The sequence below is a fragment of the Onychostruthus taczanowskii genome, unplaced genomic scaffold (genome assembly GCF_017590055.1).
Source record: "Onychostruthus taczanowskii isolate IOZ18803 unplaced genomic scaffold, ASM1759005v1 scaffold21, whole genome shotgun sequence".
Taxonomy (NCBI): Eukaryota; Metazoa; Chordata; class Aves; order Passeriformes; family Passeridae; genus Onychostruthus; species Onychostruthus taczanowskii.
This window is the reverse complement of record NW_024499351.1, coordinates 3279167-3338987: the sequence shown is the minus strand read 5'-3', so window position 1 is coordinate 3338987 and position 59821 is coordinate 3279167. Positions and strand designations below refer to the sequence as shown.

The 59821-nt window shown below is 38.2% G+C and overlaps 1 protein-coding gene and 2 long non-coding RNA genes across 4 annotated transcripts; all 3 read left to right on the top strand.

Moving 5' to 3' along the window:
- The first annotated feature begins 20245 nt into the window (after positions 1–20245).
- Positions 20246–59127, top strand: PPP3R1 (protein phosphatase 3 regulatory subunit B, alpha). 2 transcript variants are annotated; one of them, XM_041404137.1, is made up of 6 exons: positions 20246–20497; positions 43857–43896; positions 53038–53214; positions 54621–54680; positions 55392–55576; positions 56966–59127. In XM_041404137.1, the coding sequence occupies exons 1-6, from the start codon at positions 20495–20497 to the stop codon at positions 57011–57013; spliced, it is 513 nt and encodes a 170-aa protein (XP_041260071.1). In that variant the 5' UTR covers positions 20246–20494; the 3' UTR covers positions 57014–59127. The 2 variants fall into 2 exon arrangements, with proteins under 2 accessions (XP_041260071.1, XP_041260073.1); XM_041404139.1 differs by lacking the exon at positions 20246–20497 and adding an exon at positions 20514–21190.
- LOC121335738 lies at positions 33822–40998 on the top strand. The gene is made up of 2 exons (XR_005952631.1): positions 33822–38878; positions 39859–40998. It is a non-coding gene; the product is annotated as an uncharacterized LOC121335738 (long non-coding RNA).
- LOC121335737 lies at positions 41029–43806 on the top strand. The gene is made up of 3 exons (XR_005952630.1): positions 41029–41568; positions 41671–41695; positions 42118–43806. It is a non-coding gene; the product is annotated as an uncharacterized LOC121335737 (long non-coding RNA).
- Positions 59128–59821: the final 694 nt, after the last annotated feature.

The window sequence follows — 59821 nt, the reverse complement described above, 5'->3', positions numbered from 1 at the left end:
ACATTTTACCAAAGACCACCAATCACAGCAAGATTCAAAATAATTTTAATACAGATCTTCTAGATATACAGATTATCAAACTTTTTTTTAAAAAAAAAAAGGGAAAAGAAAACTAATTTTTTTAAAAATAAGCTCTACAAATTCAAATTGATAGAAATGTCCAAAATACTGTGGTTTTTCAGCAAAGAGCTACAGAAAGCAAAATTTGAAAATATATCAGCTGCTTTAGATCCCTTTAACACTACAGAGTCCACTGTGGCCACATTATAGTATTTAAATGATGCAGTTTTACTTACAGCAAACAGTTATTTCTAAAATTGTATCTCAGTTATAAATCATACAAAACATGAAAAATTTACATTGAGAAAAACAATAACAGGGAGCAAGGCTTTGCATTCCAGTATTTGCAAAGTCCCACAGTGCTTGTAACCCTTTTTCCTGCTAATTTAAAATCACGGTGTGAAGCCCTTATGGTTGCTCCGTGTCACAGCAGAGGTTCATGTCTTCCACAGGAGGGAGCTTTTCTCTTGCTAAGATGCCTCTCTGTCGCAGTTCTCAATTTGGAAATGTGTAGGAGCTCTAAACATGCTGGAGTGCCCCACGCCTGACAGCTTCCACACAGGATTACCAAAGAAGATTCAAAAGCTGAAAAAAAAAAGAGAGAGAGAGAAAAAGGCCCATAAAATGAAAGATCAAGAATTTACAAGCTAAACCCTTCTTGCACCCTTGTTTATGTCACACTACTACTATCCCCTAATGCAATTACTTACATAGTGGAAAAACCGGAGCACATCAAGACATCAAGTCCAACACCATTTATGTCCAGATGTGTCTGATGTATATAAATGTCTCTCGTGGCTAAAGGTATCAGCTATCCAGACAGCAGTATAAGAGGAACAATAAATCACAATAATATGGAGAACTTAACATCTGGGCTAATGACTGAAAATAATATTTGAATACTAGAAAATATATCTCATACAACACAAAAAGAAGGAATCCTCTCTTTGGTCAACTATTTATGAAGCCTGTAAGTGACAGTCAGTTTTTACCAGGGTCAACCTCAATGGCTACTTTTTCCAGAAAAACAGCTCTGAGCTGCAATTTCCATCAAGGTAACACTGTGCTATCATCATGTTTCCCAGCTGCTACTTCCACAACAGTTTCCTTAGGGGGAAAAAAAAAAAATCACAAAATGCAGAGGTAAAAGTGATGCTTAAACTGTCCAGTTTTAGAGAAGAGAGAATTTCATATTCTCTGCTGTCTAAGTTTAGTCCAATGGGTAAATCCTACCCCTGATGTGTACAGCTAACTCCTATCACTGGCATTGGGAATAACACACATACACAAAGGGGACAAGGAGTCCTTGAGGCCTGTCAAACTGCAAAATATCAGGGGAAATACATGTGATAGGTAATAAGCCTTGGCATCATTTTCTGTGTTAGTGTATTATGGATTTCCACACTCAGAGAACTAGAGACACCATACCTACCCTGTTTCCAGGTTTGCAGGAACTTCCAGAAACCATTATGTCCTGAATAAGCAATTGCTGTATATATACAGATGTATACACACAGATCTAATCCCAGATTGAAGCCCTGTGGAGCAAAATGAGGTAGAAAAGATAAGACAAAATACAACTTCTGCTCCAAAGGTCTTCCATGCTGCTCAGAACCCCTTCCTCCTATTAAAGAAATGAGTGAAAAACAATATTACAAATCTTCCTTGTCTTCAAATGCTTGCTACTATTTCAAAGCCAACTATGATATAATCATGCAGGCTATGTTTTGGCTCACACATAATCAACACCTAGTAAAAACAGATTCAGCTGCAAGCAGTGGTCAGCTCCACAGAAGGCTAAAGGTCAAGTCAGAAAAGCCAGTTCTGACTGATGACTTTGTAATGTTAAATTTTCATTAATCAAACCCTTATCTAAAATATCTGCAATATGCAGACCACATCAGATCACACTTTTGAGGAAATTCTTCAGAACAAATCTGTTCCTATTCACCAGTAATTAACCCTGCAAAATTATCACACTATATGGTAAATGCAAATCTAAAAAAAAAAAAAAAATAATGAAACAAAACAGGCCAGATAGCATAGTTTGAAAAGAGTCTGCAAGGCAACCAGAATCTTGTTTGTTTAACATTAATAAGTCCCAAAGGGAAAAGGGACAGCTGTGTAAAGCCACCTTAGCTGTCCCTTCTTTTGTCATCGTAATTACATCTGTTGCTGATGTTTCATACAATGAAATGTCTGAAGAGTCTTTTCGAAGTTCAGGGTGAATATAGATAGAGTTGGACATAGAAAGCAGATTAAAAATCATCCTCAGTGATACATTTTGAAAGGTAGCCAAGACCATCCTGGAAAATCCCCTTAGATCCAGTAAAAATCTTTACTGAGGGACACTGTGTATCAGCACTCACTTGACTTACTGCAACTGCAAGGACTTAAAGTGAACTTGACATCAAGTTTCCCAGTAGGACTTGCAGTCACTTAATGGCAATAATTACATTCATTCTATGACTTCTGTTCTATTTCTTTAAGTAGGGGTTTTGATTGTTTGGGGTGGGGGTTTTTTGTGGTTTTTTTTCCCCCCTGCATTTGAAAAGAAATTATGGAGTTTGTAAAGATTCTGAAAACAGTCATTGTCTTACAACTTGAAACTGCAACTGAGAAACACAAAATGCTGAAGTCTGCTCTGAGATAAAAAGGCCAAGGACAGAGCATAACGTAGCTAATTAGAACTTGCCTGGGAAACAAGAATTACTTGGTTTCATTTAAGTTCCAATATTATAAACTGATCCACAATGTTTTAACCAAAACTAGATACATAGATATGAAGTTTGAATTTCAGAGTTGCTAAGCATCTACCTGCTTTACTTGACTTGAAAGAAAAAAGAACATTAGAAGCTGTAAGAAACAGAAAAAATTTGGAGCATTCTGAAAAAGGAAAATTGTCTCTTGCTATTTAAAGCATTACCTGATACTAAAGATTCTTCAAAAATTACTTTTCAAATAATGACTGGAAAAACACATGCCAACTAAAACCTTAACCAAAAAACGTTTTCATTTTCAAGCAGATTTAATGAAAATGAAATATATATACACACAAAGAGTCAACTGGACTTTTGGGATGTTTAATTTGCTTGATCTAGAAGGCGGAAATTTTGTGACAAAATTTTTTTCTGCAAAAACCTTTTTTGATTTAAAGAGCTCTGTAAGTAGTATTTCATAACTAAGACTGTATATAACTAAATGATATAAACTACTTACCTCTATCATACCTGTAAAGTTACTATGGCTCATAGACATAAGTGATCTACATCAAGTGTGATTTTTTTTTTCATTCAAAGTATTACTTTCTAACAAGATGAAGAGTTAAAATAATAATTTGGCTCTCTAAGATTTTATTTGCCCCAACCCTTTCTTATTCCAAATTAGTGAAAATAAACTGCAGGGTCCAATCCTTCCTAAACTACGTATCTACTTAAACCTGAACATTAATGGGTCCCAGATCTTTTATCCCAGTATGGTTCCTTTTTGTGCTACTCTTGCATAGGAGACATACCAGGATTTTGACTGGAGAGTTGAACCACAGTCTACAGAGAACATGAGTGCCTGGCAAAACAAATACAAGAAGCAAGCACAGAGAAACAGAATGGTTTTAAGGCTCTTCTGCTTCAGTTAGATTTCTGTTTGAAGGTGAAACCTGAGCTTGGGCAACTACAGTGCCTCCAACTCAGAAGCAAAACAAACACATTGTTTTGGAAGCTCACTTCTGTGGAAAATGAAATACTCATGATCCCTGGATATTATTGCAACATACATTCAGCTTTACCAAATTAATGAAATAATTTTAAAAGTTTTACAATCCAAAATGGCTTTCCTTAAGGTATTTGGCCTGTCTGGTAAAAGAGGCTTTTAACAGTCTATGTGATGCACTGCCATTTCTGAGTAATTTGTATCTGTGAAATAGCAATGGACACAAAAGTGTTCATACTTTCAATACTTTGACTACAGCAAATAAGAGCAGGAGGCTGCACAATTGCCTGCATATTGGGAGTTTGTGAGAAAAGTTAAGCCTGGAAAAAGGGAGTGTGTGTGGGAAGGTGTTTTAAGATTTTTTATTTCTCATCATCCTACTCTGATTCAATTGCTAATAAATTAAATTGGTTTCCCCAGGCTGAATTTTTTCCCTGTGGCAGTAACTGGTGAGTGATGTCTTTCTGCCCTTATTGCAACCCATGAGCCTTTGGTTATATTTTTCTCTCCTCTGTCCAAATGAGGAGGGCTGTAAATAGCCTTTTAGTGGGCACCTGGTGTTCAGCCAGAGTAAAGCCATTACAATCAGAATAAGAATTATTTCAAATTAGTTTTCATCATGTCTATAAAGAGAAATAATACTAAAACAAAAATAGATCAGCACAAATTGACAATAGAAAAAAGAACTGACTCCTGGTATGAGAAAAAGGTTTCAGACCCCACCCAGATTCACTGAGATTTGAGAGCACACAACCCATACTGAGTCAGGCCAAAACTCAATTACATTTCCAATTCTAATAGTGTTCTGTGAACTTTTGCATATGTATTTGCAATACCTCACAAAGCTAGTATGATCATATCCCCAAATACCAGCTTTAAAATCAACTTTTCAGAAAAAGAAAAAAAAATGTTTATAGTAACAGAAATAAATAAATTTGGTTTTCTGCACACTACTATTCTGTATTTGTTTGACTAGTCTTTAAAAAGTTGAGAATTCCAGCTGAAGCTTTCATAAAAGTGGGACAATAAGGTGATGGTCCTCTAAGGATTTTTTGGTGTTTAACAAAAGATATAAACCTATCTCTTTCCTCATGTAAAGACATTACAAAACTCCTTCTCCTCTGCTCTGTGGTCTGTTTTTACACAGAAAACATAGTATTTTGGAGAATTTTGCTTGTCAAATGCAGCTGATCATCACTGCATATACCTCATTACTTAAAGCTACCTAAAAAAGGTTTGTCAAAATGTCAGTGGTAGCAATAGCCCTTACCCACCCATGGTTTTTGGGTTTTTTAAAGCTCAAAGAGTTACTGGCATTCACACTAGCAAAAATGCATCTATCTACACAAATTTAAAACAAAAAATAAGGGGGCTATAGGTGTGGGTGTCTTATCCTGAACAGCTAAGTCATAATGAAAGCTCCATTGCAGCTCATTTGTAGTATGCTTTAACCCTCATCTGGGAGGACCACATTCAGCCTTTAGCCAGGTCCTCAAGAGTTCCAGCAGCATTCTTTTCATGAGCAGTGCCAGAAATTTAATGTGCATGGGGTTTTTAGGAGGCTCCTCACTCTGGCTGATAGATGAAAACCTTGCACCATTCCAACACCACATATGGAGAGCAGCAGACTCCAGTTTTCTTACATCTATGTCCTTTTTAAACAGTACTCAGGACATGCACAAGTTGTTTTTATTAGAGCTGCAGTCAAGAACACATCAGCTATAATGAAACAGTAAAATTTAAATGCTGCCAAAAATATTTGGCTTTGGTCTCCAGTCAATTTGAGCTTTTGCCCAACATCCACTTGCTCTCTAGTCCCATAAAGAGCTGCTCCTCAAATAGTCCTAAGTTTATTTTGTTTTTACTGCAACTCTTCACTATGCAGCTGCGCAGTAGTAAACATGCCATCAACATTGAGTGGAAGTTTGGCAACAACTTGATTGCAAATGTAATCTACAACAGCCATGGAAGTTAGCCAAGCCAAAAGCAGAGTTACAGCTCTTAAAAACTCAGGCTATAAATGGCTATACAATATCACACTTCACACTGCTGTTTGTAAGTGTGCTTAACTGCTGTGCTGTGCTACACCTGCAAATCATTTCTCTGTTTGCAAATACTGCAGAATTAATGCTGATGCCCCAGGATCTGATTGTCTCCAAATCAGGTAACAGTTAATTAAGAGTAATAAATCAGCAGTATTGTTTGAAACACGCATTGTTAAACAAGTGTGCAAGTCTCCATGGGATCAGGACCTTGGATGGTGAAGTGATGATCTAAAGTGCACTGGAAAAATACAATGGCAGTGTAATTTTTAAGGCTCAAAATGATGTCCTGGTTAATGTAACAGATAAAAATTAAAAGGCTTCATCAAGTTTTTAGGATAAATGTTTTAAAGTCTTTCTGAGTTTTAAAGTCTGAGTTTCTAAAGCTTTGTATAAAGCTTTTTTTTGTTTCTAAAGCTTTTGTTATAAAACACATTGCCATATTTTATAAGATGGAGGGAGCATCAGAAGCATGAATACATTTGAGATTTACTTACAAACAGGCCACAGAAATAGCTAGTACTACCCTTGCTGCTTTTAAAACAAAAGCTGAAGTAAAAAGATGAAGTTTCTCTGACAGCAATTGTCTAGGTACATATAAAAAGATGAAAATAAAGAGAAGCAATTAAGTTAATTGCAACAGAATCTCTGAAGTGAACATTCTGATGAAATTCTCTGGCCAGATGTCAGAGGTCAGCATATGGAAGAGACATCAAAAGTCAATCCTGACAGCATCTTCTATTCACAAAACAGCACCAAGTAGATACTTGGCTCAGGGATATACTTCCAAAGTCGCAAAAAGCACTTCAAGTTAATATCGGTTAGACAATTTCCTCACTTAAACTGGCTTAACTCCCAACCCAACAATTTTTCAACAATTTCAGCTACAGCATAGTCAGGCCCTAAACAAGTGGCTTCCAGACCAGCTTTGTAATCAGCTTAATTTGTAGCTGTCTCTCCTTACTTATCACAATCACATGTTCCTGACTCTCCCCAGTGCCTCACTAGTGGCCATACAATCACATGCTTGAGCAGATCAGAAGGACGATGTGGTGCACACTAATTTCCAGGGAAGTTAATTTTCAGACACATTAACTCCCAGGTTTCTGCCATGCTTGCAGCCCTGGGAATACAAATAATGGCACAAGGTCAAAAAGGTGTAGCAGGGATTAGCTGTGCCTCAATGAAATGTGAAACTGTATTTTCATACAGAAGTTCAGGCCCTGGCTCACTACAGCATTTGCAACCCTGCTCAGCAAAGCACACTGACTTGAGGCCTCAGTTACTATGGTGATAAGCATGGAATAAATGTTTATACATAACTAGTTAAATTATCTCTTCAAAAAAGCAGTCGTCCTTCTCACAGGCAGCTACTCATATTTTTTAAATTAAATAGATGCAAAACCAAAATTTTAAAGCTTAAGAATCACTACTATACATCCACAAGTTAATGAAAATTTAAATCTATAGCAAGAATAAAAAAAAAAAAAAGAAAAATTAGTCTATGAGAAACCCATCTCCTCTGAAAAGTACACTGCAAATACGCTACAAAATAAGCTACTGCTTGGTTTTAAACATTTTAGGGTTTTGCTTAAGAAAAACAGCAATGAATAATAAAACTATCTTCTTGTTTAACGAAACCTAAAAAATACTTACTGAATGAAAAACTAACGTATGAGTCCTTTTCATCTGTGCAATCACTAAATTAAGTCAATCCTACTTGTAAAATATAAGCAGCACTTTCTAACTCTAAGCTTACTGCAAAAGCCATATGCTGATATAAACAATTTAGTCAAAATGCTTAGTCCATAAACTCATGAGTAGCTTACTTCCTTTTTCAAAAGACTATGAATCAGCAATTACTGTAGAACCATCTGCCACAAAGATGAATATTCTGCTCACGGTTTTGGAGAACCCTTTGCCAAAATATTTACATGTAACTTAAGGGGTTTTTTTGATTAAGAAAATACAGTTCTAAAATGCGAGCATCTAATCATATTATTTAGGATATTAAATGGCCTTAAATTAAAGGAATACTAAATTCAGAGTAGACAAGATGATTTCTTAGGATCAATGACTATAAAAATAACAACAAAACTTAACCAAACACTGAATTCTTCCCTGAAGAAAAACAAATAATTGACAAAACGCAGTAGAAACATTGCCAGCTGGTGAGCTGTCTCTTTCTTCCCACTATGATACCATCTGTAGCCAGCTCTTGCCTATCCACATGCACTACACTCCTCTCAGCCTGACCCTGATCCAGCCCTGGTCTCAAGTGTGATAATGAAATCAAGTTTTATCCACCCAACGGGCATCAATAACTGACTGGTGATTAGAGATGGGGTTTTGGTGACAGTGGGCAACTAAAGTCTAGTCCCAGTCACCTAATACAGTGCTTTTCTTTTACAGAATTTTTTATTTATTTTCCAGTCTGCCAACATAACTGCATATGTACTCTCTCCCGAGCCCAACTACTTGATAAATTAACTTTAGAAAAACTTCAGCTACCTGAAGTGTTTAAGCTAAGAGGTATAATATTTTAAGAACTGGGTTAGATAGCAGACATGTGCAGATTCATACAAGCAGATCATATGTGGGAAACTCCCAGTAAGGAGGGCAAAACCAATGGTATATTCCCCTTTCCTGCAGCATGGCAGGAGCCAATGCACACACCTGCTATCTACCCACACACTACAACCCACTGGTAAGGAATAGTGAGTTCCTAACCCTAACAAACTCACAGAATAACACTTAGTTATCCTTTACATGTAGGCTGTAAGCTCCTCCAAGGCAAAGAGCTTCTTCAGTGCCCTGCACTTGTTGACACACAAGATATAAAGGGAAGATGTACAGCTGATCATGAAGAAGCAGAACATAATTTTGACTTGCTCTAAGAATAGGCCAAATGCCTTCCTCCAGTTTGCATGCAAATGTATTACTGAAGACAATGCAGGTATTTGAGGGAAGAAACTCAGCTTAGAATCTGATTATCTCTTCAGAAACCACCCAAATTTTAAAATACCTTCTCAAACACCAAGGTTTACTGCTTTAGCATCAAGAGAGTTTTAAGTGATAAACAGTTACATATTTGTATAAGCTATCTTTGTTTCAATTGAGTGTTTAGCTGCAGGAAGCTGTGTGTTATTGCAAAGGGCAGTAACTAGACAATTAGGTCAAACTAAAAGTCCTTTTATCATTAAAAAGATGTGTTACTATTAATTCACAAAATATTCATTTACAATATAATCCATAGCAAGGAACCAAACATCTCCAAACACAGACACTAGAGCTGTTGGTTGTGCTGAGAGCCAGATAAATTGACTATTATGCAGCAAAGCAATTTCAAAGTGGGGGTATAATATATATAAAGGTATCTTTATGATATATATAAAGGTATCTTTTATTGATACCTTTAATATTTTGAGTCATTTCCAACTTCTATGGCACATGTTTTCATTTAAACATGAAACAGTAAAGACAGTAAGGAGTTTAGTTTAATACCTTTACTGGAACCACTGTCAATTTAGGTTGTAGCACAAAAAAAAAAAAAAAAAAAAAAAAAAAAAGGCAAAGAAGGAGCAGCTTTTAAGATTTGCCTTGCTTTTAATACCCGAAATTTCATTAGTGAGTTGGTATCTTCTATGCAGATACAGAAGTTTAGCTAACACCGATGACATTGCATTTTGAAACTTTTAGAAGTTATTAAGAATCCTTTTCTTCTTTCCATTTTTCCTCTACAAAAAAAGTATTTAGGCTGGACATATCAAGCAAGGTTGAATTTACCATATTTTAGTATCATGTACTTTTCAGTAAGTTAAATATGGATTATATTATGTAAATAAAAATGCATTTATAAATACACTACACATTCATATGAGAATTTCTGTATCCTCCACCTACTGCATTTCAAAAAGGACATTTCAAAAGAGGGCCTAAAGTCTACACATCCACCTGAGATACCTACTGTGTAAGGTCACATAGAAAATGAATGACAAATTTGTTGTTAAAAATCCTGTATTTCAGCTCACTGGTATAAACTGAGTATTAGTAGAGGTATTCCCAAAATGACATCCAGAAGAGCATGTGCACTAGAAAACTTGTCTTAGACATCAGATTGCTATTTACCAACCTCACTGATGCTTAACTAATGGATTTGTTCATACTTGTAGCAAAAAAATCACTGTGGTCATGACCAAGATTTGGCATCCCAAGCTCCACAAGAAACTTAATAATCAAGTGCTTAGTGATCCCATAAACCAGAACAGAAATAACAGGGTGGAAGTTAAACCTTGTGCAGATAATAAAGTCTGGACGTGTTCTCTGGTCTTTATCAGAACAGCAGCAGGCAAGGGCACTTTACTACAGTTGAGGACAGATTTGATCAAGGTGTGATTCATGATTCACACACCACCTGGGGACAACTAAGGATGCTGCTGAGCCTACACATTAGCTCTAAGGGACTGGGCGAGAGGGGCTGCCCACAGCAACAGCTTTTCACTGGTCTCCTCAGGGATGCAGCATGCTTTCAGCTCAGCCTCACTGCTCAGTGAAACTAGACTCGCTTCCAGTGAAATTCCTGGGTTTTATATCTTAACTGGAAGTTATCCGCAGAGTCACCCCAACCCAAACTCTCTCAAAATATAAATATCCTAAATCTCTCATGAGATACACAGGAGAAGCCTCAAAAGCTGGCTACTCACGAATGTAGATTTGAGCAAATACTTAAACTGGCTACTACAATACCAAGAACTGAGTACTTTAAGCTTTCATCATATCCTACAGCATACATCTACACATGTATGCAGAATGAACACCCACATGTTCAGAACAAGAGAAACAACCATCATCACTAACAAATTAACCATTTTTGCAGTAAAATGTGTGTTGTCTGTTACTGAAATACCAGTAAACCAAAGGATTTCCACTGCGAGGCTAGTTCTTTGTTAATGATTATGCAAACTAGACACATAATTGAACACTGTAAAAAAAAGATATACTCTTAAAAGGGGAGTCCTGACTGCTTCAGTGATGGGTGGTTTTTATCTTAATACCACAAGCTTTGCTGGCTTTATACATTCACTGCTCTTTTTTAGCACCCTCAGGGACCTTAATCATGTAGCAGCATTTCCTCTTTAACAAGTCCATTTGCAGAGTCACTCAGATTTGCATGAACTGGGAGGCTCTGAGAGCAACACAGCTCATATCTGGGGAAGCTTTTTGTTTTGTTTTTAAAACACTGCTTTCTCCACACAGCTATTTCAAATGCTTTTATCTCCCAGGATTTGCAACAGCTTTAGGGTATACCCAAAGGTTTTTGAGTGTTGAAAACCTGGTTATACTGAAATTTATTTCTCTGTAGAATTAATCTAAAATATGCTCTATTTATTGCGCTCGGAACAGCAGTGCTTAAAGCTAACAGCCCACACAAGAAGGGCTGCAGGTTGTTCAACATTAAATGTAGATCCTCATTTACATGTGTGAGAAAAAGTGGAATCCTTCATACACACCAGAGAAATTCTCTCACCATACCAGATGTGGGCATATCTGGTGTGCTATCCATATAGACTGACCTGGTCAGGAGAGGCAGATTGGGTTTCACCACCAAGAGGATTACAGATTACTCCTTCACCCTAACAGCATCCCTTCTCTCTTCCCTGACCTTAGGCTAAATCCAGTGCTAAATGCTGCTGCATTTGATCAGCAAAAGACTGGGTATGTATTCCCTGGTATTCAGACATTAATTATTCCCTTCCATCCCAGAGTATGATTACAGGATGCAGACACAGAGAATGAAAGCTTCCAGCTGCCTGCTCCTGAGGTCTTGGTTTAACTACTGCTAGAGCTGGAGAGGTCATATCCAGCAGCACAAGAGAGTATTGATAGCCAGTGTTTATTCTTTGCTACAGATGTCAGAATTGGGAAGTAGCATGTTGCCTCACTGTGCCATGATGGTGCTGCTCAGAATGTTTTCTATTTGCAAGAGGGACGTAACATAAACATTTCCCAGACACATCCTACACTTTTAGCTCGGGGAGGTAGCAAAATACTCCTGTGAGCGCAAGTCAGCGAGAAAACTGCAAATTATGTTGACCAAAAAGCCACTACAGTGCTGTTTCTTCTAGTCCAAAATTGGTGTGAGCTATAACAGGAAAGAGACTGACTACAATTTCACTGAGGCTTGTCAGAACGGCAGTAGTGCCTCATCCACAGGCTGTGCTTACCCTGGAACACTGGGTCCCCGGGGTGCAGCAGAACTGGATACACCTCAGTAAATCTTTTTCAGATCTAACCCATGGAGTCATAGCATTAGTAACATGCTTATTACAACAAGCTTTGAACAAGTTTCCATATTTTTTTTAAATACAGAGATTTACATGCAGTACAGAGGTCTCACGGCATTGTGAGGTTCAAATGCATACCTTACTTTCCTGGGCATTAACTCTCCTCTGCAAATTTACCAGCTCTTCCTAAATCTGCAGAAGGAGTCATATGACAACTTCAACTGAATGAGAAAAGACAAACCTGAAGTACTTTAAAAGATAATACAATTTTTTTTTTAGCAGTCTCATCTCATTAGTACTATCTTGATAACTACATCTGCACTATTTATTTTTTCTTACACTGTTCTCTTAAGCCTCTTTTTGGTTATTTATGCATAAACACATGATCCAAGGTCATGGAACATCCAAAATGTTCCACTGCATTCCCTACCAGCTGAAAAGAATCATTACTGGTCTTATTGTTCCTGCCACAGACAAGGCTTATAGAAGTGGGTTTTCTGAAACCAGATTTCATATTGAAGACAGTCTGGAGTATCTCATCTCATACAAAACATGCTGCATAAACTAGGAACAGTACATTTAAGGGTATTATCAACCAGTGAAAAATTGTTTGGGCTTCAGCAAAATTCCAGTGGTGGTACTTTACAGTACAAAATCTGAAATTGTTTTCAGCCTGCAAAACAGGCTGCAAAATAAAATGTACAATTTTCAGCAAGCAGTATTCTTCCCTATTGACAGAGGAAAGAAAAATAGCACTGTATGACTAAGACACCCAAAAATTCATGGTATTTACTTAGGAACCTCACTGTCATTATGCATACATTTTGTCTGCAGGGAGACAGAATCGGGGGGAATTTTGATAGGAAAATAAGAGACAATGTCTTTATTCTGACTTTTGAAATCTCCTCTGGAAACATTGCAGGTCCCTTCAGGAATGGAAAATTTCTATTTTTTTCTTGTGGGAGAGTTCAGAAACAGCAGGATGGATCAGAAGCTGATATTAAATCTACTGAAGTTGTAAATCAATTCCACACCAGAAACTTGATGGTACTTTGCCAAATAAGTAGGAGGCAGAAGCACCATGACTTAACACTGTTCCAGGGTAAAAAGCTGCATACCATCCCTGGCAAGTGCCCCTTTTAATTAGACAGTCTTCTGTGAGATGAAGGCCCAAAGACTTAAATCACTCAGAATCTGCAGATTAACAGCGATTAACAGCAAGTCCCGCCAATTTTTAATTCCTGTAATAGATTCTTTAACTTCAGTGCAAAGCAAGAGCTCCCAGTAGCTTAGTGACACACACACACTTGCAAAAATGTTGCAGTCTATTACCTGCAGTCTATTACTTACCTCTAAGGAGGAAGAGGATGCCAGGGAGCTAAACCTATTTATGATTCCTTGGGTAACTACCATCTCTACCATGTTACAAGCGCAAAGAGCAAACATAAAACCTAGGAAGTGTAAATGCTTGGGATTCAGGACCTGAACCTGCTTTATGTGACCAAAACACAGAATCCCCATCCAGCAGCTTGAGTGCAATTTCACTTTCTACTGAAATTTCCACACACCACCAAAGACCTGAGGGGATTTTCTAGTGCTGCGCTTCAGGTGCAAAATACCTGAATAATACCATTAAAAGAAAAAGGTGGTATCCAATGTTGATCCAAACACTGATAGGCCAGGTGTTTTTCACCTTGAGGAAAGAATATCACCTTATGAATTTCCTGGGAAAGAAAAAAAATCCCATCCTAGGGCAAATATATTTTATTGGCATAGGGGTTTATACTCCCTCAATGACAAATGACACAGTCCTCAACCTGCACTCCTGAGAGTCACTGCAGGGAACAGCAGCCCTGAGCAGAGAATTCCACACACAGGTGACTCTTTTAGTGTGGTCCCATTGCCTCAGCTAAAGGGCTCTGAACATTTACATTAATATATGTGATCATGCTGCATCATGTTTTCCTTGACAGCTCTAACATGCTACTTAATTTTTCATACTGCTGACAGCATTGCAAATGAAAACAGATTACATGAGCACAGAGATCATGGCAGTACAAGCTGTAGAATAAATGCACAACTAAGCTAGCTGCAATTTAACATATCACACCACAGACAGCATTTGTTAATGCCATTGTTTTTGTCCTCCATGACAACAAAAAGAGGGTAATAGACACAGCACCTTGCACTAATTAACTCCCTGCAATACATATTGATATGCTAAAATGTACTCCACAGGAAAATATGTATGCTGATTAGTTTTGAAAGGTCAGGTTACTAACATGTGTTCAAAATTTGTCCCCAAGTCAAACTGTTAGAGGATCAGCAACAAAGCAGTTCCCTACTTTTCTCTTTGCTACAAGAAAGTCAATGAACAAATAAAGACCTTTTGGCATAGCTTCAGTTCAGATTGTTGTTTTGCCATTAAATCATTGGTCTAGTTTACTGCCTGAGTCATCACCTTCAGAATTTGCACTGGCCCAAACCTGAATCAGTCAGCCAATACATGACCAGTGATAAAATAGTAATTCAAGAGATTGTTTCTGCAATATTGGAGTTACGTACATTAATAGCTCACTAACAATCTGTGCAGCTCAGTCTCTACAGCCTTAGTCAGTTAGTGCAGGAAGGTAAGAACTTCACAAGTCAGACTGATACACATATATCTCTAGCAGAATTAAGCAAAATAAGTGAGACTTTGCAAAGGTTGTAAACAAGCACATAAGTGAAAAAAAAATAAAACTAAACACTACTCCAGCACTTGCTTCCATTTGCTGCAAGGTCTTTGAGCAGTCAGCCCATAACAACTCCCCAAAGTAAATGTCTTCAGGAAAAAAGCAGCCAATTATACCAACCCCAGCTACAGCTGGATGCCATCAGGAATTCTTAAAAACTGCTAGGCAAACAAGAGCACTGCATGAAAGTATTACACTGCAATTAAACAGCAGAGTCTCTGGAAAAATACAACCTTTTAGTCTCAATCTTTCTTGCAAATTTTTTCCATATTGTTCTGCAGAGAGTTATCTGGTAATGTGATTATTATAGGCACAGAGACAAAGACAAAAAACCAATTTTTATCCCCAGTTCATCCTAGCCAGAACTGGCAGTAAGTTCAGGAAATCAGAAGGCTACTCTTCATAATACAGTAAAGAAAAAAACCAAAAAGTTTATTGTAATGATTTTCAGTTTGTGGCTTCAAGTCCTTGGTAAACAAGCACATAAGTGAAGAGCTGTTAATGACAAACAAGAGCTGAAAACAAATAATCCTACTATCACGTCATTTAATTCACAGCACCTTGGGCAGCAAGATACACAGATCAGAAGCATTAACAAGCACTGTTTCAGTAAATGCACATATGCAAGAGACAACCATACATCTGCACCCCTTCTAGCAATTTGAAATCCAGCATCCCACAGTGACACACAATAAACCAATGCGTAACTAAAACTCACCCTATGACCTACAGCTTCATAAGGCTTCTGTGCCCCACAGCATTTTTCTGGTCTTTCATTAGATAAGTTTTTTCAGCCGTGCCTTACTGGAACTGAAAAGTATCATCTCTCTTTCCTCCCAAGCCTTGGCACTTCATACATGCTCTCACAAATATGCCAGAAAATAAGGACAGGTTCCCTTTGATTTCTTTCACCTGAAAAGACAGATGTAGGACTACGAGAGATGCGATGAGAGGCACATTATCCTTCCAACCATTTGTCAGTTCTAGTCAGTTTTGTATCTCTAGATTTGTTTATTACTGGTTTATCACAATTGAAATGATGAATAAATGTGGTGCATTGGTTTTACAGATATTAAGAGTTCAGGACCTGCACCAACAGGGCAATTCAACATGCTGAGAAAGGACAGTTTTCATTTCTATCTGAAAAGGCTTCCTCTTTTGCTGATAAAGTACATCCTCCCTTGCCCACTGTAACTGAAAGCACTTTCTCTCAAAGCCAGTTCATAAGTTGCTTTCCTTTCTTCCTTATACAGACCTACACAAAAATAAGAGTTTATTGATTTTTATAAAACACTACTACATATGAACACACATATGAAAATACTGCATTTCAAGCTTTATTGCACTCAGTCCCAAGAGTTTACCTGCCTTGCTGGGAAAGCTGCTTACAGCCTGTTAAGGGTCAGGACAGAAGATTATTTAATTAGGTGGCAGCCCTAACCCTGGGTTAACAGAGAGGGGAATGCTGACAAATTGCACCCAGCCAGGTTTGTGAGTCAGGAATGTTTACATGAAGAGTAGAGCAAGGCAAGACAAAGAAGGATATGCTCAGGACACCAAAGACACATGCTGTATTAAAAAATATCCTCAAAACCTTGAGATAGTTAGAGCATCACAAATAGCACTTTCAAAGAAACATGCTAGAGCCCAGACACATAAGCAGCAGCAGCACAGAAACTGTTTTCCAGGCATTAGGTCAAGCACTGTGCAAGCCACATCACAATGGTCAACAACATTGAAGATCCCAAACAGATAAAGAGTTTACACATTTACCTATCTGTAGCTTAATCAGTTTCCACCTACATGGAGACAGATATTTTTTACTGTGAGGGTGGTAAAATCCTGGAGTAGGTGGCTCAGAGGGGTGGTGGAAGGCCCATCCCTAGGAATATTCAGTCAAATTGGACCAGACCCTAAACAACCTGGTACAGCTGAAGATGTCCCTGCTTATGGTGGACATAGGTGGCCCCTCGGCTGGACTAAGTGGCCTCTAAAGGTCCCTTCCAATCCAAATGATTCCATGATGTTATGATCCTAGTTTGAATGGTTGCAATTATGCTGCAGCTGAGCTTTACTTCCAGCAAAAAATGATAAAGCAATGTCTGACTCCTACTCTAAAAAAAAAAAAATCACATATCAGTATTTTCAAAAATATTAGTCAGAAATGCAGGCACCATAATGCAAAGCATCAAATGTAAGTCATGGTTTTCTACAGACTCTTACCTACACAGTAACGAACACCACCTTTCATTTTTAACTCCTTTTAAAAGTTAGATATAAAAGAAAAGCAACTTGGACACATTCAAACAAAAGAAGGGAATTAAAAGTGTCTAGTTCTTCTCTGTACTGCATCTAGAGGTTGAAAACTATTAGGAGTGACATAACTGCATCATGAGATTAAAAGTGTATTTTCCTAAGTTCTTGGCTCTGTCTACTTGGAACTCAAAAAGGTAACAAATTAGGTATTATGTTCCTCATTTCTGTTTATTTTAAACTCATTACATTATTCAACAGAAATTCTAGCTTCCCTCAATTTAATTTAGTTAATTTTTTTACTCCAGATTTACATCTGCTAGATACAGCTGCAATGACAGAGATGCAAGGAGCAAGACTGTTTTACATCAGAATTCCTTTTCCTCTTAGAGATCCCAAGTTATTATTTTTTGTCTAGATGCCAGTCAGTTTTAATGCTAGCTTTTAGTGAAATCTAGGAATATTTTATACCTAGACATCCTATTTATTAGGGTTTTTTTCCCCCAAAAGAAGAGACATCCTAACCATCAGTATCTGTTAATAAAAACAGGCAGAAAATTCCTTCCCTGGACCAGACCATTTTCTGATGTACAACCTCCTACTGGGGCCAGGCCCAGGTTCTTACCAGCCTGTTTTGCTGATTTGTTATTAACTCACACCTTACACTTTAGTGCTTGTTTTGTTTTCTTCTGGTGCAAATTACCACCATTCAGTTTCACTCATCACCACCACCTTCACTTAGTTACTTTTGCCAGATTTTCTGTGCCATCTCCCTGACCCACTCTTGGCTCTCCCTGCTGAAGCTTCCCCCTTGCTGCGTATCACTTTGGGAACAGAACATTCGTCAGTCATGAACAGTTTCTAAGAACTGCACATTTATTGTTCTGCTTTGCTTCAGTCTTCTAGAACAGAAGAACTTTTCATCTATTCTTGAACTCCACAGTCACTCTTCATTTATGTAGGTCCCTGAGCAGACTTCCCTATGGGATTCCCATTCCTCTTATAATCTGTGCATTTAATTTCAAGATTCCAGGTTTCTCCTTCTTCTGCACTCTAAAGGTAACCTTTGCTAATCTTAGATCAGCTCAGACTCCCACTAATAGGGCAACAGTAATGAGGCAGTTCCTCTTCCAGAAGGAGCTGAAGGGAGAGGTTATTACCATTTTAGATTAGAAAGCTCATGCTCTCAGCTGTGGTCCTAAAAAATTAACCTGCAACAATCCAATCTTCCCTTCTCCTACGAATTAGCTCACCATTCACCTTGAACTTGACAGAATTAACTTGCATTTCCCTGGCAAAGTGTCTAGCTATTGAGAGCCAAGGAACGAATGCCTGAAAAACATCAACATGGCACTGAGTCTTCTCTTTGGCAGTATCAACACAACTGTACATAATTACTATTTTCTCATCACCACCTCATTTGTTACAGTGTTATGTGCTGTGTCATGGTGCTCCAAAATAAACCCATTTAGCAGAGAAAGGACAGAAAGGCAAAAACACCAAAGGAAATGTGGAACCACACCCTCTTTATTAACTATTTCATTTTACCCTTTACAGAGGTTTTTAAAGGTGTCATCTGGCCTATTTAAAAGTTCACAATATATAGAGATCACTCCCTGAGGGTCAGCCTTACTTATGCAAGCAGTTGCATTGCCCTAAATTTTGCCTCAAAGGGGTTACTGAGATTACATCCTTCATCTGAAATTGCATTCAGCTCCAGTAATTTTACTTTGTAGACTATGCAGGGTGCAAGGCTGGCATGAAACAAATATACATGCATACACTTTTAAGGATTATCTCATCACTGCACAATTCCTTTAGTTTTGTATCATTAACTATTAACAGTACGGAAACACCATAATCTAAAAATCTGTTAAATATGGGAGTTGGACTAGATGATCTCTAGAGGCCCCTTCCAACACTAAATACTCTCTGATTCTTTACCAAGCAGCTTCAAGCCTGGATAGTCTCTTGCAATACAACATTAAAAGCCTGAGGAAAATAACAGCCAGAACATAGGGAGAGCAGACACCTCTCAAAGGCATGCTTTCAAATGCCTCCTTGCCCAGAGCTTCCTCCCTGCATGGATTTTTTTTTCCCCCTTTTGCAGAACACAGAAGAACACAGAAGTCACATGAGGAAGCTCAAGCAGCAAAGCTTATAAAAACACATACACACACACATATATATAATAATTATGCATATAATAATTATATATGTATATATATAGGTTATAGCTGAAAGAGACCAGCCTAAGCCAAGGGTGTTTGGGAGAACAAGGACAACCAGCAGCTCTGGCAGTTTTCCTGAAGGAACCTTTCCCTGGGCAGAGGCCTGAAGGAGCAAAGATAACAACTGTTTAGCACCAGTAGTTGCAGCAGCAATAAACCTTGAGTTTATTAAGGTATTTTTGTGTGTCTGCTGCACAGGTCAGGAAATCTGCATCCTTGGAATCCTTTTGAAGACTTTTCAAGCCAGTCACTGCAGCCTTACAGTCACATTTAGCCAGGCCCAGCACTGAAAATGATCACACATTCATCTGTCAAATCATACAAGGGGGGAAAAAAAAGTGTATGCCATCACCCTGATCAGTCCTGGTTTAGCAGCAAAAAAGAAATGAAACAGTTGTGTTTTGTAGTTAACATTTAACACAAAAGGCCTACTAAAAGGGACCTTCTAGCAGCCCCAAAAATCGCTTTTGCCCCACAGGTTCATGAGGGGCAGCTGAGGGAGCGGGGGCAGTTTAGCCCAGAGGAGGCTCAGGGGAACCTCATCGCTCCCTCCGAGTAACTGGAGAGCAGCCTCTTCTACCCTGAGAAAATGGCCTCAAACTGCGACAGGGGAGATTGGGATTAGACAGTAGGAAAAAGATTTTTTTAACTGGTCTGGTGGCCAGACATTGGAATGCACTGCCGACGAAAGTGGTGGAGTCACCAACCCTGGAGGTGCTTAAGAGGCGCCTGGACTTGGAGCTGGGTGATGTAGTTTAGTGGTTTTGAGGTTAGAGTTACAGAAGCAACGCCGAGCTGACAGCTGCACGTAATGATCTCAAAAATCACTTCCGCCCCTGACAGCCCCGCAGCCACTCCACCGCCATTTCGCGCTCCCACCTCCCCACCCCGCCGATGATGTCACGACCTCGCTCCGCCCCCCGGCGCAGCGGAGTACCCGGATGTGAGAGCCCCGCCTCCTCCGCCCCGCGCCAGCGCCGCTCGCGCCCCCTCCCTCCCTCGCTCGCTCCCTCGGTGCGCGGGTCAGCGGAGCCTTTGCCGCAGTGACGGGAGCGGGACCGGCGGCGGGATCGGCAGCGGACTGGGACTGGCAACGGCGGCGGCGACGCCGGACAACGCACAGCGAGGCCGGGGTCGGCGGATTCATCTGCGGGGGAGACGCCTGACGCCCACCCGCCGCCATGGTGAGGACCCTCCCTCGCTTCCCCTCCCTAGCTCTTCCCCCCTCCCCGCTCCCGCCCCGCTGGAATATTCCAGACCGGGCCGTGTCCCCCACCCCCGCGGCCCCACCACCGCTCCGCCTCGGCGCTGCCCTGCCCCTGACCCGGCTCCTCCCGCCCCCGGGCCGTCCACGTCCTCCCGCGGGCGAGAGCCTCTTTGGGCTTCCTTCCCGGCTGTCCCCGGCGGCGGGCGCATCCCCCGCTCTCCTCCGCCGCCCACGGAACCCCGCTGGCTCTCCGCCTCCTCCCTCCACCGCCTTGGCAGCGCTTGTCGGGCTCGGCCCTTCCCTTCGCCAGCGCTCTCTCACCTCACCCCCACCCGACCCTCCCCGCGGTCCGGGGATTCGCGTCGCCCGTGCTGCGCCTCGTCTGCTCCACGGAGGCACCGTCGGCCCCCGGAGCCTTTTCCAAACGAAACCCCGGCGATTTCGGCGGCGCTGCCGTGCGGGGGTTGTTTCGCAGCTCCGCGGGGTTCTCCCCCCGCCCCCGGTGCAGCAGCAGTAGCGCTGTGCTGTTCGTATGCGGACCGGAAAGCTGTAATGCACGTAGCCCGGTGGACGGGATAATGTGCGCTGTGCCCGGGCTGGGGCGGAAAGCCGACGCTTCACTCGGGATGGGTGCTCGGGGTCTGAGGCTGCGGGAGTGCCATGTGGCCAGGTGTGTGTGTGTGTGCGAGAGTCGCTCTGTTTTTTCAGTCATGACGGGTTTAAATTTCCTTTTTTTTCTGCCGGAAAATTAACCTGGAGATACAGTATGGAGTCCTGTAGTATTTTACGTCGACACTAGGGGTGTCTCCTGCTTTTCACCGCTGCCAAGAAATCAACGCCCTGTTTTTTAATAAACATTTCTTTTAGCCTAAATTATCCAGTGGCCTGGCTGCAGGAAGACTTGGCAATATTTTGGTTTTACCGCTGGAGAAATACAAGTAGTTTAAGTTTTTTTGTTGTTGTTTTTAACCCTTTCAGAGCGAGGCCAGCTGGTTGTCACATTGCACATTAGACCTCACAGGGCCTGGAAGTTAAAAATGGGTTTCCTTTTGTTTTTAAGCAGGCATTGCAGCCTTTCCTTTAAAAAATAAAGTTGTGGCAGAAACTAATGTGCCATGCTCAGACTGGTTTTGTGTGTACACTTTAATAGACGTACATTTGGAGAAGTGCTTTGAAGTGTATAAAGCTTTGGTTTCGGTTGGGAGCACATCAAGACTGGGGTGGGAAAGAAAAGTTCATATTTTGAGAAAAAGGTATTAATGAATTTGAGGCTTAAAGAAATTATTATCACTTATGCCATGGTTGCAGTACTGGTAATTACTTTTAATGTATAGATCATCATGAACAGTGATCATTTTCCACACAACAGTTGTGCTCATCTTGCCAGTAATTGGATCTTCTGTGAAAATTTTGTTCTCAGAGACCTGCCAGATGTAATAGACTTATAATATAATTATATAATAATATAAATAACATATATGTGTATATAACAGAAATATTATTGAACTAAGATGCCCATGTGCATGTCAGTGACCATTAACGAACTTAACTTTCGTGTATTATTACCTTTGATTATTTTTTTATTCATTTTGTTGTAATTAAAGCTTTCCTGTGATCTTTTGATGGTGTAATCATGCTGATCATTACTTCATTGCTTCCTGAATAGTGTTTGTGTATGATGCATTGCAATGTGGAAATGCATATACTGGGGAAAAAAGGTGTTATGGATGTTATCTCTGCCAGTAAAGGTGCTTGTTTTCTCAAGTAAGCACAGCACTACTGTAGCTGTATCACTACACTGGTACCACCTGATCTTAGATGCCTTTCAGGCTGAAAATCAATATAAAACTATACATTAACAACAACAACAACAAAAAAAAACACACCCAGCATTTAATTTAGGTTGCCTTTTTTTTTTTTTTTTGTCATTAATCAGGGGATGTTTTCATTGAAAGAGTTCAGCTTTAATGGAGTACATCTTGGTTCAACCCTTATGATATTAGAGAAATTCCTTTTTCACAGTCTAGAACAAGTTTTTTTTATGTTCTTGCCGAATGAGAGAGCTGACAGTAATGGTGAAAAAAGAGGTGAATGTGTTGTTGTGTTTGTAGTAGATAGTTTAAGATAAAACAAAAACATCTAGTGAGTCAAAGAATGTTCTTCTGGATGTTTAGGTGTAGCCAGTTCTAAAATAATCTGTCAGAGCATATGATGACGGGTCCATTACATAATGCTGGAAGTAATGTTGATAAGCTATTTTTGTCAGAGTTGACTTAGCAAGTTTTTCCTATGAGTAGTGTTTTCTAGGAAAAAGCAAACAGCACAGATAAAGGTATTGAATGATCTTAGTTTTAGATAAATTCTGTTTTCTCGGGATGGTCTGTGTTCTGGTTCATATCCAGTTCTTCATAGATGTAGTACAGAAGCCCCAGAATTCTACAGAAATCACCCAAAACATATTATATCATGCATCCATCTTAACTAGTCTCTTATTCAGTTGTTTTGACTCACTTCACTTGAATACTAGTGCCTCTGGTGCATTTTCTCCAGCTGGAAGTGATCTAACACTGGTTCTAAATTACTGGTAAAGAACCTCTTAAACAGTTCTTCTTTTTTTGCAATAAAACAAAAAAACAACCCCAGAAGACCATCTTAAACAATTCTTTACTATTTAGCAGGGAGATGTTACATGCTTTTGGTTATTAGCTGAACAAAAAGCTAGTTATTCCTAAACAGGAAGATAAGAGCCTGTTGGTGGAGAGGGAAGAAGACTTTTTAAAAAGTAATTATATTTTTTCACTATTCCTGTGGTAGAATTAGAATTCTGTTTTTGTATGGTTTAACTATTAATTTAACAATAGGGAGAATGACAGTTGAGTAGTTGAAGGAAAAATAGTTTGTGGTGGGCATACCTCAGAAGTTTCAGTATATTCATCACCTAAGGTATCTGGCTTAGCAGGTGAAAGGAAAATTTTAAGGGAGTGGATTAATAACACCTACATTGTGGGGTTTGTTCATATCTTAAAGTAGATGGGATTGTCTTCTGTCTGCCAGTGCCAGAAAAAGAGAATTCAGTAATTCTGGTATTTCTGAGGAAACGAGGTGAGGCAGAAGTGCACATTTTTATGCCAAACCATTTCTCTTTTTCTACTTCTACCTCCTCGCAGAATGGGTCAGGTTTGATGGAAGGTGCCACAGTGGGTCACCTGGTTCAGCCTCCCTGCTCAAGCAGGGCATCCTGGAGCGTGTTGCACAGGATTGTGCCCAGATGGTTCTGAAATATCTCCAGGGATGGAGACTCTGGGTAATCTGTTCCAGTGCAGGGTTGCTACACAGTAAAAAATTTTTCCTTGTTTTCGGGTGGAACTTCTGTGCATCAGCTTCTGCCTGTTGCTTGGCACTACCACGCAGAGCCTGGTCATCCTCCTGGAACCCTCCCTTCAGATACTGGTACACATTGATTAGGTCCTGGCTCTCTCAGCCTTTTCTTCTAAAGAGATAGTCCAGCCCCTTAATCTGGGTGCTGAATTGGTGCTTACCTGGCAGTATTACAGAAGAAATAGCTTTTTTTAATTGTAGGTGTGCTTAATAGTGTTCTTCTACTGTAATTCATAAATTAATCTTGCATAAGATTTTTCAACATTGCTATGATTTTTATTTTCTAGTTTGAAGAAATGTTTTGCTTTACCTCCCTCTTTTTGCTGCCTGTATTTAGATGTGTTTCACTACACATCTAAAAATTTGTATCCTCTCAAAACATTTTAAATCTGAGTGGTAGTTGAGCGTAAAGTTCTGTAGGTTGGATTCAGTGATCTCAGAGGTCTTTTCCAACCTAACTGATTCTGTGATTCTAAAGACTTTGGTTTAACTATATGAAATGATTGATGATGAAAAATTTTTATGGAAAAACATTTTTTGTTATGTGAGCTAATATGTGACTTCTTGAAAGCAGTGTGCTCTCGATTTCCTTGCCCCTCCTCTTCCTTGCCACACCTGTTTTCCCTTCTCTGTGTAATTTGTCAAGTTGTAATTGGGAGAAAAATAGTAAAAAATTAGAACAATTCTTTGTTCACTGGCAGCCAATTCATACAGTGGCACATTTTCCAGTTTTCTATCGTTGTGTTCTTCTGGACTGTATGTTTTTCTGACCTTGCTTGTTGCTATGTGTTCCTTACAAAAGGACCATGGGAGTGAAGGGGACTGGCTGTTTCCATACTTTCTACATGTTACTTCTTTGCCCTAATCAGCAGAAACAGAGAAGGTGCTACTGTGTGATGTCCTTGTCATGATCCAAGTCTTCTGCTGCTGGAGGAGTGAGCACTGCGAGGATGGGGGAGTAAAAAATTGAGGTGGTGGGGAAGGAATGATGACAGGAATATGTTGGCATCAAAAGAGGAGTAAAAAGTGCTTGTGCTTAAAGGTTACACAGCTGGAACCTGTGAGCAGGTTGCCATTAGAAAATAAGCATCTTGTTTCACTCGCAGGCCTGTGTTAATTAAAATATAGAAAAGTTGGAACTCCTGAAACAGTTGGAATTTTATTGGCTGATATGATTATATCAATTACTTAAATATGTTCTTTCTGTCCCAAAGACTTGAATTTAAGAATTTAACTTGCTGTGTCCTTGTGAAGCTGGTAAATATTGCCCTTATTCTGCAAATGGAAAAGGTCGAGGTCATGGCAGGGTAATGAACTTATCCTTGGTCCTTGTTATTTTTTAGAAGTTAGCATTAGTATGTGGTACTGGCAGTGTGTGTTTGTAGCTTTGAAAATAAATACGTTTAAATCAAATTAACTGTTATAAATTTAGGCGTCTTGCGGTTTGGAGTTAAAATGCAGCCGCTAGAAAATGTGCTGTGCATTGTCAGTTTGGCTTAGGGCATGTGATGGTGTTCAGTAGTTACTAGTAGGCTGCCTTCTTCCAGCACCTATGTAACAGAATTTTCGCTGCTTAAAGTGACTGCTTTTAGAGATTAGAGCTGGAGACAGGCCTTTAATATCTTGCAAAAGCTACTCTGTTTCTTAGTTGTCAGCGGCCTCAAGTAATCTTGACACCAGCAGTGTCAGAAAGATCAGCTACAGAGATTGCCTTAATGTGCTGAACAAAGTGGGAAAGTCTTGGACATGCACCAGCATCTTTTAATCTGCAATAGATAAATCTTTTGATATACCAGTTCAGGTATTCTGAGAGAGTCCAGGACTAGAAGCAATATATTTTGCTTGGTGTAGAATTTGTTCATACAATTTGTGCATGCAATACAATGATGTAGCTAGATTTTTTTGGTCACTGGATGAAATAATGTATTTAGTAATATTGAGATGATTTTAACAAGGGCTTAGCTTAAATTATGTCTTGTCTTTCTATTCAGGTCTTATATATATAATTTGAGTGGCAGGAGTCTGTGGAGAGTTTGGTTTTTTTTTAAATTTCAGGTGTGTCTAAGAATAAAACCCCCATCTTTCAAGTGAAGTAATTTCTGGAGCATCATTTCTTCTTAATTTTGACATTCTGTGTAGCTTGAAAATTTTAATTTGATAGCTATACTTTATCAGGCTTTTCCCATATAGACAGTGTTTTATATGTTGCTACAAGCACTTTAACTGTTTGGGCAAAACTGTGTTGATGATACAAAACAGGCTGGAGACTATATCTGACTCGCTTGTAACTTGACAGTCATTTGGCCCTGCTGTTGATACTCCGTTCCACAATTAAGGAAGAAATCTAGTAATATAAATAATCCTTAACTGCATTAAAGAAGTCTTGGAAACCAGTTAAATGTGTTGGATTAAAGGCAGCATTTCTTATGAACTGCCAATAAAAATCTTGGCTTTCGAGCTGTAAATAGGTTGTGTCAGTGAATATTTGTGAAGTCTGTGTTGATGAACATTTTTAAGCAAACTTAAGACACAGAACTGAAGCTTGAGTCAGCTTAAAGTTACAATAGCTCCTTACTTAGGTAAGGTAGGAATTTAAGAAATGTAGTGAGACGTTTACGGAAGCAATTCAGTCAGAATTTGGGAGAGGCAGGAGAGTAAGGAATGGGACAACAGATAGGAAGCCCAGAAATGAAGCCCAGGGTTGATATGTTCTGGAAAGAAACCAAGCTACTGGAAAAGTGGATTCAGCTGTGATTCCCACTAGAATACAATCCTAGTATCGTCTTTAAATGCTATGGAACTTTTTCTTCCTCTGATGTATTTGTGACAAATATGGAGATTTTTTACCCCTTATTTTCATCAGCTGGAAACTACCGGACTCTTTTTCTACTCTTCTCTGTTGTTACCCTGTGAGTATCTCCTCTGTGTGCATTTATCAGATGCTTTGGGTTTTTTTTGTAGTAAGTGGTAAAGGACAAAACCAACTGTTGTTTCACTGCTGACTGTGTAGGTTCTGAATAGCATCACTGAAGTTGAAAAGAGTCACTGGAATTTTCTCTGCTGAATGACACTATGGCTAGCAGAGAGGACTTTAAAAGGAGTTGTTTGGTTTGGTTTGTTGTTGGGTCTCTTTTTCAATAAACTCCATGGCTGTGCTTCAGGCCCGAGTTTGTGAAGGAGAACTCATGTACTTTAAAGTAGGCATGATGACTGAACAGTTTTCAGTCTTGTGTATATAAGATGTTCCCTTGGGAAGTTTAATTTAGTATTGAGCCACTGCTGACAGGCTTAGCACTGTGGTACTTGAGCAGTCATGGGTCAGTTTTGTTGATAATGCTGAAGTGAGACTTCACAGATTTTTTTTATTTTTTTTTTTAGATTAAAGCTTGATTGCATGTAGATCTGCTAGCAAGTCTAGAAAAAAATCTGTGATAAATAGAACTTCTATTTAGTTTTATTACTGCTGCTTAGTTCTAATAGAACTAAGCAGCAGTAATAAAAATGTCAGATGAATAAATAGACTTGATTTTTATATTTGACTAAAGTAGACTATCTTGGCACTCTTAGTAACTTTTCTTCTTAGAGGTATCAAGTAAAATACCTGTTTGCCACTTAAGAAATTTTTCCAGTGATTCTTATAAAAGCAGTGTTAGTTTTCCTGAAATATTTTATTCACAACACTGTTTATTTTGTTAATAAGATTAAGGCATTTGCAGTAAGTACCACTGGTGTTAGGGGTTTTTTTTTGTTGTTTGTTTGTTTTCAGACAATGCATTGGAAAATCAGATAAACGTAAGTTGTAAAATATGAGTGGTTAGTAAGTTTGAATCTTGTGTACTCTTGAATGTTATAGTGCAGTTCCAGTGTTGGTGCAGCTGAGTTTTGCTAATGGTCACTTCTGAAAAATTCTCTTTTGAGAGGCCTTGAAAAATGGGATGGTGAGTTAAAAGGTGGCCAGATGCCCTTTTGTGGTGAGAAAACAAGTCATGTGATTAAAGGGCTCTAAAAAAGGAGCAGAATGAGAGCATGGTGGGTTTAGATGTAGGCATTTTTATGTAATGAGGTAGTATTAGTGTCCTGCTCTATAGCAGGGGGGAGAACAACTAAAGATTCCAGAAAAATTGGTTTTAAAGACAGGATGGGTTTTACTAGTAGTTTTATCTACTTTCTCAGAGATAATGTGTAGCATCTGTGCAGTGCTTTAAGTGTTGTGTCAAGTAAAACCTTGTTATCCAGTGTTTAACAAAGAGCTGCTAAAACACTTTGCTTAAAATTAAAGTGTTCTTTGATTTGCAGTTTGTATTACAGACTAGTATGCAAATGTATATGCATTATATACTGCCTTTAATGCTTGCAAACTGCAAATTTTTGAAAGTGTGGCACATAAAGAGATAAGATGGTGAATAGCAGGAAAACGGCGGCCTGTGGTTCAGTGGACAGGTTGTGATTGCACGCACAATTGTGTCAGTCCTTGCATGGCGCCATGGACTGGATTCTTGATTGTGAGCAACTGGTAATTATTACTAGAAGTCCCTGGGGCTCTGCAGGGGTGCATCTACTGGACTTCTTTTGGAACCTGTAGACCCTATAAATACAGTAATTTTTCTAGTGTTGCTTTGTGTGCACTCTTATGCTTGCTTTTACTTACATTTACAACTTCATGTACATTTACCACTTAAGAAAATTTATGGCTCTTCAGGACAGCTGTTTATGGTTGTATTGTCAATTACAGCAATTAATAAGCTTTGAGTTCTGTCAAGATTAAGCAATCTTTAGCAAGTGCTGTGAATCTTTAGTTTGGATATCTTAGAACTATTCTGGTAATGAGATTTTGGATAATTCTCAAACATTTGACACGAATGTTTATAAGCTACTGAAATTGGTTTGGACTTCTAATTTAATCCTTTGAGTACCCTATTACTAGCTTGTGGAAAAGTGATACTCAATATTTGCATACCTGTATGTAAGAAATAAACCAGCTCCTGTCCTGAAGAACTTAACCTAAAATATTCTTCTAAATAGCATTTAAATATTACTTAATATACAAACTCCTGAATGGACATCACCTCAGTGTTAGGATTAAAAATAGTCAGTACTTTCTCTATGACACATGTCATAAAAAGAAAACTTGTTTGAAGGTTTCAAATAATCCATAGTAGGGAAAACCTTAATTGAACACATTTATGTTGTTGGTTTGTTGTGGTTTTTTGTTTGTTTGTTTGGATTTTTCTTTTTTTTTTTTTGTGTTTTATTATGCTTCATTTTGCTTTCATTTTCTTGGGAAATCTGTGATAATTGAAAGACTTTGGAAATTTATAAGGCATCTTCAGAACACCAATTTCTAATTTGTGGAAACTTCTTAAGTGCTGGAAATTAAGTATTCATTTTAGAATGGAAGCTGGTAATGCCAAAAAGACCTGTGTAATGTTTTGTTAATTTCTTTATAATTATAGTGGATTTCATCCCTCTGTTTTGGATCATAGTGTTGGTAGGGCCTGTTTTCAAACCATATTATTCATTTTTATTCTTTGTGAATCCTTGAACAGCATATACTAAACCAGAACTTGTTAAAATGTCTCCTTTTACTAGCTGACAGCTGCAAGTTCTGATAAAGTTATTTTCCTTTAATGAAAAAGCAAAAGACAAAACTAGATTAGTGCTAAGAGGTTGAGAATGCAATCAATCTTTATATTTCAGGTTCTGTTTCTATGCAACAATTCCTCTTCAGCACAACCTGCTTCTTCCTTCGATTTGCATATCTTGCTCAGTTCTGCATCTTTGCCTCCTTGATTGTTTTTTGTTCATGTCCGTTTGTGAAATAAAATCCTGTTTTTGAACTGTCTTTTCTGTTTTGAGGTATGTGTCATTTTCACAATTCTTCACAATGTTCTTCAGCCTCTTTTGTGATGGAGCCTGAATGACATTTGGTCTGCTTTGTGATCTTTCTTTTAATCATCCTGTTTCCTCTTTCTCTCTTTCTTGTTGGGCGGCCATTGGGCAGTAAGACGTTTATCTCCTTTCAAACTTAGATTTCCCTTTCTGATTTCCTAAGTGGTATTGAACTGTTTATAAGTTTCTCACATGGGAAGAAAGGCTGGTGACAGCATCTACTTGTGCAGCCTGTTTCTGTGCAGTGCTGGATGCTGACTTTCCTGACTCTGTTCTAACTAACCCCTTGTGGTAGAGCCTTGTGAATTACTGATGTTTTCTGAATTGGTACTTACACTTCCCTGCTCAAGGGCGTTTGTTAAAACTGGCACTAAACTGTTGTATGCAGTAGAGCTGCAGCATCTTGTTGTTTTGCTTCCGGCCTTTTCAGATTAATTTATAATACCTGTGCAACTGTTCCTAAAGCCTTTCCCTTTGCAGTTAATACATGACTGAATATACTGTTGAAATCTAAAAACTTAGGAAAATCAATTGGTAGAGAAAGATGCGCAGGTCATGTTGTTCTTGACTGTTTCTAACCTCACTGTTCTGTGAATAGGGAATTGTGTTGAACTGCAGTAGAGTCTTTTACATTAAGTAGCATAATACTGTTATATGATGCAGTATAATCTGTTAATGTGTCTTTGCTATTTTCTTTGCCCTTTATAAATACCTCTTGCAGTGAATCTACTGTCTAAACTCTCTTAAAAAAAGAAGGCCACCTAAACTTATTTTCTAACTAATAGTGATCTTCCATACTTTCCTTGCTCAAGTTTGTTAACAGTTTGTGGCAAGGAACCTTTGCTAGCTCCATGAGGAAGAAATACATTAATTGTATGACATTAATGAATATACAACTAGTTACAGTATTATATATTAACAAATACAGTAATTTGTATGTTCATCACTTGATGTCAGAGGGCAACATGTTACATTTCATTTCTAGCTAAATTCTTATTTTTCATATTTGTCTCAGCCTAATCGGGCACAAGGGTCTGTAGCCATTTCTTGCAGAAATTAGGGACGAGATTTTTTTTCTTTGCTTGGGGTTCTGTGACTGCTGTAGCTCCTTTTCTGCTTTTTGGAAAAAACCTTCTGCAAAGAGAAGTGTTCTTGCTCCTTTCTAATGCTCGTTGCATTGCTGAAGTGTAGTAGTACGAAACTGATCTAATGGTTATTGAGTTTTTTCCTGCCTGTAGAGTTCAGGCTTTTGCAGTTAAATGTCTTCTTTGTACAAGCCAATCCAGAGGTTCAGAAACTTCAGAAGACTGAGCCATCCTTTAATTTACTCATTTCTTGTATTTGGAGTATCACAACTCATATTTTTAAGAGGTAACTTCTGATTCTGTAAATATTGATAGCCTTTGGGTTTTTGAAGGTTACTCAAAAAGCAGTTTCAATTTGCAAGCAAGTCCTATACCTTAAGTGACTCTGATTTCCACAATCTACTAGACATGGTTGAAAAACAATGCAGAGAAAAGAAAGCCTGTATTTCACACTCCTCATCATTCCAGCAGCAAGAGTGCTTGACTTGGAAGTATTACACAGTCTATGTCTTTGACTGTTAATTTTGGAGGGATATTGAAATACCAGTTAACTTGGTAGAGTTTTTACAGGGATTAGTCTGTAGAGCTGCTTGCTGAAACACCCTAGTTTGGTTTTTCTCATTTTGTAATTGCTGTAAATGCTGAGAATTAAATTTGCCTAATTAAAAACAGCCGCATGAGAATATAGATAGAAAATTATATTTCAATTATGGCTTTAGGTCAAGTTAATATCTTCTTGTAAAGTAATTGTTCTGTACCTATTTGTACGTAGGTCAGCCAGTGATGAGGTCGTTACTGCTTTGTGTTGAAGTGGAAATTTGGAGCCTTGTCTGTTTTCTGGGGAAAATTTGTTTTATCTTCAAATTGTTGTGGAGCAGGAGAGAAGCTGAAAGAGCTTTAATTACCTACTAAATATTTTACCTTCAAAAAATGAGTGTTTTGATCTTCTGGGTAGATCTGTCTTTTCTTCATTTGAGAGAGTATGATATGCTAAATGACAGCTTGAGTATAACCTTAATTTTTGGTGAAAACTGTGGGACTCTCTAGTTCCTCCAGGTTCTTGGTGATGCTTTCGTGTGTTGGCCTAAGGTTTTGAATGAAGTTATGTTCCTTTGTTCCTCTGTTAGTTTTCCAAATTTGAAGTCGTTCTATCACATGACACAATTTACTCTTTGCAGTTGCTTTGATTTTCTGCGTTCATATTCACCAACAAAGGGGAAAAAAGTCCTTCCTACTAATGAAGCTATTAAATTGGTGATTGTAAGTGTCTGATATCCAGTTTATATCCATCATTGTCCCAAAAAACAAGATCAGTTGTGATATGCTTTGGTTTTTTATTTCTCTTTAATATGTTGTTAAATGTAAGTTAATGTAATTTCTTTGTTAAGATCTTGGCTCTTAACTCTGAAAATCCCAGGACACATCAGTCAGTTGATAAAGTCTTCAGTCCCATTTTATGTTTTCTCCCATACTCTTTAGAGAAGCTTTTGCACTGTATGCTTCCAAAGCTGCCTTCTTTGAAATGCTCTCTGAAGCTCTGCTTTTGTTATGCATAAAGATTTGTGGTTTGTTTCAGGTTGGGGAGGGCGGCTGTTTGTGACTTGTCATTGGTGTGTCTGTTCTTTTGCAGTCGTTTGCATTTTCTACCTTGTTTTGTACTTGGATCACAAACGTTCTGCACGGTGTGGTCTTGGTTTAATTTTTACTAGTGTGGGGTTAGTCCTTGTAACAGCACATGGGGCCATGGGGTGGATTGATTGAGAAACTAACTTTACTGCGAGTGTCTTTAAAGCCCAAAGGGACCAGTTGCCATGGTCTGCTCATTAGCTAAGGGAATTGAATAAACTTCACTTTGTGTTATAACGTAGAAAGAAGTTTTGTAGGTGAAACCAGTATATTAACCTCAGTGGAACCAACAAATTACTATCTTGTAAATTTTTCTCTGAGTCCTTCAGAAGCAGTGGAGGAGCAAACTGTTAATCCCAAAACCTTCCTATTTCCCAGCACTGCGAATTTTTCCTTATATAGTCCTTTTGTTGTATTTTTGTCAAGGTTTAATCAACCTTTTTAAATATTCAGAGTGAGCAGTTGTTTCTCACACCATTGTGAACTCTTAATTGCATCAGAACTTCATTTAGTGGTGGCAGAATTTTATTCTTTCCCTACTAAAGGTTGTGTTCCTTCTGAATCCTTCTGGGAAACTCCTTTCCTTGGCTTTTTGAGAGTTCATTATTCATTTATGCACTTAAAATTGCAAGGTTCTGAGAATTTTTCAGAGTGATGCAAGCTTAAGAAATGTGAGCTTTGAAGCGATTGGATAAGCAGATTGGGTTGTTGCTGCTAAAGAGTAGCAGCTGGGAACTGCCAAAAATGAAATTGTGAAATGTACCTTAGCTCATAAAGGTAACACTTTTGTTCCTGTCACTGTTTTCTCTCAAGTTTTATTTACAGATTGCAATGTTTTTACAGTGAGAGCTCTTACTGTTTTCTCTGGTTTCTCATACATGTGAGGTTTTGCTTTTCTCCTTCAAATAACAAGATTAATTTGTTAGTTTTCCAAATGTGGCACAATCTATTCTCTGCCTTACCTAGTTTTAAAAACTCACTATATTTATTTCTAGCACTTTTTATTATCTATCTGACATACTGCAAGCTCTATTATGGAGATCATAACATGGAACAGAAAATGTGAATGGTCTCACATATTACAGATGGGACAATTGAGTTAAGTTTATAGTAATCTAGTTATCCTTTAGGTTTTTATTATGTCTACATCAGAGTTGGTGAGATGATTTGGGGGAATACATACATACCTAGTAAATTATATTATCAGTCTGTGCTCTGACCTCATGGCTTCTTTTGTCCTCCAAATTCGGGAAAAGGACTTTGCAGTAAAACTGGTTTTATCTTTGGTCATTCTTTCTTATTAAGCAGTTTAGCAAACTGCTCTTTGTTGTTTCTGCTGGGTCTGTATGTCTCATTCTGTCTTGGGTGACTTTTTTTTCTGGGAGACACCGCAGGTGAGTAATTAGTGTTTGCGTCTGCATGTAGAGATCTATGATTAAACCAACTACTTAATCATACCTTCAAGATCATGTAAGTTAGATTTTTGCTGGAAGCTGAGCAAGTGTAATGGAGTTCAGATAGGGAATGCTATGGGATTGATGTATACGAATATATATCATATAATCCCTTCTCTAAGTGTACAGACTTCATAATTGCTTTTCAGTCCTGAACACTTGAAATTCAAAACATGAAAATTTTAAAAAGTGGTTTTATCCTGTTTGAGTAGGTGCACTTTTTATTGTTATGTTTCCCTTTAAAAAAGCCAAATGGTGTATTAAAGGCTGAATCCTCTTATAAATTACACTCTTGATTCCTTTTTCTCTCTGGTAGAGGCTTTGGCAACAGGAGCCATCACTAATGTTGGTTTTGCTTTGTGCTTCATTGGTTTAGGGCTTCCCTGTGAAATCCTAGAATAGTTACTTGACTGTGATGGCCTTAAGCCATTAATATCTCACATTGGAGGAGACCAGTGGACAGTGAAGGATTTAAATAAAGCGTAGCAGAAGTTACTGGCCAACCGCCAGCCAGGGGACAAGTGGCTTCCCTTAAAATGACTGATGAAGCTTGAACAGAGACATGACTGGATTAGGTGGTGACTAAGGAGTAAACTGTGGGCTTTTCCTAAGACTTGGACAGTCTTTCTTGCCTCCTATGTCCAGAAAGGTGATGTGGTAGAACCTGATGTACATGCAAGAGGGGAGAGTCTTCTAAAGAATCACCACTTAAAATAAGTTGGTGGTGTTTTGTTTTTGTTTGGTTTTTTTGTTTGTTTGTTTTTAAAATAAGATTTTCTTTTTTTTTTTATTGTGGCAAAGGGAATTATAACACTCGACATACTTGAAAGAAGCAATGCCAGAATGCTGTAACAGCTTTAACCTGACTTGATCTCTACTGTAATCCCAAATCCACCAATCCCCTTTGCCTTGGTTCATTATCTCTGATGTCTGCAATTTAAATATGTTGAATTAGGTATTAATCTTTTTCTAAGTTCCTTCAGTACTGAAGGTCACAGAGTATTTTATTTAGTGGCAGGATTAAAAGTCTAGGTTGCTTTTTAACACATTTAAAACTTGAAATCTTCTTTCCAAGGTAAGTTAAAAGAAGCTGGTTTTGGTTTTGTGGTATTATGATTTTTTTTTTCCTGACATGCTCTCTTTTCTCTCTATAAAATGCTTACAGCCTTCCTTGATGTTTGCTGTTGATTAGTATTCAGGTGAGGTATTGAGTTAGAATATTAACAAGAGCTGTAAGACGTGTCTTTTGTACTTTTATGGTTTCTCTTAAAGATCATACATAAAAGCTGAGCACTGATAAAAGTTCAGTTGTTTATCAGATTTCTGGTAACCTTTGCAATAAATGTATCTGCATGTATCCACAAAAAGTTACTATAAAATTTCAAGGGATGATGATTTGCAGATGTAGGGGAGAAAGTAGTTTCTGTATCTAAATGAAAGTTTCCAAACTTAAAGGTGGAATGGAGCAATATGTTGACTGGCCTGCTTCACTGGTTTTAAACTGCTGGTTGGAATTTTAACAGAGGTGCTAGGGAGTTGTGGATGTATTATGCTAGATAGTTGTGGTCTCTTTGAAATTGTGCCTGGCAGTGAATGGAAATTGCCTCTACCTATTTAAAGGAAACCTTAAATTGGTTGCACAGCAATGTGTGAACTAAATGTAAGATTTCTTTTTAATCCCAAATGAATAGCAAGGTAAAGTCCCCTCTGAAACTCCTTTATCCTCAGCTAAACATCCCCAGCTGCCTCAGCTGCTTCTCATGGGACCTAGGTTCCAAACCTTCTGTGGACTTGCTCCAGAACCTCAATGTCCTTTTTGAAGTGAGGGACCCAGAACTGGATATAGGTTTTGAGGTGTCACCAGTGCCAAGTACGGGGAAAGAATGAGCTTCCTGGTTCTGCTGGCCACACTATTCCTGATCCAGCCAGCATGTCATTGGCCTTCTTGGCCACCTGGGCACACACTGGCTCATGATCAGCTGCTGTCAGTCAACACCACGATGTCATGTTCCACTGGGACACTTTCCAGCTACTTTTCCCCCAGCCTGTGGTGCTGTCTGGGCTTCTGACCCCAGGGCAGGACCTGGCACTTCACCTTGTTGAACTCGTACCACTGGCCTTGGCCCACTGATCCAGCCTGTCCAGATCCCTCCTGCAGAGCCTTCCTACCCTCCAGCAGAACACAACTCCCATAGTGTCATCTGCAAAATGACTGAGAGTACCCTCGATCCTCTTGTCCAGATCATTGACAAAAGTATTAAATATGACCTGCCCCAAAACTGATCCCCCTGGGGAGCTGACCGGCCTCCAGCTGAATGCAACGCCACTCACCACCGCTCTTGGCTTGGCCATCCAGGAAATTCTTTTACCCAGTGAAATCCTGGCCCACCTGAGCCATGCACAGACAGTTCCTCCAAGAGAATGCTGTGGGACACAAGTGTCAAAGGCTTTCCTAAAGTGTGGTAGATGACATCCACAACCTTGCCTTCATCTGCCCGGTGGGACACGTTGCAATAGAAGGAGATGAGGTTGGTCAAGCAGGGCCTGCCTTGCAAGAACCCCGGCTGACTGGGACTGACAGAGACACTGCTTGCTCTTGTTGTCCTGCATGCGCTGTGTGATTGCACCCGAGATAATCTAAATACCAACATCTAAGGTCAGTTCATAAATTTCACAGCTTGGTTTTGTAGCTATATCTTCAGGAAAAAATAACTCTAATATATTGCTGCAATATGCATCTTGTTGCTGGTTGACTAAAGAATTAAAGAAAAAGTGTTGGATACTCCTCTGTAAGAATACTGTTCATTCTTTTGCATACAGACCATTGAAAGATTGATTTGGTTAAGAAATACCAAAACAGATTTCTTTCATGAGTTGTGCCATTCCGTGAGTTCAATATATGTTGCTGGCTCTAGCTATTAGAGATGTGTTCATAATAGTAGTTACTGATTTTGATGGCAAGTTTTACTCGGAGAAGTGCAACTCCTACATACCAATGGAATGCCTAAGTCCTTTACTGTCAAACTTCTTGTCTGTGCTACTTACCTGTTACCAACATTATTGCTGCTTCTCTGTTTTCCTGTCTTTTCCTTCCTTATTTATTTACTTTACTTTAATCCATGACTTTTCTGTATAACCTGTGAGAATTTGTTGCTCGTTTGTACCCTCTTTAATTCTTTCTGTTGCACATGTGGATGACTGTAGGCACATACCACAGGGTAGCAAGATGCCCACATTTGACAGTCCAGTGCCAGAAAATATGTTGGATTTTTGGATAACCAAGGTAATAGCTATGAAATGTCATGGGCTTTGGTTACAACAATGAATGAAACATAAGAAGAGCTGAGGTGGTGAAAATTGTAGTGTAGTCCTCAATGCTCAATGAATTGTCATTTGAGCTGGATTCAGCTTGGAAGTCTTGGATCTTAAACCACTGTCATAGTGTCCTAGCTTCAGGATAACTGGACTTGTTGGTGGCCTGAAAACAAAATGCAAGATTGGCAACTGTAGTCTAGCTCACTGCTAGGAGACGTTTAATTTTTGGTCTTACTGAATGTGAGGTGGGTGTCACCTCACATGAATTTTTATGTATTTCTTTAATTCCTTCCTTAGGACATGACCTTAGAAGACAAGCTGAGAATTTGGGGTCAGCAGTGAAAGTGTCACTGCTGATAAGTTTCTTGAACTTCCACAAGTCTTCTTATTCAATGTCTTCTAATTTCTTGGCTTCACTTAATTTTTGCATTGCAAAATCTAATGCAACATTAGTATAAATGTAAGAATCTCAGAGGTGGATTTATTTTCTTTGAGTAGAAGTCTTGTGTTGGAGAACTGCTAATTCAAGGAGGAACTATTTAGGAGAGTTGCACTCTGCCTGGAATACTTTCAAGCAACTTAGTAGCTTAAAACAATACAGAAGTCACCAAGTTGCTTTAAATGGTATTTTCTAAATTTTGGCAGTTAGTCTGCGCTATTACCAGTTCTTCAGTTAAGGCTTGATTTCAGGTGACCCTGTTTGGATATTCAAATTTTAGGCAGATTTGTTCACTACCTGCAAGAAAAAGCCTAAAAGGTGACTTAATTACTCCAAGTCAAAACACAAATGCCAAATTCCCTGGTGATCTATAACATTTCCTTTACAAGTTTCCTTTTGCAATGTATAAATTGGATATTCCTGTTAAATAGAAGATAATCAGTGATGGATTTTTCTTGGTTCATAGACTCCTCTTGGACTGACCACAATGTTACTGTGTTGAGTAGTTTGTTCAAGGGTTTTTGAGGGTTTTTTATTTCTTCTCATAGAATTTAACTAAAAAGGCCAAATAGAAGTATGTTAATAGTCTTTCTGAACAGGGTCGATTAAAGTATTTTTCTTGCTGCTTTTTTGCACTGAAATCTTGTTCTTGCTTTTCTTGTTTTAAGCCATATTTTTTGTGATGTCTGCAGAAACTTTGTGTACATCTTTCATCTGCACTCTGGTAAACTCCTTTTAATGTTTAATTCTCTAAGTTCCTTATAAAAATGTATAAATTACAATAGGTGAGATCTTGCATATTTTTGTGACCAACATTTAATTCAGAAATTCAAATATTAAAGTGGCTTAAAGCTTCCTGGGCTTTGTGTGAAACTTATTTTAAACCACTGTAGATGTGTCTGTGTGGCATGTTCTATTCATGCAGGAGTTTTTAGAGCCTTGAAAACACATACCATCATTTTTACTTTGACTACTTGCCTGCTGTTTTTTGATGAGGAATACGAACCTCTGACAGCCAAAGCCCTAGTAACTTGTTAAACAGTGATCATAAAAAAACCACCCAACCAAATCAAACTTCTTTTCACCAAGCAGTTCTTCACTGTTAAAGCTTTATGAAAGTGACAATACATGGAAAATGAGCTCGAAGGAGGAGGAAGAATTCTCTGCAACAGGTAATTGTCATCAAAATTAATTTTGGTGGTATGGAGAAGAAAGAGAAAAGACAGAGAAGCAGTTTCTGTGTTTGTGGAACAGGGAGAAGGGTCTTATGTGTAGGCTCTTCGTAAATGTCAACTGCCAGCTGCTTCCATCTTTAATACTCCTATTCTTTTAAGTTGTGGTAGGGGATGAGGCATTATGCATGAGGCATTATCTGGTCCCCAGCTGACATGGTTTGGACTCTTTCACTTGCCCGCTGAAGTTTCTTGCTTTTGCTAACAGTGGTAATTAGGAGTGTAGAGGGAACAGGAGCAGATGAAAGAAGCACAACATACAGTGTGTTGCCAGCACCCCAGGAGGTGGCTTTGCATCAACAACACAAATGCAGGAACATCTAGTGCAGAGCTGGAACAGCCGGTGCTGTAACAAGGTGGTTTGCATGTTTAAGGCAATTTACAAGGATGAACATCTTACATTGATTTTGTATGCTGCTACAGAAGATAGCAAATCTTGGACAACTACTCCTGTACATGTACTAAACAGATCAGGAGACCACTCTTGCCCCTTGTTAAATTAACTGCCTGGCTGTGGAAAGAACCTAATGTTTTAGACTGTCCAGGGATTAATTTTCATTTGTAGTGACTCGTACACCGCCCACCCTCTTTGGAGAAGTAAATTTGAGATTAGTCCTAGGATGAAATTGTGGCCTGCTGACATTTAAACACATTTTCTGCCTTTATAAAAGCAGAAAACTAATTAAGGGCTGATGCTCTAATTTAACTCTCTGAACTATTTACAAAAATATGCACACCATGCAGAAAAGTTATGCATAATTAGACCTAGAAACAATGTTCTACTAATATATGCTGAAGAACTGCTTTGCAGTATGATGTCTGTGTACAAGCTGTTTTGTATAAACAAATGCAGATAAAAATTAAAATTCTCTTACTAATTTTGCTAATTGCTAATTTCCTTTTTTATTTTCTATCTACAGATCTTCATGTCTTTCACTAAAAGGAAACTTGTCAAGATAATTGCCTCAACTATTGTACCTTGGAGCAGCATGTACAAAACTGATCTTAAGATGAAAGAGTGATTAGTATTTGAAATAGCTGACAGGGAAAAAATCAGGAAATACATTTTTTTTAAAATATAGTTTACAGAAGATATGACTAAAGTCCGCTAAGAGGTTATTCTTACCTAGTAAAAAGGCACAGCTGCTGAAAGGAAAAAGAATACTTAGAAAATTGCAAGATCCATTTTTGTTCTTAAAGAAACACATTACTTGTCGTGTCAGCTCCTTTAGTGATGTGTTTTGACTTTTCTCTAGGAAACTGGCATTTCTGCAGTATTCAGAATTGGGTCAACCTTCTGTTAGCAGATTTTGGACTTTTGTCTGTAATTATTTCTGTCAACAAGTCATGATTTTGTGCCTGTTTAACTAGGAATTAACTCATAGCCTTTTAACAACATTTAAGAAAATTTCAAGACTGTTCTGAAAGGATGAGGGTATTCAAAGTATTTGTAGTATTTCAGCTTCTTTTTCTACTGGTGCAGCTTGAGAGAGAGAGCAGAGTTCCAGCAGCCTGGTAGTGATACCCAGATGCAGCTGGGGAAGGCATGTTTTACAGTGGGTATAGGGGCCAAGTAAATCTCTTGTGGAGTGTTGACTCTGTAAAAGTTGCATTTCTTCAACAAACCATGTGCCATTGGTATCTAAATGTGCTGATGTAGTGTATACAAGCAGATACTCTGCCTTTTTGTGAGGTATGCTAAGTATATATCTGGCAGGAAACACTAATATTATAATGAGGTTTTTAAATTGACAGTCTTATGTTGTGTCAGAACCTTGTTACTCTACAGATGCGTTTGTATAATGAACTTTTCTATTGGAGATGAAATTACATCTTTGGAGTTTTACACTGACTTTGGTCTTTATAGATTAGTGTAATTTAAAACTACAAACTGTTATTTTGATGAATAAGGTGTATAATTATAATGACCTTTTTCAGTAACTCAAATTTTCTGTTAGTGCACTCAATCACAAAGAATATTTTTCAGCATTCTTTAGAATGCTACCTCATCTGTTGTTAAAATCAGGTAATTCTTTGCATTAAAACTGTATAGATGAAAATGTGTATCCAGTTTCTTTCCCTTTTCTTAGAGGGTTTACTTGATACTTGATGTTGTCTCATAGCTGTGCTTTGCTCCTGGCTTTTTTTTTGAGCACATGAATGTGGATATAGCTCTAGACCCTCCATTTCACTTACTACTTGCCTTCTAGACCCTCAATTTCACTTACTACCTGCCTATTAAACAATCCTTCCTTCTTAAGCAAGAAGAGTATTCAGCCTGCTTAGTGCTTGTGTTTCAGGGTTTATCTCCTGTCTATAAAGCATATACACATTCTCATTGTATTTGGGGACAAGTAAGCAACCTTCTTGTACTGCTGCTTGTGGAATATGATAAAAAATACCTGCTTCTGAGACCAAATAATTCCTGTTAATGTCTGAAGATCAAGGCTTTCGTATAGAGCACTATTTTTGTGTTTGTCCGAGTCACAGCAGTGCAAACAGGAATTTTGGCATGAGTAATTCAGTTGTTTATTTGTACTGAAAAACACCCTCCCTACCAACATCCTTTGAAATCTTACAAGAATTTTGGATTCTCCTGTGAATATGAATATTCAGCGCATCAATAGCAGGTAACTGCTTTTTAAAATACTTTACTTAAATACTATATGGAAAGTGTTGAATAATCTTGTAATTTTTACATTGTCATTTACTACATTTTTCTGCCTTTTTAGATGTCCAAGATCCAGTCCTGGATAGGTAAGTATTCTGAACACTTTTATTTTAGCAGTAACTGTATCAAAGAAAAATTAAGCTGAAGTTTATTCACTTTTTTGTCTGATTTCCAAATATTTTTTAGGCTACTCCATTTAGATAACTTACTTATGACTTAGCATGTGCATCTAAATGCATAGTAAGGCTCCTTATAAACATTACACTTACTCAATTCATGAAGTGAAAACAGTTACTCCCCATTTTTTTTTGTTTTGTCCTGCTCAGTTTTCAGAAGCATTTTGTGTCTTTTGGCAGATTGGTTTTGGTGGCCTGTACCAGAAATTAATTTTCTCCCAAGACCAGAACAAGGATGTAAAGGCCCACAACAGTAGTAGTTAAGATTGTATATTTGTGTGCATGTACATAAATGCACTGGTTTTAATTCAACTTTCTCCTTTAATTTGCAGCCTTCCAGTCTGGTGTTTTTCTTGCCTCTTCATGACCTCGTGTCTTGAGCAGCCTAGCTGGATCCCCTGGTTCCTGTTTCTTCTTGTTTCAAAATTCTGCTTTCTCCCATTTTAGATTCCCTACCCTTTTATATTCATATGCATACACTAGCCTTTTGCTACCTGTTTTGGTCTTCGCTGTTTATCCTGAGACTTTGGTTTGGTCCCATGCAGTATTTTCCATGTGGCACTGCTCTCCTGGATTCCCTGCCACAGTGCAGTTGGTTTGTCTGAAGAACATCCCTGATGTACTTCTGAGGTTTTAATGGCCTGATGGTCCTCATCTACCTTTCTGTTCTGCTTCTTTGTCTTGCTCTAAGTACACATTGGAGAAGACATTAAGGCTGTATTTTTGCTGCCCTACTTAGAAAGCAAATGCATGAACATTTTTTAAAGAACCAAGAGAGTCTGTGGATTGTGGGGGATGATAAGCAAAGTGAAAAGTTCCTGAGATAAAAAATGCAAACAACTCCTCTCAACAACAACAACACATCTCCTCTTGGACATGTTTAGATTCATGAGATGTTTGTTCTTCTCCTTTCTGCTCTAATTAGGAAATGCAGTCACATTTTAGCTTCTAGGCTAAATGTAGTTCTTCCTTTTTTTCCCCCTTCTGTCAAGTAATCTCTCTGTTCAATTTTGTATCATTTTGACGAGCCTTTCTTTGCAAGTGCTCAGCTGTGAAATCCCGTATGCTCTACACCATAAGAGAATTGCTGCTGAATAGAGTATCTTAGATTCATCTGAAATATGTTTTGTTTTCTGGTGTAATACACTCCCTTAAAAACATTTGTTTTGAATGTGGTTATGAATCTCTTCAGTTATCTGGCTGCTCCTTTGCTAATGGATTCAAAAAAGTCATTAAGCATGTGCGTATTGTGATCTCTGGCTCAAAGTGAGGCATTTGGGGGAAAATACCAAGTTTAAGTGTATTTTGGCGTTCCTACTGCAGTAGTTCATGCTGATTTCCATAAGTGCAAATTTACATTGTTGGTGCCATCAAAGTTTTAAGTTTTTGTGCTATTACTGTGTTGTTGTGTAGCAAGGATTTAAAGTCTTAGTTTGACTTCCCGTTCAGTTACAAAGCAGGAACATACTAACATAGTACATTACAAAAATATTTAAATGTAAAGCTATTATGTCTGAGTTTCTGGTCATGTAAAATTCTTCTTTTGCATAATTCTTGCTGCGTGAATCCTTTTTCGGGGGAACGGGCAGGTGGTTCAGGGAAGAAAACAGTTTTCTTATGCAAATTGAATAAGATTTGTCGTCGGAGTTTATAAGGACATGTCTGTTTCTGTTTATGAAATAAAATGGTAAAGCAGGTTTTGCGAAGTTTTGAAATTAAATGTTTTTAACTTGAAAAGTAGCATTTCCTCAATATATAAGCAGTGAGTTTGTTTTTCTGAGTTTAGAATACGGGATTCAATTTCTTGTCATAATTATGTGAACTGACATTTTCATGGAAATTGTCATTTAAGGAGACCTCTTAATGGTTTTATATTTCTTTGTATGTTTTGGCAACATAGATGTATTCAAATAAAACACTGTCTATGATTGTTGGGTCTGAAATATATATTTTTAAATAACAATGTATCTTGTATTTCCTGAGATTTTTACAGTGCTGAAATTTAAATAGTTGCTTAAAGCTAATCTAGGAGTAACTGCAACTTTGTTCTTTTTTTCTTGTTGTGTTTCAGGGAAATGAGGCAAGCTACCCTTTGGAAATGTGCTCGCACTGTAAGTTTTTTTTAATTGCTACACTGTATTGTTACAGAAGTCAGTTTTGTTTGGAAATTGATATGTACAGTTTCCATGTATGATATGCAGTTTATATACTAACTAAAAGAATAAAATTAAAAGGTTAAAAATTACCTTTGGAAATAATACAGCTTTTGCTTTTAGATTGTAAAATCAAAAATCAGTCCATCTTTAAAATAAAAATCACTTAAAGGTTTGAGGGTTTTCTTTGAGTCTTCCATTAGAATATTAAAAAAAACCTTAAAATAGTCTTGATGTCTCTAGGGTGAAGTGTAGTTCAACCAGTGGGGCTTTTCCATCAATCCTGGTGCCAGTTCCTCAGGGCTGTGGAGCAGTCATGGTGCAGTCTGTGCTGTGTTAGGAGTGAAGTATATTGCTTAAACTGGCTTTGTGCCTTCAGAGGAAGGGAGAGGTTGAGACTAAATGAGCTCTTTTTTCCCTTGTGTATGTTTGCAGCCAAGCAGTTAGGTGAGAACCCACTTGGTGTTACTTGCTTTTGGCCACATGAGAATAAAACTTGTTGCTCCATCTCATGGGATTAGTCTACCCTGTAAAAATGGCAAAGTATTTTTTGCTTAAAGCTGACCAAAGAAAGGGTTGTCTTGTGAAATGTCCTTGTGGTGTTGTGCTAAGTGTACCTATTCTTAATTGCTTTTTCTATTCAATGATTTTCTTCAGCCCTAAAGTGCGTGTAGACATGTGTTTGTGTCTTCTGAACCACTTGATAAAATTCCTTGTCTTGGGTGAATTGGATCTTGTTTTTAAACAGGGTAACCCTTCAAGAGAGGGACTGTGTTCTAGATTCCTTTCACAGAGCTTGTCATGCGCTTGTGATGGCCTATGGCTCTTGAAACTCAAACTGTAATAGAAGATAAATGGTTATGGAGAAATCTTTGTCTAAATATGTTTTTTCAGAGAAATGAGATTTCAGCTGGGAATTTGCAAGTCCTCTGTGCCTAATAGGAACATCTACATGGATTCCAATTTGAGTCATAAGTTTGCAAACACTTGGGAATATCATCCACAGCAGTGCATAGCTGTGTAATGCTCTCAGTGTATTTTGTTAAATGCAAATACATGGTTGGAGTTTTGTACTTGATGAAGACTTCAGTAGTGTTTTCCTGAATCATATATATATATCTCCATCTTACATTAATGCTCCATTGGTCAGTGTTTTGTTATGGATAGACTGGTTTCTGAAGAACTATTTTTTTTTTTAGCTAGTCATGTCAGAGTTGTAAGCAGTGTGTTGCCATCCTTGACTGCTGATTCTAGGACAAACTATATTCATTGGTAGCAGTGGGCAACCTGAAGGTTTATTATTGAGCTTCTTTGCCCATTTTTATTGCAGAGAAATTGATGATTTTTTTGCATAGTATTCTGTGGTTAAATTATATGTTGAGGCTGTTGTTGTTTAAATATGAAGTTTTGCAAGACTAAAGGTTGTTTTGCTCTGCTGGCCTTTCTCACAGCAGAAGGTTGGCTGTATCCCTGGGCAGCATGTCTCAGCACACCAGGAAAATAGAGTTATCACTGTCCCTTTGCTTGGATGGGCCCAGCCACTGCAATGATAGTGCTGTGCTTAAAGATCCTGAGTGCCTCAGTATTCTGAAAGCCAGGGGTTTTGGACACTGGTGTGCACAGCTGCATGACTGGAAGCAAGCTTGCCAAGTAGATGTTCACATTGTTCTTGAAGTGTTAAATGTTCCTGCTGCTTCCCAGAAATTGTCACTGACAGGTCTAAAGTTTTCAAGGCAAGGCCAGACAGTGTCTTTGAGGATCATCTGATATGGTGTCTTGGTTAGAAAAGACGGCTGTCTGCTAAGGAGGGCAGGAGCCTCCCCTGACCTGGAAACTGTAAATCCCTCCCCCCTCCGAAATGTTATAAATTTGAAATTAAGGGGGGTTCTCAGGCAAAGATATGGGAGCAGGAATAACAGTTCTTTATTAGGGAAGACAATAAAAAATAAATGCAGTAATACAAAGCAACACTGACAGAGTCAGAACACGTACTGACACCCTGTTGGTCAGGGTGTTGGTAGCAGTCCAACTGCAGTGTCAGGTGTGGTTCTGTTTTAGCAGTGATCCTGGAGAAGGGTGTAGTCTTCTTCTGAAGATCCAGTGGAAAAGTCAGCTGTTCCTCTGGGAATCCAGTGGAAAGGTGTCCCAAAAATTTCAGATTATATCCAGTTAGGAATGCTTGGCTCCTCCCTCTGGGCGGAGCATCTCCCAATGGGATGCTGTAATTTCTATCAGTCATGCAGTGACACTCAATAGCTCATTAACAGCAGATGTCTCCCTGGAGGGAGGATTGGTTTGTGGAAGAGATAAACTGCCTAATTAACAGAAGATAACTGCCACACCTCTAACAGATGGCAAATAGAATACACACATTGCCCTGCAATCTAGGACATACGGATTTTGAATTTTCACCTTTTTGGAGATTGCCAGTTAGTAATAATGTATTAGTGCTGTTTGCATGGAGGCATTGGGTCATTACCTCTGCTTGGTGCTACAGTTCCTACTTTGGTGTCTCATAAGAATGATTTTTTTGTTAAAGTAGGCAGTTACATGAAGCAAATTCAGGATACCACAGAGAGGATGTACACCATTAGATAGTCTAGCATATTCTTTTAACCTCTCATTTTAGAACCTTAGTTCTTCTGAGTGGGTGAATTAGTGTTGTTGGATTCCTTAAAGTGGTTTGGTTTTCTTTCTCAGCTGTACTGTGCCAGAAATTAATGAAAACCTACCATTGCTTTCCGTGGTGAAAATTTGATGTCAGTAGAATCTGTCAAATTGTCCATAAGAAAATTTTATTCTAGCAAAAAAATGTGGAGAAGACTATTTTGTAATAGAGTAAAGAATGGTTTATAGTACAGTATTTTTAATATAAACACTCTACAAAAGAGTGTTTGGATTTTAGGATAAGAAGACTAGTATCTCTTTCCTAACTTAGGAAATTGTAATTGACACATCTGAAGTCATGAAAAGGATTAGGCCAGCTGTGTGTAAGCATATACAAGACGAGTGGTTGAATGTGTTCTCAAGGGTATCATCTTTTTGAAATCTGATCTCCAAAACTGAAATGGCTGACGTGGTTGCTACTCTGAAACGTTATATTCGTGAATCAGATGAGGCTGTAGGTAGAGGTGCAAGTTTTGCTGAAGGTCTGTTTTATTTTGAGAACTCTGCAATACATTCTTCTGGGGGAAAATTAGTCTGGAAACTTTTCAAATTCATTTCAGAACATGTTTGATTTGCAAATTTTCTCCTAATACCTTTGCAATATTCTTGTCTATAATGATTTCATGTTTGAAAAGTTGTGGAAATGGGGCTCTCTGTGACCATGCTCTGATCTGGCTTTTGTTTGTTAAATCTTTGAGCCAGTATTCTAAGAGTATCTGAAAAGCCAGCCTTTTACATACAGGGGTAAACATTTAGATTTCAGAAGTGCTCAGCACCTAATTGCTGAGAGATGTACAGCTTTTCTAAGCTCTGTACCCTTTGCAGATGCCGGTGTGTATACTGTGCTCTGCAGCAATGGATGCACCTTGCTTCTTAATGCATATGCATTATCCTGTTAAAGCATCACTGAATGTAGTGGATTTCAGAAATCTGTAGTTTTAGGGCATTCTTTACTTTTGGCTCTCAGTTTAATAAAAAGTTAGCTATGTACCTTTATGTTAACTGTAAAAAATATAATTTTTTTTTTCCTGAAATTACTGTTTTCAGCATAAAGCACACTGAAATTGGCTTCTAATAAAGCATTTTGAGTTTCCACTTGAATAGTTTTTACAGTCTTATCTGAGCATCAGTTACATGCATAACAGTTTGAAACAGAATTGTTTTAAAATCTAAGGGATCATCCTCTACTGCTGTGTTGAGGGGCAGAAGTGAGGGACTCAGCAGTGTGGATCAGCATATTAGAAAGTGAGCAACTGGGAGATAAGACTCCTGCATTAAAATGGGAGTGAGGCAAAGCATTTGCATGTAGTTTCTTGGAAGCATTTTAACATGATTCATCATATTTTTAGATGTATGCAGATGAATTCAAGAGATGAAGCAGGTGTTGGCCCTAAGAATTTTAATACTTGGCTAGAAGAGGAGTCTTTTGAAAGTACTGATAGTTCTTTAACAAAAAAATCCTTAGTACCAGAACTACTTAACACCTGCCTTATGTTAATTACAAGGGGAACAAAATTCAGAATGGATTATGAAATAAACATAAATAATTCCAAGTGTTTTGAAACAGTACAGAATTTGGTGTTTGTGCAGGGCTGCCAATAAAGCATTTTAAAGAAAAGCACTTAGCAGTTATTATTTCCAGCCAGTTAGTAAGTTTGTGAGCTCAGGCATCAGTGCCAAGGTGAGGGGATCCTGTCTGGTTCTGCTGGAAAGCATGGGAAGCACAGAGCCCCCTGTCAGCTGGGGAGCTCAGCACAAAAAAGGTTAATTTGGATCTGAATGCTCAGGGTTGCTGGGAGTGTGGTGATGAGTCACAGGCAAGCTCTGCCTCAGACGGTGTAAACAAAGCTCACTCCTGATTTTCCTTAGTGGTGGTATCACCCTTTTTACACTACTATGGACTTGGACTTCCTAGGAGTTCCTAGTGTTTTTATTTGGCCTGGTCTCCTGAGCTGGTCTTAAATTCTGTCTGCTACTGCCACCATCAGTCCTTTCAGCTCAGCTTTCCCTTAAGCTGAATTATCTTGTACCTTGTGTTTCCAGCAGAACTTTGGAGAGTTTGTGTGGGCACAAAGTCATATTTTTTGTTCAGCCACTAAGAATTAATTTCAGTGCTCTGTTCTTCAGTGAGACCTGTGTGGAATTTTAAGAAAGTCTGTTGATAAGGAGAAGGAAAATACAAGCATTGTTAAATAGGGCAGCATCCATCTTAGATGGGAACTGTTGTATATGTGCATTCTGGGAGATAATGTCAACAAAAAATGAATAAGATTTTATTGAAATCTGCTGTTATACGTAAATGTATGCTGTTTCCCTTTAAAAAATCCAAAGAAGAGCCAAGAAACAAACATTAAGCTCCAGAAGACTTGCATAGTTTTTAAGTAAATTCAGCATAGGCAGGGAGAGTCATCAGAAAGGAAGACTGTGAACTGAAGGAAGAATTGACAGAAGGTATGCCAATCTAAGGCATATTATACTATGATGTATTCATCCCTTATTTTATATTTGTATTCTTATTTCTTAAAGCTGTTCTATGAAGACAAAGATACTACTGAAATACAAATTTTTTTCAAGTGTATAAGCTTTTTAAAATTCAGCTTGTGGAAAGGATTTAATGGTAGGTGAGGTGCCTGCAGTATATTTAAGGAAAAATAATGAAATTCTGATATTAGATTCTCATACAGTCAGTTATGAACATGATCTCATGTTTCTCCACATATGTTCATTAGGAACAGAGGTTTATATGCTGATGAACTATTAAAGACAATTTTCTTACCCCTGCATTTACTTCGCTTTTTCATTATTTCCTGCTCCAAGTACTGTCATTCATGCTGTATCAATTGCCAGAAACAAAACAGAGGAAGAGTTTGCTATTTGGTCAGCTTTTGGCAGAGATGCTGATTTTTTCAGTACTGTTTTTTGACTTGTTTTGACTCCTGTTAAGAAAAGAACTTCTTCCAGATCTCCAGTGCAGGCACACGCCTTGCTTGAATGTTTCAAGGTTTGGAATGAGAAATTTTAATCCCATTTCCAGTAGAAATTGCTGCCAGTTATTTGTACCTGGACTGTGCACTGAAGTTGAGCTGTTATGAACTATGAAATGGGACATGTGTATATGTGGAGAAAGAGTAATTAATATTTTTCAAATATCCTTAATTTCATAATTGCGGCAGCTGTTGCTTTGTTACAGTTCAGCAAAACATGAACATTGTTGAGAAATACTCTTACATCCCTTTGCAACCTCCTCCCCTTCCTGTGATCTGATTCTTACCTTTATCATCCATAATCTTGACCTCTTTGTCTAGCATCTTTAAAACAAAACAAAAAAAAATTCTTCTCTTACACTTGCTAGTTTTGGAATTTAAGGACCTTGTTAACTGCAGATGTGCGTCTAGTTAATCCAACAGTGGTTCTTGTGCCCAGCAGGTGATGGCAGAGCAGCATTGCTTGTTGAAATTCCTTGATAAAACACCTTTCTGACAACAGTTTGTTTTCTTAGCACGTCTGTGCAATGGCAGAGACGGTCTTGTCTGGTCTTTTGTGCCAGCTTATGCCAATTTAAGCTATGTAGCCGTGAGTTACCACGTATTAATTACCACATATACAAGTGAGTGACTTGTATATGTGGTAATTAACTCCACTTCATAGCAGAACATTGACAGAACTCTGGGTGTCACTTGCAATATTTGCTCTTATATTTGTGAGGAAAAATGGCATGGACTTGAGCTCCCAAACCAGGAAATGGAGCTGAAGTAATGAAATAAGACTTTCTTTAATGTGACCTCTGGGTTGTGAGAAAATGGTGTTACCTGATGATCAGAGGTCTGTAGTCCTGCTTCAGGCAGCTCCGTGTTTCTATCCTAATTTGTGAAAATGTCATTGCTGTGTTTTGGTACTTGGGAGTTCCTTACATGTTACTTAGAAATGTTACAGAACTTGCAGTTCATTAACTCATTAGTTTTTGTGGCAAGGGAGAAGAGATCCAGCCATGTTAATGCTTCTTATAATTTTTCTCCACTGTGATTTTGTGAAGCTGGAGAACTATGAAGTTTTTCAGGTTGTTTGGGAGGCTTTAGAACTGACCAAAATGGAAAGATTAGTCTTTCTATTAATACTGAGAGTGTGATTCCACTGATCTGGTAAGAAGCTGACAGTGCATTATATACGCCATAGACAATATAATTAGTTTGCTGTTTAGTTGTTTTAAAGTGAAGTAATACAGGTATAAATTATGTTGATTCCTGTACTTATTTTACAAGGGGAAATGTGCTTACATAGGTAGTGTGGTAAGTCACCCTTAACATTTCTATGCTTTTTCAAATGCTTGTGCTGTGAGGCTTTTTTGAGGGTGTGAACTCTTTCTATGGGAGTTGCAAGTAGAGCATGCACTAAAATGAAGTTCCCACATTTGCAGCTTGCCAAGGTGCTGTCTGCATTAAAATGGGCTGGGCCCCGTAATTTTCAGGACTGGGAGTGAGGATGAGTAGAAGCAAAAGAGTTTCTGTGCGCAGAAGCAAAAGCTGGCAAATACCTTTCAGTGTATTGGTGAGAAGCAGCATTTTGTGCTGATGGAACTCGTAATGTTGCCCATGGAGCTCTGCTTTGCCATTCCTCTTTAACACTGTGTTCTTCTAGTCCCGTGATGATGATCTACATCCAGGTTACTGTATGGTGCTCTGTCTCCTGTGTCATCTGGAGGGGTTCGTGGGTAGCTGTGCAATGTGCTGCTGCCACTGCTGTGCTGTTGTACTGTTCAGGGCACACCTCCAGTTGTGGCCAAGGATTCTGCTCAAACTTAGGGTAAAAAGAATATTTCAGTGCAGTTGAGAGGTTAATTATGTGAAATACCACACTACTTATTAGAAACCAAGGAAAGCGAATCATGTTCAGTCTCACTTTTGTAGCCCTAGAGGCAGAATCGGGTCTGTCACTTTCTGGCACAGCAAAGAGAAGATTTTTCTGGGACTGCAGACTGGTTTTTGCCCTTAGCCTCTGCAGTTGCAAGCAGTAACTGAAACTGCAAAATGTCAGAAAATCATCTTGTGCCTTTGGACTTCTGTCAGGCTCTCTTTCATTGTGAAACAGTACAGTCCTGAGGACTCTCTATTTGCGTCTCACTGGTTTTTAGACAGGGATATCAAGGAACTGAAGTGGCAGTTGGTTACTGTTGGTAGATGATCAGGTCTTTTGAGTTGGTTACAATTTCTAAACATCAAGCTCTGCAGGTTGGCTGACCTTATGTATTGGAAAGACTCATAGCTATTCGATTTTATGCTGCACTTTTACAAAAGCCTAAGAAGGTACTGATGTAATGTGAAGGTATGTGCCTTGTAGAAGATATTACGCAATTTCTGTTACTGTTGGAGCAAACACAGTGCTAAATGGAGCTTAGAAATATTGCTCATGTTAAGGAGAGGGTTGGTAGGGAGAGTTTGCAGCCTTAGGTTCTGCAAGGAATGTTTGCTGTGGTTTGCTCTGTGCTGGGCTCCTTCTAGGCTTCCTAAGAACCTCAGTTGCTCCTTTGTAGCTAAAAAGGGTGAGCAACATGTGAACAGACTCGGATCTCATAAATGAGGCTGCTGACAGGATGTTTTCAGGTTGTTATGGAGAAATTTTTCAAGCTTTTCAGCAGTTGCCCAGTACATGATTGCTTTTGTTTTTATGGATTCACAGGTTTAGTCTATTCTTGGCATAATCAGATGTGTAAAATGGGGTACTAGGTATATGCTTTAATTGAGATTCCTTATAAATTTGAACACATCAGATGAAGAGGTGCTGCAGAACCTGAATTCACTTTAATTTCTCTGACAAATAAAAAGCTGTGTGCAAGTTGTGGCTACAGGTGTACCTGTCTGAGATGGAGTGGAAAAATGACCTTAGGCCTGTCAGAGGGATGTTTTGAGTAGGTGAGAGATAACTGTTTACCAGTAAGACTGTTAACCTGCTTACCTTGACTTATATCCCAGGAGATCTCGTGTTGGCTGTGCTGAAGAAGCACTAGTTTTGCGAATAAGGTGAATATAATTGTCTCTCTGGCATATTATGTTAGTCCAGTGTAAACATAATGCTGTCTCCTTCAGAGAACACTTGGTCTCTTCCTCAGATTCTTCATATCTGGTATTTGTAAGAGCTGACTAAGAACTAGCTAAGCATCCTCAATCCTTCAAAATGTTGTGTCAGCATGTGGTATTCAGTGAGTCACAAGGCTAATAACTGTATTATGGCAGGTGCAGGGAGGAAAAAAGGTAAGTCTTATTTAAAATAAAATTGTGTTTGTCTTCAGAATTTCATGTTATCTATATAGGTGTTTAATAGTTAAAATAAAGTAGGAGAAAAATTTGTAGGAAAGCAATGAAATGTGCCTTGTGTTTAACTGCAAAGGGTTTACTGAAGCCTTTCTGAGAATAAGTCTGGGGTTGTTTTTCATTTCAGTTGATGCTGATGAGATAAAAAGACTAGGAAAGAGATTTAAGAAGCTTGATTTGGACAACTCTGGTTCTCTGAGCGTGGAAGAGTTCATGTCTTTACCTGAATTGCAACAGAACCCGTTAGTACAGCGAGTAATAGATATATTTGACACAGATGGCAATGGAGAAGTGGATTTTAAAGGTAAGGCACAGTGTTCTGTGACAGGTGGTGGTACTTCAGAATTCCTAGAGTTTTAGAATTCCAGTTTTTCTTCATCTAAGAGAGGAGAGGTGAAGAAGACGTGTTAAAATAAGGTGCTAAATCCTAGTGGAACTAAATACCGGTAAAACTAGTTTCTCTGTATTAGGGCACTTCTGAGTGAAATGGTTAAAAGACCAGATTGTTTAGTAGTAGCTTTTAAGGTCTGGCTGGCTGAGGACTACTCATTAAATATCTCTTAAAGTATACCAATTTAGACTCTTAATTTTGATGCTGAGGAGAGACTGAAGAAAGTGTGGTAGGCTAAGTGGTGTGTTTCTGCATAAGTTGTATTTGTCCAAATGAAATCTCTTCTTTCAAGTATTTAGAAAATAGGAAGGAGCCCAGGTTTTTCTCTTGATACTTCTTTTATGGGGTTATTTTTAGGTAGATCTTAGATTGACACTTGAAACAAAAAAAAAAGAAAATCCAAACAACACAGAAGATTTGATTTAGTACATTTCTCAAAATTTTAGATAAATTTTAAATATTCATGATTAAAAGGGCCATGATTAAAATCTTTCTCACTAGTTCATCTTAAAACAGTGTCTGAAATTATAATGTTTGTAACTTCTGTTCAAGGTAAAACTTAGTATTTCTTATGACTAGAGAAGGTTACTCTTGCATTTTTTTTTTAATTGGAGAAAGTACTTAAATCTTATTATACTGACAGACTGACACTTTAAATAAGATATTAATATGCAAGAATTGGTAACCTCGGCAAAGCCCATTAAATGTCTATAGGGATAGCTACAGTATAACCAGAATGTTGAGTTTTGATCAGAAGCAGTAATTGTTGCATGGAACTATTCAAAATTCCCTTGTAAAAAATAGATAGTCATGAGCAATGATCATCATGTTGTCTGTGACATTGAGCTGTGATTAATACATCAGGAGTTGTTCCTCTTGGAAGGAAACAGGAAGTTGGCAAAAACAATTTTCTTTTATAGAAAAATATTATTATAGTATTTCTTCAAAAGCAGTTTTCAGTTTCAGTGTAATTCTTTACATTGAGAAACCAGTATTGAGAGGAGTTGTACAATTAGAATCTCAACTGGAGTAGCTTTAGTAAAGATCTTAGAGTTTTCTGTCAAGGTCTTGTGAAGGTCCAAAACAAAATTACTTAAATTCTGGTGTGACATAGTCTGTTTAGTGATGCTGCATTGGATTTGGGGTTCCTCCCACTGAAGAACATTAAATATTAAACTACACAGACATTTAGGTGTCACAAGGTAGGCAATATTTTAAAGACTAGACAGCTTTTACAATTTCTAAAATTTTCTGAATGTTGACTTCTTTGTTTATTAAAAAATGTGCTTTGTTATACATGTTTTCCTTGCATTGTTTAGAATTTATAGAAGGAGTCTCCCAGTTCAGTGTCAAAGGAGATAAAGAACAGAAGTTGAGGTGTAAGTATTTTGATTTTCCTTAACAAAAATTTTCTCATCCTCAAAAATACACTTTTGTAGGTTAAGATTAAGAAATTTGCAAATTCAAATTGTTGTAAAGAGAGGAAAATAATGAAAGTAGATTGTAAGCTTTTTGCACATTTTGTCCTTTATTTGTTGTGAAGATTGTTAGCACTTTTTTCTGCAGGGAAGGTTGGAGGAGGTTGGTTGATTTCTGAAGAATTTCAGTTGCTTTCTGTTTTTTTATAGAAACTAAATTCATTTAAGAATGGCTTGCTATATAGTTCTGTAAACTTAGAGGGCCTGAGAATAATACTGAATTATTTGCTCTTACAGTAGGGAAAGCATTAAATTCTTGTTTCAGAACTGCATCTCCAGACTCTAGCTTTATGAGTAGAAGAGTTCAGTTACGGATGTAGCTTCCAATAACTAAGACTGAAATATTTAAAAATAAATTCAGTCTTGACGCCAAGTTGTTTGCAGCAAAGTAACCAGATGGGATTTTAAGTCATCTGTTTCCTGGAAGGTTGTATTTTTTTTGCTGGCTGGGTGCTTTACTTGTGGGGAAGATTTTCTTTTTTGGTGTTCACAGAATGCTTTTACTGCTGCTGCTAGAACAATTTCAGGTGTTTTCTAAAGTGAGTATATATTGTTTTCAACAACAATTGCTATCAAATGGTTGGTTTTTTTTTTTTTTTTTTACTTCTGCAGTTGCATTTCGCATTTATGATATGGACAAAGATGGCTATATCTCAAATGGAGAGCTCTTCCAGGTGCTGAAGATGATGGTTGGGAACAATCTCAAAGACACTCAGTTACAGCAAATTGTAGATAAAACCATAATTAATGCAGATAAGGATGGTGATGGAAGAATATCCTTTGAAGAATTTTGTGCTGTAAGTAACTTCTAAAGAAAAATTGAGTCATTTACAGAGAGAGAAAAAAATATCTCTCAAGTGCTGCTCTGGAAAAAGAGTAAACAGTTAAAAGATGCATTTTTAGGAACTTAGAGGCTTACTGAACAGAATGCTTATAATGTAGCATTTAACACTTGAAGGGGTTGATTTCATCCCATGGGATATATTTGTTTAATTAGTTGACAGCAAGTTTTAAATTCTTTCCTCAAAAAAAGTAGATGACACATTGAATCTTGATCCTTTGAAAGTTGCAATAATGAGTGTTTACTCATTGATTTTAAATGGTACATTAAGGAAGATACACTTGATAGCATGGTTTGGGCATTGCTTTTTTCCCCTAATCTTCAAATTTACAACTTCAGTTCAAACATAACTTGTTCAACTTAAAAAAATATTTGAGTTCTAAAAAAAAGAGGGGGAGGGAGGGTGGTGGAAATCTGCCATGCTGCCAATTACTAAAGTGAAAAGGTACTATTGTTTGCATTTTGGGGATTTTTTTTTAAGTTTAATTATTTTTGTGACATCATGTAAAAAACATTTTGTCTGCAAAGAAGTTAGAGCTACAGCCTGCAAATGCCTGGATTAAATACTGCATTACTTGTTTATTTCTTGTACTGGGCTGTCATCTTCCAGCCATCCATCAAATGTGATGTTGCCTCTTCTTTTGTCTTTGGGCTTCTTGCCCAGGCTTCTTTCCGTGTGCTACTGATGGATTTTCCTCTTCTTTACTTTTATTTTCTTGAGTTTTTGTTGACCTCATGGCAGGACACTTTTCAGTTCTACAACATGTTATTCTTCATTCTTGCATTTTACCCTCTCTGAATCTGGTGCCGTGTATCTACAAAAATGCTTTTTAATTTGTTGTCTTTGGCACATACCATTTGGCCTTTGAATTTTGTTCCTGCATTATAAAATGTTCCTCTGACATGGCACCTTTCCTTTTCCTGTGAACACTGGTAATTCTTTCCTGGGTGTATGTTCTGTCAGAAATCCTGCTGCTGTTTCTGAAGTACTTTCCTTTTCCTGGGAAGGTTCCCAGTTTTACAGGGTGTTTCGGAAGTCACCATTTTATTTAACATGCACAAACATACTACAAGGTCATAGTATGAGATGGAGAGGAATGCCAGAATGGTGTTATTTGCACTGGTTTTCAGGCCCTTGAGTGTGTAAATTGTGCTAATTGTACTGAACTACCTTGGTTTGTACATAATTAATTTCATCTCTCACAGTACTTGTAAAATGTAAATCAGTTTGGAGAGGCCAGGGAAATACTGTCTTTATGATTGACCGCAGTGCATCTATTGAATGTTTTCTTTGCACTTTGCTAATTTTCATTTCTCATCTTTCTGAACCTTATTTTTCTCCCAGGTTGTAGGAGGCCTAGATATCCACAAAAAGATGGTCGTAGATGTGTGACTCTGTAGGGCACCACCCAACACTTTTGCTTTCTTCTCCATCTCTGAAGATCTGCTCCAGACGTCCAGCAATGCTCTCTGTGTATTTAAATGGAAGTATTTTTCTCTGTGAAGCCACATTTTCCAACATGAGCCTCATGAAGCCAACTAAGTGTTATTGAACTTTTATTCTCTCAATAACTCAGTGTAGCACTTTAAAGTCTGAAGGACAGCAAAGATGGAAAGAGCATATCAATGTGGCGGAGAAAGGGAAGGGGTTGGCTTTTTAATTTATTTTTCTTCATCTTTTATAACAAGGAAATATCTATCTATATATATATATGTGTGTGTGTATTTATATATAGATATATATGTAGCTTTCTATATGTAGTAGCTAGGTGGGCTTTAATTTAATATACTTGACTCAGAAACAAAACTAGAGTACAAAGTGCCAAGCAGAATATTAACAGTTCAATATGTGGATATACATCCTTACTTTTATTTCACACAGTTTTATATATATAGTAGAAGAATGTAAAGTTTTAACTGGGTCTTAGGTCAACTCTTTTCCTTTTCCTGTGACTGTTCAGATGTTTCTATATATTGAATGGCTGACAAAGCATTGCTTCTTATTAAATCACCTTAATTACTTTTTTTTTGTAACACGGGAGACTAAGTTTATTTATACCTGTTAATATATTACCAGGGACTGTGTCTCTTTGCTAAATAACTTAGTACAGTTCTACTTAATATGAGAATATAGTTTAATGCTACTGCCAAGAACTAGTCCTCGTGTGCATATAGTGACTGCGGAATGCTTTGATGGCTGTTAGATTCCGTCACCCAGGAATTGGGAGCAGCTACAGCTGTCCTGAAGCCAAGACAACTCTGCTGTTCTGGGTTCAATTTAGATACAGCTGCTTAAGGTGGTAGATGCATATATGATTTTCTCTTGTGCTTAGCTTAATGAAATTAGGATCAACATAACTGTGCAGGATTCCCATCTACTTATTTTATACAGTACTTAGATTATAAAATATTCTTGCCACTTAAATTCTGTTGTTTCACCCATGATAGTTTTCCCCCTTGCATTTAAAAATACTACAGGTAGCTAAATAACTGGTAATATTTTATATATATATGTATATATGATTCATACAGGGGGGGAATCTTGTTAACCTATGCCATAGAGGAGGAAAACTTCACACTATCTAAATTTATACCTCTTGCAGTTCTCCAGTCCTTTTCCTGGAGAATTTTTTTCTTTTCTAGATTTGTCCATATCATAATTTGTAATGGAAGGTAACTTGATCTGTTTGTGTGATATAAAAGTAGCGAGCCATGTTTTACAACTTTATATCATCCCTTCCCTTTTCTGCAGTGGTACTATTGGCTGGAAGAAAAACATTTGCTAGATTTTTTAGGACAGTACATCTTTCCTGTATAGTAGTTTTTCTATTTAAAAAAAAAATTGTTTTATAATGAGCAGTGGAAAGTGCAGGTTGTCTGAACCTCTTCAATCGAGCACCTGTCTGCCATAGCTGTTCCTTCAACTGAGTGCTGCACATCATGGGCTCTGTCTGTGAGAGAGAAATCCAGGTGCTTAGTGTCCTTGCATGACATGAAGTTTTGCATGTAGATCGATTTGAAATGTTCCTCTTGTTTACATAATTTGCATAATTAAAAAGATAATGTTGCCAAACTTTGGTAAATGTTAATGTTCAAAACAAAAATCTCCACTACATGTAACTTTTTTCTTCTTCTGGATCAGTACGTGGTTTATAATCCCAGCCAGTGGTTGTATCTGTTCCAGTGTCAACTGCCATGTGCTCTGCTTCAGGGGGGGAATTAGTCTTTTGTGAATTTTTTGTACATAAGTATTTGTTACAAACATTTTAGCAAATGCTTTCAGTTTTTCTTGCTTGTGCATATCTTGGCTGGCATTATAGAATTTAGTGCTAATGTTATTTCCTTAGGGGGACTGGAAGGGGAGGGATGAGGTTTTTTTTCAGTTTGTGTGGGGAAAAATGATTTATGTTGAATGTTTAGTTTTTCCTCTGCATGCTACATCATATATTGTGGGAACTATAAGAACCTTCATACTGTATGAATACAAAATAAAATATTTGAACCTTAGCTGGCATGCTCAGCACCTTTCCTGTTCACCTTAAAGCAGCTCTGCACCTTGCTCTGAAGAAAACTTGTTCATATTTTTTGTCCACTCCTTGATTATTAAGATTTACTGAAAAACTCCACAGGGTGTAGTCTGCTGAAAACGTCCAGGGCTCATTTCAGCATTTCAAGACATGTTGAGGTTGTTTAATGGCACATCTGGTTCTCTTTGCTGAACGTTCCAAGTGGATAACATACTTCATTTGAAATCCCTGTGGAAAGTGGTTTTAAAAAACAAACCAACCCCCCCTAACATTAATGTAGGTAGAGAATAAAAGGCAGTTCATGTCTCAGGAAATGTCTGAGCTTTATATTGACACCAGTCCTCCTTGCACAGGTATGCCCTTCACAGCAGCTCTTGTGCTGTGCTCTTTGGGGTGCAGGTGTTTGGACCTTGTGTGTGCTGCCCTCTCCCTTCTGCTGCTTTGGGTCAGTGTCAGTATGTACCTAATTTAGGATAAACATCCGTTTTTGCGCTCTTGACTCACTCTCCTTTATCTTCCAAGCTAATTGAAATAAATGACATAAGCAGCCAAGGAACAGAAAACGTAGTGAGCAGGTACGTGTGCCTGGAGCTGCTCAGAATGCACACACTGTCCCCTGCATCGCTCAGACTGCTAAACTGTGTGCTGAGGTAACTCCAGCAGGTCTTAAATCT

Excerpts from the sequence above, each read along its gene's own strand:
- PPP3R1 (XM_041404137.1), top strand. Across the intron at positions 43,897-53,037 it reads TTTGGAAATGTGCTCGCACT|TTGATGCTGATGAGATAAAA; the intron begins GTAAGTTTTTTT and ends TTTTCATTTCAG. Across the intron at positions 53,215-54,620 it reads TGGAGAAGTGGATTTTAAAG|AATTTATAGAAGGAGTCTCC; the intron begins GTAAGGCACAGT and ends TGCATTGTTTAG.